This window comes from Oryza glaberrima, chromosome 4 (assembly GCF_000147395.1).
Source record: "Oryza glaberrima chromosome 4, OglaRS2, whole genome shotgun sequence".
Taxonomy (NCBI): Eukaryota; Viridiplantae; Streptophyta; class Magnoliopsida; order Poales; family Poaceae; genus Oryza; species Oryza glaberrima.
Window position 1 is genome coordinate 5367915 of NC_068329.1, and position 72089 is coordinate 5440003.

Consider the following 72089-nt stretch of genomic DNA (forward strand, 5'->3'; position numbering starts at 1 on the left):
GGGATAGATCGGACGCCATGCCGAGACAGTATAAACCACTTCGGTCGAAGCATATGTTAATAATAGAACTATATATGTTCACAGCATAGCCGATCATATAGATCCAGCATGTATCGGCTAATACTCCGATACTACTCTATATTTAGATATTAAAACAAGTAAAATATATCAAGCAAAACCTAATATACTTACATGTAACGAGATCTTAATATAAAGGGCGGATTTAACATGTCAATCATGTATATGGAATAAAGGTAGTTAAATCAAGTAAGATCGGCTGAAACCCCAACACTACCCTAATCGGCAACTAGAAGGCAGGCTAGAGATTGATATTCTAAGCACGACTTAATAGATCAAACTCAACTGATGCAGCATTAAGTATGAAAAGAAAAACAATATCGAGACAATCAAGCCACTGGATGTTTCATAGAGTGGTAGATACCCTATATAATCTAAGTCAACGTTGCTTCTTAACCTAATCGGCTGCCTTCCAATGATAGATGTTAGCCGATTGACGGTTAAATAACAATATTGTCGGAGATTATATAGAATATATGATAACTCGACGAATTACGTAAACAAGATTAGAGTATCATACAGATGGAAGCACTAATCCCGAGAACGCAAGCCGCCATAACAAGTTTTACCTCTAGTTGAAGATCGAAATCGATACAGCTCAACCCGAAAGCAAGAACTCGTCGAAACAAAACGAAAGTAAAAGGGTGGCGATGCGCCGAGATTGTATTGAACGTATGTTCGCAATTACATAGGGCTCGGGGTCTATTTATACCCGAGAATTACAAGATATGTCCATACCGGACACGACTATTATCTCTAACAAACTCCAAGATACCATATGTCTTTGCGGCAGACTTTTGCCCACATTTATCTCTAAGGAAATTACATAAAATATCCTAATTAATAGATACAATTGCCTTTTCAGGACTCTATCCATGCGCGGCAATCATCTTGAAGCATATCAACTCAACCCGATGACGTACACCGAGTCGTATTGTCGGAATCGGCTGTATCGGTTAGCCCTGTCCGATTCGAACCCTATTGATCCTGACCATAGCCGATTTGGACTGCAGCCGATTCTTGCTCTGTTTTCGCAACGATCTTCGTCTTGGATTCCGCTTCGATCTGACCTTCATCTCCGATACTGAAGTTACCAAATTTGGTCGTTAACAGTTGCTAGATGAGGCTTCCCGGGTGTTGCTGTTCATTCCTACGCGATTAGGATATGGCGTATCCCGAGTGGACTTACCTCCCCGCGTCGTGATCGCCTTAACATTTTCAACGGAGGGTTCGGGTAGCCCTAGAATCCTCCTAGTTTCATTTGCAGGGACTAAAGCAGCTAACTGTGCCAGTTGAGTCTCAATTATTTTATTGAAGCTTAGCTGGCTTTGAAATGCAGAAGCGAATCATTCTAGCTTGACATTTATGTTTTCTAAGACCTTGTCGTTAACAGCCATCTTTTTCCTAAGTGCATCGGTATTTTTGGCTTGCGCAAAGATAAGATCTTTTAAGGAGGGATGGTTAGAGAAGTTACCGTTATTGCCTCATTGGAAATATGGGTAGAGCTGGTTCCACCCCTGGCCTCCCGCTGGACGGAACCCGTTGTTGTTATTGTTATTGCCCATGTATATTGCCTCCTCATGGGTTTCCGGGCAGTCGTTCCTAGAATGACCCATGTTACCGCAGACCTCGCATGTAACGTGTGAGTCCAAGGGCTTGATAGTACCTTGGGGCTTCTTCTCGTGGTTGTCCAGTCATGTCATGAGGAGGTCCAATTTTGAAGTGAGCATTTCCATCTCCTTGATGGTGTGCTTTCCTCGCTGATGGGACTAGAGTCGTTCTTCATTCCAACCCATGTTGGACACCATCTTTTCTATGAGCTCGATGGCTCCTCTGACCGTTTTAGAAAAGAAAGCTCCTCCTGCTTCCACATCCAGGTGATCGTGGGACGTAGGTGTCAGCCCATTATAGAAGCTCTGGAGTATCAGCCAACCGTCCATCCCATGATGAGGACAGGCGGCTACATACTCCTGGAGTTGTTCCCATGCTTCGGTGATCGACTCATCCCTCGTCTGCTAGAATCCAAAAATTCTCCCACGAAGGCCGTTGGTCTTGCTCATCGGGAAAAACTTCAACAAGAATGCTGTAGAGTATCTATCCCAAGTGTTGATAGTAGTACGGTTGGCATAAAACCACTTTTCTCCTTCCCCAAGAGGGGGAAGGGAAACAACCGGATCCTAACAGCGTCTGGGCTGACACCCTTTATGGTGTACGTGCTGCATATCTCCAGGAATTGCTGCAGGTGCGCGATGACATCTTCGTTAGGCTTGCCGCAAAACGGGCTAGCCTGCGCCATAGTAATGAGGCTCGACTTCAGATTGAAGTCCGTGTCTCCTAAGTTGACTTTTGGCCCAACGGGCACATTCTTAGCTGAGGGGGCAGCGAACTCGCGGAGTCTTTTCGGCCATTGTCTTGAAGCTCGATGACGCTGGGATGGCTGGCTTCTTTGTCGGGAGAGTTTTCTGCGGAGGAATGACTCGCGGCTTGATGCTCCAGAAGAAAACTTCTGGATCTTCTTTGAAATTTTCCAGCAAGTTGAAACCAGTCATGCACTACCCTGTTTTTACAACAAAAGTGAAAACATCCAAGGTTAGCCTGCAAAGGACAGTGACTATACAGAGGTAAATATAAACTATTAGTTTATAGTAATCTCTTTTATAAATCTTCCCCGGCAACAGCGCCAGAAATGCTTGTTGGTATTTCTTAACGACATTTCTAGAAATATAATTCCCAGCAATGACGCAGAAATATTCAAGGTATATTATGGTTACAGATCATATCCGCAAGTGCACGGATATACCACTGTAGCATTTCACCCGAGAGTATTCCATGGGTGTCGTATTTGTTTAATCCCGTGGGAAGATTATAATAAAGAGAACCAAGCTAATATTTATATGTTATTTGTAATAATCAAAGTGTTAATTCATTTCAAGGATAGAGTAACACAAAGCAGAAGCACTCAATATTCTCATACATAATAATTCTAGGCTAAGTGGAAAAGAATAAGAAAGAATTATTTCATATACTTCTAATATACATACATACAACTTTGGTCAATATTATCTACTATATAATTATATAGCCAATACCCCCCTTATGATGCCCTCCTGGTGTTTCGAGAGACCACCCCTTGTTGCCGAGTTCTTTACGACAACCTATCATGACCATCCAACCTGGGCTAAATACGGTGGATTACCCTCCCCAGGAAAGTATAACTTAGCACTATATACTAACGTGGAGGAATATCCGTACTGAGCGATCACCATCAGCGGCCCACCTCTACTATCCCACAACATATAACCCCAAATAATGATATTCAATAGCTTAAGCACCTCCCATATGCTACCAAATAATACTCTACTATCATCGTCATGACATAGAGCAATCAAATAAATGAAGTTTATACCCACACCATTGCATCTCCCGAGTAAGTTAGCCAGATAATTATATCTCGAATAATAAATCGTAAAGTCGGTACTCGAATGATCAGAATGAAGTAAAGTACCGTAAATATATTGAGAAGAGTAAGCTATAAATATTGCAAGTCTTACAAAAGAAGGAAAAGCTATTAGAGCCATACCCGAACTCTTCCGAAGACTCCGAGGACAGAAGACTCTATTCTATTTCTATTCCACTATACTCTATAGACTATACTAAACTTGAGAGAATATGAGAAGCTCCTTGCTTGAGTGTGTGTTGAAATGGAGGGAGTCAGAGCCTTTTATAGGCTGGTAATGACGGTTGGAAAGGTCGGTAATACCCTCCAACCGTCATTGGGAGTTAATCCCAGTCGTCCTACCAAACCCTACTTCCAACAGCGCCACGGCGGGTTCAGCCGAACCATGAGCTGGCCCAACTGGCCCAAAACTTGGTCGGTGGCCTCCTCTCCTGTTGCTCACTTCAGACTTGTGAGTTTTGGCCCAGTTTGGTCATGTCATTTCTGAGTTCTTGGCCCATCCTTCAATAAGTCTGATTCTTGACAGCGTCTGATTGATTGATGGTCTACTTCGTTGTTGATTCTCCATTTTGTATTGTATTCTCTGCAAGAGGTTCAAATCCTAGTGGTAGTGGAAAATAGTTTATTCTAACACAAATTTGCATTGCAAGCATAACTAGTTCTCCTTTATTTTAGTAATATTGACGGGCGAAACTGATCGATAATGACCATCAATAGTCCTCCTTTACTTTCCCGCAACATCTGATGAAGATCATCTGCACAGTCGTTATCTTCAACACTCACGTCCGCCTCGCCTGTTGTATTTTTCTGCAAATCCACCATATTGAGCCTAGTCAGGAATGTTCTCTTCTTCTACTTCATCTTCTTCCATTGCAACCCCTAGCTCTCCGTGCAAGGTCCAACAATTGTAGCTAGGCATGAATCCCTACTCATTACTCAAACAAGTGGGCATGAATAGTTCTTGATGTAAAATACTCCTTCTGGTTTCTACACTTTTTCCATCGACAACACATAAAACCCTTATACTTGTTAGCATTGGCCACTGTAGGTATTTCTTAATCTTACAGATAAAATCCGCAAGCGCACGGAATATACCGATGTAGCACTTCACCCGGGAGTATTCTCAGGTATCGATTTCCGCAGGGAACGTGTGTGCTAACTCCGGTTCGGGTTCATCCAAGGACACGAAGCTATGGATAGGCAAAGGATAGAGAGGTTTCACCGGTGAAGAACAATGTCTATGTAAAGCTTAACTTTAATCCTAGTAAGGTACTTCGGGCACTAGCCAGCTTGCTGCTCCCAAATATCGCTCTACTGCGCACCCGGACAGGGAGGACTTCAGTGTCTTAAGGACTGTCACCACCTCTACACCCACCTCACACCTACTATGGGATGCGGAGCAAACACCGGAAATTATCCACCTAGACACCGCACCTAAGCAGATTAATTACTTACTTTAATGTTAGGTACACACCAAAGTAAATCACTATATTTTAATTAGTTGGTTATAGTGAGCGATGATCCCGTACTTTGAATAGGAACTAACCAAGAAATAAATCTCACCGAGCAAAACTAAATTACTCAAAAGATAATTCTATTATGATCAGAGTAATTAATAGATCAGAAAGAAATAGGGAGATGATTACCGACAGCTCTAGAATTCCTCCGACTTCTTCTACTTTACTCTCTTCCTATTCTAGTACATGATATAGTACAATAGAGCCTCTTATAATTCATCTCAAACTTAGAGTGTGTGTTGGAGTGAGTGAAGTGATGTCCTTATATAGTGGTAGGTATGTCGGTTGTAAAATGCGAAATGTCACTTCTGCGCTCCAACCGTCATTCAGGAGCTCATCTGGACCGTTCACGCCAAACCCCAGATCAGACCACTGCAGGAGTGGTTCAGGCGAACCATGGGATCGGCCGAACCCATGGCTGGCCCATCAGGCCCAAGCCTTGGCCTGTTGCTCCTTCTCCCCCTCTACTGTCCATTTCTGCGAGTGGAAAGCCCATTTGAGTATGCTTCAGTATAGTTTCTGGCCCACTCCTTGTATGGACAGGATCTCTCCTTCGCTTAAGTCTATTTTCGGTCCAACTTTGACGGTTATCACCTGCATTCAAATATACACCAACACTCATGGAATATGTTAGAATTAAACTCTATCACTATGTTGGATGTGCTATTTCTTTTGATTTATGCAGGTACTGGCGGCATAAAATTGGCATTTAACAGCCGCCAACAAACCCCCCACACTTAGCTCTTTACTCGTCCCGAGTAAAGGTTAGAGCTAAAGTTCAGAATAAAATCCTCCAAGATATAATACAAGCACATAAATTATTCAAAACTAGTCTCGTACCAGTGAACTTCAGCGATGGCTATCTTACCATCATGGGTGATTGAAAAAAAGAACAGTCCTGAGTCTAGTCCTTCTCATACTCCATCTCTGACTTTTGGGGTTTTATAAATTTTCACAAACCAGCTTTTTCTCCTCATAATGACATACCCTCAATCACTCAAATATTTTGTACTGTTTGTGGATCCTCATTAAGGCATATGCTGCCGAAAATTTTCCCTAATCTAAAGGCTATATATGTGGAGTTTGGTAGGGATAATTCGGGACATACCTGCATCATATATGTTACAAAACCAAATACATGGAGTCAAGAAGATAATCGATCATACTCTCGAATCAAGGATTGCATAATTTTGGGTGGAAAGTGTATGATATAAGTGGAAAATAAAGAAAATGGTTCTCCTTTGTCTATACCTTCTTCTCCAATTTCTCCTTCATAATTGTAGAGGGGGCATGACCATCTTCTCTTTTTTTTTCTTCTTTTTTTTTCTTTTTTCTTTTTTTATTTTTTTCATGTTGCTCCATATTTTGGAAGAGCAATATTTTTTTTCATAGCCATGCCTTTCCCTCCCTTTCTTCTTTTTCAAGAATTTTTCTTAGGAGAAGAAGGCATAAATTGAATGGAGAATTTATTCATCAATTTTTTTTCATGGTGGTGGAAATGGATGAAATGATGCTAACTTCCAAAGTAGAAGCTTAACATAATGGTTGTGCAACCTTGATTGAGAGAGCATGAGAGACATCTAACACGAGTCACAATAATATGGTAAAGCTCAATACAATAACAGGCAGTCATACACATGTATAAGGTTCTTCATTGATAAATTGTGTATGGCCTTTGTAGGTAATAAAGTCATATGAGAGTGAGCTTTCAAATGAATTTTTGATTTTTAAAACAAATACCCAATTGTCATGAGATAGAGCACAAGAATTCCCTTCATCTTAACTATATCTCATATATCAATCACCTGGATGTATAAGGTTCCCTAACATGGATAGTTGTTCACAAGCAAGTCTAGTCAAGAATAAAATGTGTACAAGATTAATCATAGAAAAATTTCCTTTGTTCTATGACTCTATTGACTCATCATGACCATAGAAAGGAAAAACCAAGCTTCAGTAATTCCCTGGAAACATCCATTTATCCATTAAGATGGATAAACTAGGCCCTCTTAGCAGACTTGCTTTTAGCATATTAACATCAGTGCGTTGATTTCTTTTCAACAAAGCATCACAATTCTCCATTGCTTGATTGTGCAAACTACCAACTCTATCTACATGCTATCTACATGCTCTCTTAGCCTATCATTTCTATCCTAACAAATGCTTTGTACCATTCCTCTTCTCTATTCCGCCCCCTAAACAAGAAGCAAAAGAAACAATATGCACTATCATTGGACTTGCTGTACTCAAGCCAACTACCAAACTCATCAAACCAGTTTGAATTTTTCTATCTTTATAACTGATACGGGAAATGCATGATCACGAGGTTGGCAAGGCCTATTCTCTAAGTACTTTCTTCTTACTTAAGCCTAAATCACATTTGACCGTCTCTTCCCAATTGGCATCACCTAGTCGAAGGGATGAATTTCCACATTATTGGTATAATCCAGTGCTTTTCTTTTGAGATATTTCTCTATAGAAATCTATTGTAGACGAAATAAAAAATTTTGAGCTTTATACTGGTGCAACAAAACTACAAATTAAATATGAGAGTTGAGAGAAAGCGCTTACTTGCTCGAATTGTTGGCTAATGGCTGTGACAGCTGTGTATTTTGATAGAAGCACTTGCTGCCGTCCTACTCCCCTCCTTTGACTGCAAGCAACAAAAACTAACCTAATCATTGGTAGACTAGAGTAAAATTGAAAGAGGGGAGCAACAGGGGTGAAACCGCGCAAGACTTACCAATTGGATTTGAAGGCAGTGGACTGCGGATGGGGTGGGGAATGGCGAACGGTGGCTGACATCGTGCACGGCAGGGGCAGGCGATACCGATGCAGGCGGCCGGCGTTGGGCATGGCAAGGGCATACCGCAGGCATCCAGAGCTCCAGGTAATACGGGTGGGCAGAGTCTGGCACAGGCAGACCAAGATGGCGAGAGACAGAGGCACGCTTCCTGGTCACGCCCGCGTTGAACGATAAAAACACGTGCAACTCATCTCCCTCCTCTCAGCTGGGCCTTCTCCAACTGATACAGAAGCTACACGCCTTGTAGTTTTGGGCCTATATGTGGTGGAGATACGAGGGTGATAAGCTATTTCGAAATTTGGACCGGGTTCCTAAGCTCCACCCCTGACTCCACAATATCCTAGGTCCAAACTCAATTCATGCACTTTGGATATAAAAGAAGATAAATTCAGCATATCAATATTGTTTACACACCCAAATTTGTTTTTTTTTCTCAATACATAGGTCGTATTATTTAAAATTATTTCTTATTTGACTGATAGATAACTGTCCTACTTAATCCCAAAAATGCGCCGGATGAATCCTTTCTTTTTTTATCTTGTTTTTCATCTGTTCCTCAGTATTCTTCAGTATTTTTTCAAGCTCGAGTCTTCGCGATTGTTCCCTCTGCCCCTCCAGCTTCTTTAACTGCCTTGCGACTTGTTGTTGCTGCTCTTTGAGCTTCCTTATCATCTCAGGTTCATTCAGCAAGTCCAGCTGTTCTCGTTCTATCAGCGCTCGTTTCTGCTTCATGTCTTCCTCGTACCTTTTTGTTTCCAAAATCTGGTCCTCCAAATGTCTAAATTCTTGCAGCATTTTCTGCATTAATTGCTGCATCGTTTGTTCTCGCCGTTCGAGTTGTTCTAAGTCCTCTTCCGTGCTCCGCAGGGTCTCGTTTTCTGCCTGGTGCTGGCGCTTGTACACTAGCTCCCGTAAGCGTTCTTTTTTCTGGTCTACCTGCTTCTGTAGGTCATGTACTTTCTGTTTCGTCTCCTCTTGTCCCTCCTCTGCATTCATCTCGACGTGGTCGCGTTCCACTTGTTCGTTCCTCAGCTTCTCCATTTCCCGGAGCTGCAGGCGAATCGGCGCCATCCGGTAAGCGATAATGCCCCGCTGGCGCAGGGTGTCGAAGAACCTGTCAGGATTCCACACGGCGATGTAGACGCTGATGGCGTCGATGTAGTTGTAGTTGCCGCCCCGGCCGCTGAAGCCGACAATGGACCCCGCTTTCTCCATGGGCACCTCGAACTGCCGCCATTGCTCCTTGTCCAAAGTGTTCGCGCCGTACGGTCCCAATGTCCTGTCACGGTTGGTCCTGAACTCCAGCCTCCGGATGAGCTTGCTGTCATGGTAGCCGCTGATGTGCGTTAACACCTCACCGGGGAAGTCCAGCTCCTGCGTGCAATCGACATATCAAACACAACGGTGATCACTCGTGATAACAGCCAATCAATACTCCTTTTGAAAAGCTAATAGTGGTGGTAGTGAACAGTGCTGGAAATTTCGGTCCCCTCCGATACGATATTACTTTAGCCGAAATTTTAATTTTTTCACGAATTTTGGTAATATTTGTTCCAATTCAACTAAATTTTGTTTAAAATTTCGAAAATTTCGGGCCGAAATTTCTGAAATTTCAGAATCTCGGTGACCTCCGATCAAAAGAGGTTAACCGATAGAGTGAACCCTGATAGTGAATGGTGAATCTGGCACCATCCGCCACCAAATTCTCACCATTCTGAAAAGAGAAAAAGATTGTGGGAAAGGGGAAGGGGGTGTGGAGGCCCACATGTCAGTATAAATATATGTAGAAATTAAGAACTACTGTTATTTTTTTAATTAAAATCCTGTTGCAGCTTACAAACAATATGCTATAACCATATATATATTATACTCCCTTCGTACCATAATATAAGTAATTTTGAAGGGATGTGACACTTCCAGGACCACGAATCTGATTAGAGAGTATCCCTCTCTCATATTACAGGACGGAGGGACCCGTTGGTTGCTTTCTTTTCGTTTATTGCGGGGAGCGTTGGTCCGATCGCTCTGAATGCGTCTGTCATTTCCGAGACTCAACCAATATGGTAGCGCATGCATGCCCGTTTTTTTTCTCGTCAAATAATAAATCAGCCATCCCAAAGAACAGATTTGATTTAAATGCTAAAATATTTACTATAAGGCACTCTAGTTTTATGGATTTTGTTATAGGACAATCTAGTAGTATTATAATTATTTGACAAAAGACACTGCCCACTGTTGTGATATGTCATCTTCCAAACGCAGACATAAATGTTTGCAAAGTACGATATTACCTTTGTCCACCTTTTGGGTAACTCAAATTTGAACGAGTTTTAGGTAATTGTAAGCATTTTGCAAAATTTAAAAGTGACCCAAATTATGGAAATCAAAATTATTATATTAAAGGTTGTTTAAATTCGAACAACATTATTTTAATTTTTTATTTTTTTGAAAAACATGAATGTGTTTGCTTTACGTAATGTCGGACCAGTTTTCAAGATTGCAAAACATCTTTAATTCAAAACATGTTCAAATTTAAATTTTGGACCAATTCTATCTCTCTTTTGGAAGGGGGATTTTTTATCTCTCCTTGACCGTTGCTTTATAAAATTTTGTAAAGTATTATCGGCAGTGAGTGTTTCCCTATAAAGAACCATAAAGCGCAGTAGAGAACATGCCACATGTACATTTAGAATATCCTGGATTAGTTTTTGCTAATTCTTTACACCTATATATGCAATCCATCTGTACCTATACCAATTCAATCTCATACTGATCTTGAAAAGAAAAATCTAACAATTCAACAATCCATGTTACAACTAAGGGAATGAACAATGCACCTACGTATTCAGTCGAAAAAAAAAAAACAATGCACCTACTTAGCGGAATGGTCTCAAGTCACCACGTAGGCAGGCTGCTTTTTCTGGAGGTGAGAGAGCATGGGGAAAAGGGTTTTCATCAGGCTCCTTGTAACTTCTGTTGTGTACACTGTTCCCTTGTCACAAAAAGAACAAAGAAAGGCTTGGAGTCATAAAAAAAACATGTGAAAAGGCTAGGGTACGCATCGGGTACCATGTCACTTGCCACGCATTGTCGCCCTCTGCCACCATCTTCTCCGCCACCATCGGGGAGATGATGATACCGTCATAGCTAGGATAGATCTGCAGCCGAGGTCACCACCACAGGCAGAAAAAAAGCCGGCTGAACAACATGGAGATCGGATGCAGTAACCAGGCCTGGATGATAGAGGAGTGGGGAGGCACGGAGCTCATTCGTTGAATAGTGGAGGTATGGCAGCAGAGGTGGACAAAGAGAGAGGAGCTTCAGGCTGCTTTCGATCTCACCTGGCCCAGACTGATGCAAAAACTGCTCCGGTATCACCACTGTGGCGTCGCCCCTAAACTCTTATATATATCCGCCGCTAGCTGCTATACTCGTATATCCACGTCACCAAAGTTGGGCAGCTATAGGACAGCGTAAGTGAATAAGATTTCTTGAGTACACTAATAATCTCGAGTTGCGTTGTGTGGGCTCAGGGAGCCGCTGTCACCATGTAGTGGTGGTGCCAAAATTTGCTGAGCTAGTATAATCTACAAGAATGTCTTTTGTGTTTTATTTTCTAAAAAAAATTTAACGGATATTTGGGCTTGGTAGTAGGTCTAGGGCCCTTGCTGCCCTACTCCTATATCCACCTTGTCGCCATGTCCCCAGCATTCGGTGCGCTCACCGCTGGGGTTAGGGTGCATTCCTGTCACCGTCACCACTTAGCTCACTGACTAGATCTTGCGGGGCTTGGCATCCTCAACCTGCCCATTCAGCGAGAGGCACTACCCTGCCATCGATGCTTCCTTACCTCCTCCTGACTTGCACTCGGCTGTCTGTCGCAGTGAGGTAGCACGCACGCCTCACCGATGTACTACCTCCGTCCCAAAATACTTGTCGGTTTAAATTCTTGTTTGTAACGTTTGATCATTCGTCTTATTAAAAAGATTATGGAATTACATTTATTTTGTTTGTGACTTGCTTCATTATCAAAAGTATTTTAAGTATGATTTATCCTTTTTTATATTTGTACTAATTTTTTAAATAAAACGAATGGTCCAACGTTGGACATCTATTATGGAGCAGAGGTAGTACTCCCTCCGTCCCTTAATATAAGGGATTTTGACTTTTTCCATGCATTGTTTGACCATTTGTCTTATTCAGGCCGATGTCCTATATGAGTCAAGTCCATCTCTCTCTTTCGCCTTATCTCTCTCTCTCTCGCCTTCTCTCGCCTCCTCTCTTGCTTCTAGTCTCTCTCTCATCTCTCTTGCGCAGCGGCGGTCGGGTGGCGTCCCGGCAGAGGCACAGTCAGCGGCGGGTGATATGGGCGGCGGCGGCGCCCTCCCCTCCACCGGATCCGGCTGGAGGGGAGGCGGCGAGTGGCGGCGGTGCCCTCCCATCCACCGAATCCGACGGGAGGGGAGGTGGCAGGCGGCGGTGGCGCCTTCCCCTCCGCCGGATCTGGCGGGAGGGGAGGCAGTGGGTGGCGGCACAAGAGGGGCCCACCGGCGGCTAGCTCCTCTTCCCCCCTCATTTCTTTGTAATTTTTTATTAGATGTTTTGATCGATTTTGGTGACGTTTTGTGAATGATTATCTGTGATGTCTATCGATTTTGGTGACGATTTGTGGATGATTTGGGGATTTGGGGATTGGGGAATTGCAATTTGATTTGGGCTCATGGCTACGGTGCTCAGTGAGTTCGGGTCGATTCGAGCCGGCTCTCTTTTTTTTTTTGGCTCGAGCAAAAGCTAAAGGTACCGGTTCTATAACTGTCATAGGTGCCGGTTACTATTATTGGTGCCGACCAATAGGTGCCAGTTGGAAAACCGGCACTTATAGCCGGTTCCCTACCGGCACCAATGACCCTTTTTGTAGTAGTGCTACTTGATGAAAAAATTTCGAATGTCAAGATACTTTTCGAAGAACCGAAAATTTCTGTATTATATGGGAACCTGAACAAATTTGAATAAAACAAGCATCCATACCAAACCGAGCTGAAGCAGGTGAGGCGAGGCCCCGGCCCTTATCCACTTTCCTGCCCCGGTCCGCCTTATCCTTATCCTTATCCTCACTCCGGCGTCCAACTCCTCACTCCACCATCCGCCTCCTCCTCTCTCAGTCTCAGTCTGACTCCTCCTGTCTCTATCCTTCTCAGCCACCATCCGGGGCCGCCCCTCACCACTCTCTTCCCGACCCATTCCTTCGCTGCCTCCTCCACCCTCCCCCAGTCCTTGCCCCCTTCTGCTCACCTCCTCCTTATCGCCATCGTCCTTGCCATGATGACCAGCCCTCTCCCTCTTTGGCGAAGGGCGCGGCGAGACGACAAGCCCTCTCCCCATCCCTATCCTCTCCCCTCCACTTCTCCTTCTTGGCCGCCGGAGTGGAGGTGGGGGGACTGCCGGAGGATCCACCACGGAGGTGGGTAGGACAAGGAATCCTCCACACGGCGGCGGTGGCCAAGGATGCCAGCGGTAGTGGCCATGGTGGTGGCCAAGGGAGGCAGCGGTGGCGACAGCGCTACTTGTGAATTTTGTGATGTACTACTTGTGTTGCAACTGCATTGAGTCAAATTTGCCAGTGCTACTTGTGAATTTTGTGATGTGTTGTTAAACTGTTGCATTCGATTTGATTTGATATGTTGTCAATTGGAGTGTTAGATCGATGTTGCCAGGAAGATGCTTGATGCATCGAGCCAGTTTTTTGTATTTGAATCCACAAAACATCAATGGTGCCGGTTGTGGGGTAAGAACCGACACCTATAATTTGTATAGGTGCCGGTTCTAAAACCGGTAGCTATGCGATTGGGTATTAGTGCCACCAAATTGGTACTAGCTGGGAAACCAGTATCTGTGGCCGGTTCCCTACCAATAGCAATAGCCAGTTGTGCAGTAGTGAGTTCAGTCCATGTAGCTGGACATTTTAAGAACTTTTCCTATTTCAACAACTGGTCTTAATTAAACTAGGTGATTCCCCGCGCTTTGGTGCGGGAATTACTAAGCAATATTCAATTTATTTTTTCGACAATCGAGTTAGCAGTAGAAATTAAAAAATGAAACGTGAGGGTTTATTAGTACTTATCTTGAAACAAACAAATTATACACACGCTTTAATATGGAAAATATTAATAAGTATATGTTAAATATTTAAAAAATAATAGATAAATTTGTTAAAATATTAGAAATGGAGTGATCATTAGATATGCTTGCATATTGATTTACAGAATTAAATACATTATAGATGTTGCATGTTTGTATGAGATTAAATATATAATTATTGCTAGTGAATGATTATATGGTATGTTTGTATGTTGAGCTATAGATTTTGCGGGTAACTTCATAGAAGGTATAGATATGATGGTTCTTCAAAGGTGCCGGGTTTTCCACTAAGAGTTGTCGTAGAATATATGCTTAGTTTTTGATAAAGCTATATAGGCCTTGTTTAGATCCAAAAAATTTTGACCAAAAACGTCACATCAAATGTTTGGACATATGCATAAGACATTAAATGTGGAAAAAAACCCAATTGCACAGTTTGCATGTAAATTGCGAGATGAACCTTTTGAGCCTAATTATGCCATGATTTGACAATGTGATGCTATAGTAAACATTTGTTAATGACGAATTAATTAGGCTTAATAAATTCGTCTCGTAGTTTACAGGCCGAATCTGTAATTTGTTTTGTTATTAGTTTGTGTTTATTACTTCAATTGTGTGTGCGTATACTTCAAAAACTTTACACCCAAAGAACTAAACACACCCATAGTGCGAATATGTGGAGCTAAAAGAAATAATAATATATCCGACGAATCTCAGGTCTAGCCGCACTGACCAACCTGCCCTGTTTCTATCTTTATGGTTGCTTAATACGGATCGGAGTATTTGCTTGGTAAAATTATTGTAATACCGTTTGTCAGGCCTTATATCTGATCATCTCCGGTCCTTACAAGCTACAAACCGGTGGGCAATTGGGCCTGAACAATGCTTTGGGAGGGCCTTATATCTGTATGCCCGTGGCCGCTAGGCTAGTAGCTGGCTTATTCTACTTTGGGATGGCATTTCCCATCGATATGCTAGAAATATTTTGTTCGAAATGTTCGGCTGCAGTTTCTCAGCTGTTGCACAAGTTTAGCTTTTACGCTACCTGGATTTTATTAGTTGCAGAAGTGTTTTTTTGGCAGCAAGTGTATTTTAGTTTGTTGCTAAAGATTATTAATTTTCAGCAAATTAAGATTCTTCATTTTTTATGATTACAGATATTTGCATTGCATCAACTATTTTAATATGTTGCCGAAAACATATTTTGTTTCAACATGGATTTTTATTTGTTTCTTAAATAGGGATTTTCAAAAAAAAAATTCACTTTTCGTTTGCACAAGAGCATTCTAGCTATACAACACTCAACAGTTTTTTTATGGGAAACTTTGAAATTTAACTATTGTAGAGTAATTTCCTCCACCTACGTGCGCGGTGTTGATTTTTTTTCTCGCCCTCTGCATGAATCTCCACACTGATAAAACGGTCCACAAATTTAATGTTTTTTTCTACTCAAAAACTGTCGGCAGATATATAGCCCTCAATAGTGTTTTGGTTAAATAACCTTTTCAATTTTTAAAAGTGAATGTGGTCTGACTCTTGTGATTCTCTTTTTTTTTGGGTAAGATGTCTTACTTTGCATCAGATGCAAAATCAGTTGATGCCTCAATGATGAAGGGGCAAACATGTGATATGTCCGTGTCTACGTAGAATTATATTCCAGTCGAATATGGTTCTTCAAACTGATGCCTAGTTGTGTGAAATCTTTCATAGAAGCCATTGCTTTAATTCTAAGAGGATACAAAGTTATAAATTACCGCTTTCATCACAGTAAAATAGAAAATTCATACAGTAATCAAAGAGGAAAATAGCCGTGTCCAACCTATGTTTTATACTTTCATCTATGACTCATATTTAACATCAATAATAAGAAAGCAAGGGAATATACGAATTACAAATAAATCAGTTAGACCAACTATGACATGTGGATCTGACGAAGGGATTATAAACGGAGAGTTAAAAAATATATATGTATATACTTAATAGATTATTTTTCCTACACCTAGAGGAAGCACGCGTGCTGATAATGTGTTAAGAGTCACAAGTGCATGCACGAAAATTTTAGTTTACTAGGTGATTCCCCGCGCTTTGCTGCGGGAATTACTAAGTAATTCTCAATTTTTTTATAATTAAGTTAGGAGTAAAAAAAATAAAACATCAGGGTTTATTAGTCAAATGATACCCGTGTTTTAATGTGAAACATATCGATAAGTATATATTAAATATTGTAAAAGTGATAGATAGATTTATTAAAATATTGTGCAAATGATATGAGGGGTGATGATTGGATATACTTTTGCATTTTGATTTATAGAATTAAATAAATTATAGATCATGTTGTATGCTTACATGAGATTAAATATGTAATTATTGCTAGTGGGTGATGATGTGACATGGTTGCATGTTGAGCTTTAGAATTAGTAGGCATTAACCTTATAGAAAAGCATAGATTTGGTTAACTCCGCTGAATTTAATTACTCACATAAGTATATGCTTTTAGGAATTTAATTAGTCAGACCAGTGATTCGCCGTTAAGCGTGTGTTAGGAAGGTACTAATCAGTGTATGTATGGTGTTATATACAACTTGAATTTGTAAATCAATCAAATTTATTTTGGTGTGTTCTAGTACTTCTAGTACATTACATTCAGAAAGGTCAAACTATTTTTACACTTAATATGCATTTATTTATTATGATGTCCAGTAAAATTTCATGGTCAGACTAGCTATAAGATTCAGCGAGAATATGTGTGTGTCACAGTTTGGAAGTTATAATACTGTGTTTATAGTTTATACATCATAAATAAAAACTAAAATCATCTGTACAAATCCTGGATAATTATTAATATATAAAAGGTAAAATTATATAACATATGAAAAACTGCAATCTTGTGGAAGCGCACGGTTAATGACTACTTACTTTAAGGACACAACTACGAACAGGTGCCCGGGCAGGCGACAAAATTCTGGTTGGCTTAATGTTGCAGTTTACCGTCAGTGAAACATAAAGTATTACATAGTGAAACAAAACAATTATAGAGAATAAAATATTTAAAAGATTTTTAAAGCATAGTAAAATGCTTGCTGAAACATTTTGCTTTATCTAAATAAATCTTGTCAGTAGTTGTTGTAAATATTTTATTAGAAAGAATACAACTGGTAATCAGATGAAGATCAGATAAGTAATTTACTAGAAAAGTTAATAAAAGTATCACCTCATGCACTGGGATAAAGGAGAGAGTGGCAGGCAGAAAGAAATGCAAGGGGCACTGCAGAACATGCTCTCTCTCTATATATGCATACTTACCACATTTGTTCCAAAGTCTTCCACCCCATGCAGTTTACCCTTCACACGTCTTCCATTATAGTCATACACAAATAACATCGAGCTGACACACCAGTTCGAAGACCCTATGCTCATGCTGCGGATACCCGTGTAGCCACCACCACTAGTGTCGTCATAGCCTCCTTCATCCCACGCACGTCCTCCAGTGCCACCCCATGGACCAACCTTCACACGAGTAAGCGTCAAGGCCATCGATCTACTTATGAGGTGTCCCAAATATGTGTTGTGTTATTTCCTCGTTGGTATTGCCTGCAGGGTAGTCCATATATAAGCGGTGGCACGAAGAATGCCTAGATTTCTTGAACTTAATGTTCCATGCTATAACATGTGCTTAGATACTCTACACTTTATTTGCAACCATGGAGAATCCCCGTGAGCCACACCAACTGATGGGTATTCTCAATCCGACAAACTACGCCGATTTTCAAACCTAAGGGCTCCTATGGGAGCTAGGAAAAGAGAACCCTTGGAAAACTTCCACTAAGTGGATTTTTGGGTGACCCCTCTATTTCGTCCTTTGGGAAGAATTCACATAGAAGAAAATATACAGTTCCCCTTCGACCATTTGGATAACTAGAGGAAAATACCCAGGGCAAAATAAAAAATGAAAAAACATGAAAAAAGTCATGGAAATTTATAGAAATTCCAGGAAAAATAGACAAAAAAGAAAATCCATATAAGTAGGAAATAACCTACAGAAATTCCAGGAAAAAAATATAAAAACAGAAAAAAATCAACAAAAAATACAGAGAAACAGAGATGAGTTTACGTGGAAGTATGTGCATTGGGTGTTTTAGTATGTGCATTGCACTTCTTTGGCAAGCCAATATTCCCATCTAGTATGTCTGGGTTGGTTTGTTAGCTGTTTTTGAATTGTTGACTACCATACTTTCTTATGCTAGCTAATTATTATCTACCATGCCTAGACGCAAGCAGTGTTGCGAATATAGGAGATGTCCTCGAAATTGCTTGAGAGTCCTAACTACTTTATATGTATGTTTTGTGTGTTCTTTTCCTTCTTACGATTTCTCAAGCTCTACAGTGGGCGAATTCGAGGGCGAATTCGATTGAAGGGGGAGGAATGTAATACCCCGTATATTAAAAGATATTAGAAAACTGCGCGGCTTTGCCGCATCCTTGCAGAGATTGGCCCCAATAGATACCAAACAGAAGGAAAATGTCATATGGTGTACTAAATTGTAAGACCATAACATAACTCGGCAGAACTTTTAGTTTGTGATTCAAAGATATCGAATAGAATAATACTCCCTCCATTTCAAAATGCGTAACACCGTCGACTTTTCGCATAACATTTGACTATTCGTCTTATTCAAAATAATTATATGAATATCATTTATTTTGTTGTGCGTTCGCGAAAATCATTTATTTTGTTGTGACTTGTTTTATTATCAAATAAAATATAATATTAACTTATAATTTTTTATATTTATATTAAATTTTTAAATAAGACAAATGGTCAAACGTTATGCGAATAGTTAATGACATTGTACATTTTGAAAAGAAGGTAGTATTATTTTCATATGAGAATACGAGATACCTTGCAGGCCATTTCTTCTGGTACTATGCCTTCAACGTGGGCTCGCCTGAAGTTGGATTCTTGCTTTCCAAATTTCAAAAGTATAATTTCTGCAGCAATGACCTGAAAATGAGCTTTTGGAGAGCTGTATGGGGTAACATAAGCTTACCAAGCAAAGTCCGTTGCAATCTTGTTGATCAAAGCGTTTGTATGCCAGATTTGCTATGGGGTCTTGATGCTTCAATGTAAGGAAAATCGCTTATGTAGGTACATAAACCACAATTTTGAAACCGCATGATGTAACTGCATAATCTACATTTTCTCAGATCGTATAGTAACTAGGGTTGGTAACGGGGTGGGTCGAGGTCGTGTTGGGGTGGAACGGCCCTGGCCCACGACTTCATTCCCCACCCCGCTCTCTCGTTCGGGGTAGAAGTTTCCCCACCCCCCTCCGTCCCCGGCCCAAATGGGTCCCCGTACCCCGACCGGGTGGCTAGTAAATTAAATAATAAATTAAATATAGCTAGAAAAAAAATAGATAAGGTTACAATTAGGTGGCTAATAATTAATAATAGGAAGTCAAGAACATTTGACAATTGCATATTGCTGCTATTGAGGGGCGGCGGATGGAGTTTATGTGTGGAGTGATTTGGGTTCCTTGACTGCTTCTTTCACATTTGTTACTCTCTCTCTATTCACTTTCGATTGATAAATTTAGGCCAAAAAACTATTCAAATATTGATGAACATATTCCTTTTAACCACCTCATTACTATCTTTAGGGCTGTTCAGATTGTAGCCAAAATAAACCTTACTAAATTTTGGCAATGCCAAAATTTTAGCAGGATTTCTTATGTATTTACTAAAGCTTGACAAGAAACTAAATGGACACACATATTTGGCAACTCTAAAAAAATGGTATAGTTTGAAATGGCATCAATATGAACAAGCCCTTTGTTTGCATGCGAACGCCTCTTTGTTTTTCTTTCACACATGCAATGGTAAACTGCGGGAATGGATGTAGGGATTAAATGCGGGTGTAGATTAACGAAGTGATGTTGCGACTGAACTAATGTGGAGTTGGCTTATTTCGTTTGTTAAGTTTTCCAACTCACCTCCCTCGTTTTCCGCGTGAACGTTTTTCAATTTGATAAACACTGCATTTTTTGGGAAAAAAAAGTTCTAGTGGAAGTTGCTTTTAAAAAAAATCATATAATCTATTTTTCTAAAAAAAAACTCCCTCCGTCCCAAAATATAAACATTTTTGGATTACAACACAGTCTTCGATATTCTACTTTGACCAATAATATCTATAAAAGTAAGGTGTTTTAAATAAAAAGAGTTGTATATTATGATAATTTATTTAATGATAAATCTAATAACATCAATTTACATGATTGGTTTTGTTTTTTTTTTTGCTATTAATAGTCAAAGTTAAAAATGATTGACTTGGCACTATTCTAAAAATACTTATATTTTAAAATGAAGGGAGTAGCTAATATTTAATTAATTATATGCTAATGAATTGCTTAGTTTTGCATGCGCTAGAGATTAGTTTCCAATATCACCATTCGAACACAGCCTTAATAAAGTTTGGCACTCTTGGTATTGCTGTCTAAAGCAAATATGACAATAAAAATTAATAGATGAAGTATTAAATAGTAGCCTCAATTATGTGAATATTGAAGGGGCAGCTCTTTGCCTTCTCCATGTGTGGAGTGATCTGGAAAGTTCATACGGCCTTTTGGAAATGTTGCTCATGCTCCATCCTCTCTACCACGTGGCAAATTTTTAGACGATGTACGCTTGATTTTTAGGATGCCACGTGGACCAATCAAGTGCCAGGGATGGTACCCTGAAATCGGTTAGTAAGATTTTGGTTTTTTTAGTTTGGGTTGACTTGTTAAAATAAAGATGTTGACAAAAATAAATAAAAGAAAAATATCTTTAGAAGTGGGCCAACATGAGAAGGCCCATAAACCCAGCCCATTAGTTCTCCCCTAAAACCTAGAGAGAGGGGAACCAAATCCCACCTCCCCTCATAGTGCCGCCACCCCTCTCCCTGGCCGGCGCCTCCTTCCTCCCCTCCTCCTGTGTTCGCATCTCTCGCCTCTACAGCAAATTGCTCTCCCTAGATCTCCACCTTCATAGCTTGGATCAATAAGCGAAGTAGAAAAACGGAACGAGGAGGAGGAGAGGAGTAGAAGGAGGGGTTAGACCGGAGTCTCCCCTATTGTCTCCTCACAAGTTCTCTAAAGAAACCCTAGGTGAGGCTTATCCCCTTGTTGTATCAGTTGTTCTAGCATATGGCTTTAGTGCTTTAATTCGTGGTTAGGGAAGGCAAGAGAAGGAGTTTGGGTAGTTGTGGTTCGGTTTGTTGCAGTTCTACATGTTTTGGGGCTCTAAATATTATTTTCTGCAAAAGTGTATAACTAGGGAGTTGTAGATAATGTTTGGATCTATCTTCTGACCAAAGGGCGCGATTTTATCTCAAGTGGTTTAGGAGATATATTTTTTTTAGTATGACCGTTGTTTTTTGTCATAATCTGGATAGTAGTAGATTGAACTATTTTTGGAGGGGTTGAACAGTGGAATCAGCCAGGCCACCTATGGACAAAGTTGTAGAGGTTTTTATTAGCTTTCCATATTGGTAAAGTACACCCTGATTGGGCGAGTAGAACTCCAGTTATGATTGTTTTAGTGTGGACAGTCTGAAATTCTGGACAGATTCTGAAGTCCAAGCGGCAGTCTTGTGTATAGTCCAAGCGGCGTTCCTTGTTATTGAGGTTTGATGGGATGGGGCAGTAGGTTCACGTTTTTCATTATTTTATACTCATGTTTGAATGTATTTGTTGAGGTTTTGTTTGTGATTAGGTGGTGGTCCATCACATCGTGCATGATACCAATCCTTCATTGGAGGCAAGTGCATGACGAACTAATTGTGTGATTCATGGATTGTTTACTCTATCTATTTATTTCTGATATATTTCTATGTGATAAGTAACCGCTTATGTTCATATTATTGTTCACACCATTTAGATTTCAAGTTGATCTTATGTGTACAATGCTATTTTTGTTCTAATATTCCGGATTCTGGTTCTGCTTAAATAATTCAAGTTCCCTGCTTGCTATGGACATGCAATATGGTTTCAATTTGGTTCTTTGATTCCGATTTCAATTATTCAAGTACCATGCGTAGTCATGGGAGTGCAATTTGGTTCTTTATTCAAGTTCCTGTGGGTAAGCGTTGATCGCGCTTACTCGGCTTTGCCGACAAATGCTAGGATGTATTCACTATTGTCCTGGATGGAAACTACTAATTCAATTCATGCCTGCCCGGGATGGGAACTACTATCTTCTTTAACTTGGAGTTTGGAAATGTGTTTCCTATAAAAGAAAGCCTTCTGTTCATGCTTTATTGTCAATGATGTGTATATGTGTTTTCTAGTTTCATATTGTACTTGCTGAGTATTTTTATACTCACTCTGTTCATGCTTTATTTGGTTTTAGGTACGCATTGAGACCGACATGCATGGGCGGGAAGTAGCACCCTTATATACACATTTATCTGCACACTATCAAACTATATTGCCTGGGTGCATAATGATACTTAAACTATATTATGGTTCGGTCTTGTAATAATCTTTTAGATTTCTAATAGTTTTCTCCCCTTAGATTATAAGGATGGATCGTATTGTGGGAATGATAGTGTTATTAGTTTAACTTATAATTACCTGTCGTGGATGTCCGTATTTACAGGGGAGACTCTGCCGAAATTTCTAAAAATTTTGGAAGTTAGTGGTTTGAGTGTTTTTTGGTGTGGCACTCTAGGTACGTGGTTACATTGGGTGTTACAGTTAATACCTAAACATTTAAAAAAGTTTCATACTCATTTGAATTGGGTATATACTCAATTTCAACAATAGTAACCGGGCATCATGGAGCACCAAACAAATTTACCATATATATAATATATACATATACATATATACACATATATATGTATATGTGTATATATGTACATATACATATATACACATATATATATATATGTATATATATGTACATATGTATATATATATATATGTATATATGTACATACATATATATATATACATATACATACATATATATATATATATGTATGTACATACATATATATATATATATAGTAGCTCTATTATACACCCCTCCCTTAGAATAACTATTCTACACCGCCCTCTCCTCCCCCCTCACTCCCTCCTTATCTCTCTCTCCTCCTCCCGCCTCCTGCCTCCTGTCGCTCCTCCCTCCCTCCCCCTCCCAGCGATTCTCCCTCTTCCCCCTCCCGATCGCTCCTCCTCCTCCCCCTCCCCCTCCCAGCGATCGTCGCCCTCCTCTCCTCCTCCCCCTCCCGACCCCCTCTCCCCCTCGATCGCTCCTCCTCCTCCTCCTCCTGATTTTTTCTGTCCTTCCCATCTCTCATTTTTCCTTCTATTATTTTCTTTTTTTATAAAAGTTAAAAATAAATTGATGAATTCATGACTTGAAACCATGATCTCATGATTCATGGCTAGCTCTCTTAGCCAAATCACCATATGACAATTTGTGAATAGAAAACATTGTTTGCATGCTTTGTATGTCTATTCAGATTATGTGAGAACCAGTTATGTTACTGTAATAATTACACATTGTTACTATGAGTCAGCAGCACCGTTATCCCAGAAGGGTAGTAACATGATACGTTACTACAAAAATCAGTAGGTTGTTACTGTAAAATTTATAGGTTATTACTACACTTTTGACAGTAACAACATGGCAAAATTTATAGAAACATAGAACATGGATAGTAACAGTGGTACTATAGTAGTAATGTTTTTTAGAGATAAAATATTTTAAATCTTAATATTTAGAGAGTAGTAACGTACACATCGTATCTTACTTTTTTAATCCGTTTGCATCATGGCATTCGTAAAAAAAAGTTCTAAACGAATCTAGAACCATCGTAACTATTTTTTAACGTTGTTACTGCGGAAAACAGTTATGGTACTATACACTGGCCGTCACGTTACTAAGCTGTTCCAGTGAGACGAGGACTAAAAAGAGGTAAATCTCAATATTTAGAGAGCAATATCTCTCACAACATACCTTGTATTTTAAATCCGTTTGCATCATGAAGTTCATGAAAAAACGCTTAACGAAACTAGATTCATCATGGCTACTTTTTGACGTTGTTACTGTGATAATGTTGTCTTGTTACTGCACGATGACCGTCCTGTTACTGCACAATTCCTGCAAGACGAGAGCAGCAAAGTGGTGGGCGGGGGAGGGAGTGGTGGGCGGGTTTAACCGGTGGGAGGACGCTTTGACCGAGGTGGGAGGGGGGTTTTTGGCCCTAGGGAGGGTGGGGGAGGTGGGTTTGACCCATGGGAGGGGGGTGTAGAATAGTTATTCTAGGGGAGATACTCAATTGAAATGAGTATGAAATTTTTTAAAATGTTTAGATATGAATACTTATAACTAGGTATATACTCACAATTTGAAATTTTCGAAAAATTTAGACGAATTTGTGTATTTCATACCATGGTGCCCAGACACCATGATGCTCCATATGAGTGTCCTATACACACATATATTATAAAAAATGAACATGTTAGTTGGTTCGCTTTCAGGAATATAAAGTGGCAGACGCAACAGGGGGCAAAGGGGGCTCGGGCACCCCCTACTGCCGTACCCCCATTGCATGCACCGTGTGCTAGCTAGCGCCTCTTTCGTGGTCTTGTGATAGACTTGTGGCTCACAGAAAGAAAATTCACCAATCCGGCGGCAACCAGCAGCATGCAACATCCTTTACCCCGCGTCCTCACCGTGTGCATGAGCTGTCGGAACCGCAACAACCAAAATTCGACTCGATTAATGACAGTTGTATTGGAGTGGTTCCTATTTAATTTGATGAGTGTCGCTTTCCTATAACTTAAACAGGTATTAATCATGATAACATGATGGTAAACCCATCCTTGTAACTTATATAAGTAATAATCAGTAGTTTTGTGCTATTTTTTTACGAGCACCCCCATCCCCCGTCCCCCGATGATGGTCGTTTAGCCGTTTGCATTATATGACAAAAATTCCACATTTTTCTAATATACTAATGTACAATCTTTTTACGCACTTGCAAAAGATAGCACCCCTAAAATTTTGGTTCTGCGTTCACCATAGAAAATACATATCCGTGATTGATTCCTTTTTTTTAAGTTAGTTCGCTTTGGAAAATATAGAAGGAGTCATATAAAAAACTCTTTAAAAAAACTTGCATACTAATTTGCATTGGGACACTTTTGGAAATACAGAAAAAGTCATATAATAAATCATTTAAAAAACTTACATGCTAACTTGATATGAGAGTCAGAATCCTAATTGCAGCTCATGATTTTCTAAAAAAAATATATCCAAGTGAATTCTGACAGTGATTTTCACCATAGCTAAATCGTATGATAATAATAAGACTAAAATAGCCTTCAGCTCTTCACCCGTTGCAACGCACGAGTAATTTTTCTAGTATATATATAAATATGAGTTGGTATTCCAGTTACAGCATGTAGGATTAGTTTTGGTACATCCTTCAATTATCGCTGTCAGAGTCCGTGTATTGATCTAACAATTCTTTGATGGTATTTTCTTGTTCTTTCAACTTCTGCAGCCTTGTACGATACTCCTTCCTTATGTTTTCCTTCATGGCATATTCTTTTTCATAATCAGATTTCTTTTTCCCAAAATAAATTCCCCATTTGGTTTGCAGGTACTTTTCCTTGTGTTCCATGTCTATAAGTTGCAGGTTTTGTATGTCCAGTGTGATTTGTGCTTGCTGCATTTTCAGATTAATGTGCATCTGATCACTAGTACTACTACTACTACCTAATTTATTGTAAGGCGGAAGCATTTGTAGATTCGTGATGTGTTTGTTTTGCTCATCTCTCAGCCTGCTTAGCCCCTCGCGTTTTTCACGTAGTTGCGACACCCTAATCTGATCTTGTTCCCGTAGCTCTTTTTCCTCCTGTTCGAGTTGTCGTTTCGCGTCTTGCGTGTGCTGCAGGGTTTCTACTATCTGCTTGTGCAGCACATCTAGGTTCCGTTCTAACCGATCGATGCTTTCTTGTTTCTCTTTTCTCTTCCTTTGTGAGGATAGGCGTTGGTCCTGCTCCTTTTGGTCCTGCAGCAGTTTTACTTCAAGATTTTTTAACCCGTCTAGTTTTGCTTGTAGTTCCCCTATCTTATCCTTATACCTGCTAATTTCTGACTCCAACAGCGACTTGCGTTCACGCAGGTGTGTGCTGTCCACCTCAAGCTTCTTCCGCTTCTCCATTTCTCGCAGCTTCAGGTGAAGCGGCGACGACGTCCGGTGAGTGACGACGCCCTGCCTGCGCATGCCGTCGAAGAACCTGTCGGGGTTCCACACGGCAACGTAGATGCCGATGGCGTCGATTTGGTCGCCACTCCGGCCGAAGAAGCCGACGATGGAACCCGCTTGTTCCATGGACACCTCGAACCGCCTCCATTGCTCGTTTTCTGCATCCATTTTCCCGTATCCCAATGTCCTGTTCCGGTTGGTCCTGAACTGGAGCGACACAATAACGTTGTTGTTGTGACAGCCGCTGATGTGGGTCAACACCTCCCCCGGGAAGTCCAGTTCCTCCGTTCGGATTTGCTGCAACATAATATAATCACTTATAATCAGAGGAAATTCAGCTACCCGTCCGTGCTAAAATAACACTCTACAACTCTGATACGAAAATTAGCTAGAGTTCATAGCAAGCATAGCACTCCCTCTTTCCCAGAAATTTTTTTGGCTTCTTCCATTTATAACAAAATAAGTTTATTTCTGAGAAATTGTTGCATCAATTTCTGTGATAAATCCATCACGAAAATATAAAGAGAAATAATTGCATTGAGATTTGGTAAATTGGAAGGATTCTAGTTTCTTTTATTGGTGTCTGGGATGAATGAAAAAATAACATATTTTGAGACCAACGATGTACATTACAAACACAACTTTTGGAATTCAGTTGTAGAAAAATAAAAACTGATCAGGACGAAAAACAAGTCCTTACTTATGAATTACAATTAGTACTAAGTGCGAGTTTTTACTTAAAATTGTAAAAAAAACTAGAACTACAGATTTTAAAGCCTCAATGGCTGAATCCATTTGCGTAAAAAAAAAAAATCCCAACCGAGCAAGATATCAGAGGTGATATGGTACAGTCGTTGATTCGTGATTTTATCTTACTATGATTTAAATCCTGGTGCAATTATATATATTACACATATATATGAGGGCACATTTTAAATATAAATTTTGGAATACTAGGGTTTCACTAGTACAAGTCTTTAAGCAGGCGTTAAAGGTACATGTTCATGGGCATGTGAGTATATATGTAAGGCCATAGTGTTGTGGGTGCCCACATGTATGGATTTTTTTGTGTAATGGAAAACATGGAGTGTGCTATAGTGCAGATGGATGAAATCAATATTAAAACTGATACCACTACTGGAGAAAAGTGGTTTTACTCCTAGTTGAGAACCCCATGTAGTCCTGGTTATGTAACCGGGACAACGAATCCGGGACTAAAGATAGGTGAAACAACAGAGATTAAAAATCCATTTTTAGTCCCGGTTGGTGTTACCAACCGTAGCTAGAGATGGAGACATGCTAGGTCCGGTTGACATTTTTTTTCCTTTTTTTATTGTTTTTAACCTTAAATATTGATTTCATCCCATCCCAAAATCATCCCCAAATCGTGCAAACCCAAATCGATCCTCACAAATCACATAACGAAAGTATCATCTACAAATCCTCGAATCGATCATCTCCAAATACATCACAAATTCTAAAAATAAATTACATCACAAGTTTTAAAAAAATCATCACAAACACATCACATATTTACATCGCACACAAATCAAATGCATTACAGATAAATCACAAATCAAATCTGCATCAATCACAAATTCTAAAAAAAAAAACTCAGATCCAGCCGGTGCCGCACAGACCGCTGCCCGCCGCGCCTCCCTCCTCTGCCGCCACACCTCGCTAACTCCCTCGCGCGCCCGCTTGCTCGCTTGAGACGATAAGGTAGGGGAAAAGAGAGAGCGGGGAAAGGGAGAGGATAAGAAAAGAGAGGAGGAGGGAGAGGATAAGAAAAGAGAGGAGTAGGATAAGGGAAGAGGTGGTTGGAGGATAAGTGTTTGGATTATATACTATCAGCTGATTTTTAGGACCAGTTGGTATTTCCAACCAGGAATAAAAAGAGTAGGAGGGCGGACACTTTTTCAACCGGGACTAAAAATAATCTTTAGCCACTAAAGATCATTTTTAGTACCGGTTCTTTTTGAAACCGTAACTACTATGGTTTTTGGTCGACCCAGCAAAGTTCATCTCCAGTACTGTACCTACGGTAGTCATGTACGTGTTCAAAGGAATGACTCTTCTTGAACCGATAACAAATAGCTCATGTGAAGCAAACTAGTTTTCTTTCTGAAAAGTAGACGGGCGATCCGTCCAATGATATGCAAGGGGAATAGCAAATTTTGAGTGGTTCAATGCAATAATTAGAGGCAATATGATATATCTTTCTAACATTATTCACACTTATATAGCAAATTTTGAGTGCTTGCTGTATATACGTACCTCTGGTTTTTCCTTTCCACGCCGGATTCCCATCACGCGTTGCCCGTTGTCATCGTACTCAAATGACATTGAGCTGACATACTTAGAGGAGGACCCTATACTAATGCTACGGATGCCAGTAAACCCACCATCGTATCCGTCATAACTTGCTTCGTCCCATTCGTATCCCCCTGTGCCACCCCATGGCCCGACCTTCACACGCACAAGAGTCAAGGCCATTGAACCATCTATGAGATGTCCTAAATATGTCTGTTGTCATCAGAACTTCATTTCGAGGGGTCTATATATATATATGTTCGGTCCACATATATCTTAGGGATTATCTATAAATATATATATATATATATATATATATATATATATATATTCTTACGGTCATATGATGAGCATCCATATCTCAGAGCTTGAATATTCTTTCCTTAGGCATGTTGCAAGGAAATGTGTTACGGTCTGCTGCAAAAGTTTCTTCACAGATGTGCATTCCTAATTCTTGGAAGTCCCCTAAAAAGACCCATGTCCTGTATATTTCTTTTTCTCCAACAAACCACCTTTATTTTCTCCACGCTATACGTACTGAACTCTCGTATATACTTTATTGATATCGATCACAACAACACACCATTCAACACTATCTTTTCTAGCCAAAAATAAAAATCGAAATAGAGGTCGTGATAAGCCTCCTATATTTGGAGAGGATTGGACTTAGCTTGTTGAGCACATAAATTTATGGAGAGTGATATAGGCAGGCTATTAGAACAGAATTATGATTTAGATGCTATTGGAGGATATACTCAGAGTATTCCACAATGTTCAATTTGCGAGGCCGGCCAGTTAGTGCGTAATAGCTGTCATCGTTATTTTATCAAGAGTGCTCTGTTTATATTTTTCAGTTACATATTAGCATAAGACACGTAAGTTGCAATGGGTTCCTAAATAACATTCATTAATATAAACTAAAATCTTAAACCATATATTACAATTGTGCATAAATAATGAAATAAATAAAATAATAATAAAAAACAAAAACATGGAACATGAAACCATAGATAACTTTGGCTGAAACGCTAATTCATTATCATAAAAATTAAAGAACCACATCCCATATTTTTCATTTAGCTATAAATAATTCAAAACGGAGGAAATTTATAAGTTTCAACAATTTTTAATGAATCAAATAGTGCTAGAACTAATACTGTAAATGGAAAAACAACTAAAATTAACTAGAAATTTAAAAATCTTATTTTAGCGCAAATATGACAATCTGATCCACTAATTCTGAATGGATACTCGTTTCATTGATATAAATTAGAATTTTTTTCTGTTCATATTCATATGTTCTCAATATTATGTAAGTGGTTCATTTAGCTATAAATAATTCAATATGAAGGAAATTTATAAGCTTCAACAATTTTTAATAGATCAAATAGTGGTAGAACTAATATTGTAAATGGAAAAACAACTAAAATTAGCTAGAAATTTTAAAATCTTATTTTACCCCAAATCTGATAGTCAGATCCACTAATTCTGAACCGGATACTAGTTTCATTGATATAAATTAGATTTTTTTTCTATTCATATTCCCATGTTCTCAATATTATGTAAGTGGTCCAGGAGCATGGTTAGACTAGAGTAGGTATGAAAGAAATCGTGTTGAACAGGCACGGTTCATCATCTTGCCTAGCCGAAGGCGAGAAATATAAGATGAGGGAAGATGGCATGTGCTCCTCCGATGAAACGGCGGTGAGGAAGGTGGTAGGACGTGTCCCAAGATATGACTTTTCCATAGATGGCGGCGGTTGGCAACGAAGAAAATCAGAACAATAAGAACACAACTGACAACGATGTGATCCCAATAGAGAGAGAAATGACTATGGTGAGCTCTGGTGGTGAACACGACAATATAAGTGCGTCAAAATACGTTTCCGGACGATTGTGTTCCGTTCTCCTCGAACACACTGGAGGAACGGAAGATGGAGAAAAAATGACTAACACTGTTCATCGTGATTTCTTTATCAAAAATTGAAACAGAAGATGAGGGAACAAGGGCGTTGGTGCTCCGGTGACCAAATGGCGGTGAGGACGATGACCGGAAGTGTCCCAAGATGTGACTCATCCATAGATGATGGTAGCTGTTAACGAACAAAAATCACAATAGCGGGAACGTGTCCTGCAACGACGTGGTCCTGTCAGAGAGAGAAATGGTAATGGCGAGTTCTGGTGGTGAACATGACCAGGTGAGTGCGTCAAAGCGCACTCCCAGACGAGGGGTTTCATTTTCTGCATGGAACGAAAGACGGAGAAAAATTGACTAACGTTGTTCACTGTCTTTCCTACCAAAGCCGACATGCATCGGGAGCTGCAGTTAGGAGTCTGTTAGTCTAAAGTAAGCATGCAAGTTTTCTTATACGGCTCCTTTTATATTTCCAAAAGCGAACGAATTTAAAAACCAACTCAAATACGAACATGTATTTCCAAAAGCGAACAAACTTAAAAGCCTACTCATACATGAATGACGTTCCAAAATACCGATAAAAACATCTTCAATTTTTATAATAGTAGAGATAGAGATTAGGTGTACGTAGATGGACACCTACGAATCTATCCCGTAATACACGCGCTAAGAGCAGGTACAATAGCAGGCTATAAGCCAGCTATAATTAACCACATATCGAGAAGAAAAGATAAGAGAGAAGATAGTGGGCTACAGATTTGTAGCTAGCTGGAACACGGACTCCAAGATGTTACGTGTGTATGAGAGGTGGGACCGGATATTAATAGTGTAATATGTTTTTATAGTTAACTATTGTATGAAAATGGCCTATTAGATTAGCTATAGATAATTTATAACCGATAGTTGGTTATACTATTAAACTTGCTCTAAAAAGACATAGACTATCAGCAAGTCCTACTATAAAATACGCATGCGTAAGTGCGCTAGATTTCGTAGGTATATCAGGTTTTGGATCATCGTTCTCCTAGGAATTCACCACCAACTGCCTGTGGTCTTGCCAACGTAATTATGAGGCGTGACAAAGTAATTAGGAATAGACAAGATCTAACAGTAATTAATTTGGATTTGCCCACTAATTAGTACTCCCTCCATCCCATTTTAATCATCCGATCTTCCCAAAATGATCATCATCTAACAGTATTTTTTTATTTATGCGAAAAAGATTAATTTTGAATGTTCCATGCAACCAACCAGATTAATTTCTATTCGTGCAATGACATTTAAAATTTCAAACATGAGCAGTTCACGGAATATGAAGCGATTGAGAACCTTACGCCGTGTTTAGTTCATCCCCAACTACTCCAAACTTCCAACTTTCTATCACATCACATCACATCCAAAACTTTCCCACACATATAAACTTTCAACTTTTTTTTCAAACTTCTAACTTTTCCTAAACTTTTAACTTTTTTTTTCAGGAACTAAACACAGCCTTAACCGATAAGGATTAATTTAGGAATGATGAATATTTTGGTGTCATTGGTCTTGGTGGTGAGGAGAGTAATAATTAGATGAACTACTAAATTAATCACTCTATTTTGGGACGGATGTAGTACTAGTCCTGGACAGTGCATCAATGTGGTTGTTTAAGGTATAAATACGTACAGAACTAATCACTTGGAAACATTGAAAAAGTAATTTCCTATCAAAATATCCTTTTTTTGGCATGGCATGTGTGAAATATACTCCCTCCGTCACATAATATAACAAGCTAGTACCGGATGGGATACTTCACAGTACAACGAATCCGGACATGCTTCCTATCCAGATTCATTGTACTATGAAGTATCCCATTCAATCCTATGGTTCTGTATTATAAGACGGAGGGAATACATACTAGTACAATAGTCGACAAAAAAAAGACCACTCACGGTTAATTTTTTTTAATAATGGAAATGGTTTCATCTCCAGCCTCTACAAGTTCAGTTAATGCACGGAAATATTTTTTTTATTACCTTATCTTTCTTTTCTCCATCTTCTTGCAGTGAAGTTTTCTTTTATAAATACTAAAAGTCGGTATTACACTACTGTGGCAAAAAACACATTAACCCCGGTTCTAATAGGAACTGGACTACAAAGATTTTTAGTCCCGATTAAAAATTCCGGTGGAACTATTTGATCCTTAGACCCCGTTGGTAAATATCATATATGTGACTTTTTAATCGGGACTAAAGATAATAGGGGTCAGACATATTTTTAGTCCTGATAATCATGAACAGCTGCCCCAAGTCATGCGCCTCGTCCTTATCTTCTACTCCTCTCCTCCTCCCCTCCCCTCTCCTCCCCTCTCCTCAGCAGGCAGCAGAGGACGTCGGCCACCCCTCCGCAATATCTGGCGGTAGGGGATGCCGGCCGGCGGCATGGCGGAAGCGGCCACGGCGGTGCACGAGGCCGCAGCAGGCGCATGAGGCATCGGTAGGCTGAGGCGCCAGGCGGGAGGGGAGGCCGGGCAGCGGCCCAGCGGAAGCGGCAGTGGCGGCAGGATGGGAGGCGGCGCACGGCCGGGCGGCCGGCCGCGACTGTGGCTTTGTGTATTTTTTTTTGAATGATTTGTAGATTTTTTTTAAGATTTGGGGATGATTTTGTGGATGGGCTTGTGAACTGTGGATGATTTTGTTGTATATGATTTGTGGATATTTGTGGGCATTTGGAGATGACGGCATTGGTGCTCGAAATCAATAGATGCAAGCATAAAAAAAACAATGGAAAAAAAGAAAAAAAACTTTAGTCTCGTGGCGTTATCATTTTAATTTAGTCCCGGTTATTTAGGAAAAAGTACGAATTACACCCCCGAACTATCGTGGTTGTCCGAATTACCCCCTGAACCATAAAACCGGACATTCTTCACCCCAAACTATGCAAACCGGACGAATTACCCCCCTCGACCCAATCCGCAGTGGTTTCGGTCTACATGGCATACGCGTGGCAGTCCAGTCAGCATTTTATTTATTAAAAAATGTGGGACCCACCTGTCATACTCCTATTCCTCTCTGTTCTCTCTCACTCTTCCTCTCTCTTCTCTCACCCTCTCTCACTCAGGCGCACGGCGGCACGGGGGACAGGGAGCGCCGGCGGCGGCGAGGTGAGGCAACGACGGCGAGCCGCACGCGGGCGCGAGATCGAGGCGACGACGACAACGGGCGAAGGACGACGGCGCGCGGCGCGGGTGGGACTCGAGGGGAGATGGCGGCGGCGGCGGGGTGCGGCCGAGGAGGTGAGGCGAGGCGACGGCGGCGCAGGCACGCGGACGGGGGTGGGAGGTGGCGGCGAGGATGGCGGCACGCATGGCGCGGCGGGGTGCGGCGGAGGAGGCGAGGCGGCGGCGGCGGAGGCGAGTGGCGGCGGGATCTCGCGGTGCTCGAGGCGAGGCGAGGCAGCGGCAGCGCACGCACGCGGACGGGGGCGGGAGGCGGCGGCGAGGACGGCAGCACGCACGGCATGGCGGGGCGGGGCGCAAGGGGGCGACGCGACGGCGGCAGCACGCGGGCGCAGGGTCGAGGCGACAACGGCGGTGGCGGAGGAAGAAGGGGGAGGGGTCTGGAGGAGCGAGGAGGAGGAGGAGGAGGCGACACCGCGGGAGGCGGCGGAGGAGGAGGAGGCGAAGCGGCGGGTGGTGGTGGTGGTGGTCGGCGCGGAGCAGTTGCTGGATGTCTCCGACTCGCTGACGTCCGAGCGAGCTAGCTAGTCACGGCGGCCGTCGTCCACACTGAGCCATCTCCCCTCAAGTCCCGCCCGCGCCGCGCGCCGTCGTCCTTCGCCCGTCGCCGTCATCGCCTCGATCCCGCGCCCGCGTGCGGCTCGCCGTCGTCGCCTCGCCTCGCCGCCGCCGCCGCCGCCTCGCCTCGCCTCCTCCACCGCCGCCGCTCCCTGTCCCCCGTGCCGCCGTGCGCCTGAGTGAGAGAGAGTGAGAGAAGAGAGAGGAAGAGTGAGAGAGAAGAGAGAGGAATATGAGTATGACAGGTGGGTCCTACATTTTTTTAATAAATAAAATGCTGACTGGACTACCACGCGTACGCCACGTAGACCAAAACCACCGCAGATTGGGTCGAGGGGGGTAATTCGTCCGGTTTGCATAGTTGGGGGTGAAAAATGTCCGGTTTTGTGGTTCAGGGGTGTAATTCGGACGACCGCGATAGTTCGGGGGGTAATTCGTACTTTCTCCTTTTAAAATCGACCAAAGATGGGTATTTTAGTCTCGGATTATGCGTCTTGGTTTGCAACCCAGAACTAAAGGGATTGTAAACTGGGATTAAAGAGCCCTTCCCCAGCAGTGTTAAGACGTTGTTAAGCTTAACAATCATGTTTGTCTCTATATTCGCCTCATGTTTCGATCCTATTAGCCTGCTATTAATTGCTGTTGACCGAGCCCACATACATAGAAAAACGCAAACAACTGATTATGTATGTACCATACATTTACATAGTAGCCAATATATATCGGCATGCCATATATATCATGACCAGTGTGTGAGCATCTTATCTATGTATCCTATAGAAAGAAAGATAGCTTGCGTTCGCAGCATAGTTATTCCTTTGTTCCATTATTCTCCTACTTTATTTTTCACTGGTAAGTGTGCACGTGGAATCCACGTTGCTAATAAAAAAAATAAAACACATAATATAATTGTTCAAGTGCTAAATAATTTTCAGATTTCATTTTTTGTTTCAAGATCGATTAACGATCAGTGAGGCGGTCAGGCCCTAGCTTCATATAATCACACACAACCAAAATTTGAGGGAGTCCCATCTACCTTTTGTTACAGTAATAACGTTTTCAAAGAGTAGTATACCAAGAAAACTATTTAACTTGTTGACGTAGTGCCTGCCTTGCAAGATAGATCGTTCCGGTCAAAGGAAATACAAAACATTCTCGAGTCAATCCACCAATTATATTTATCATCTCGAAAAACATAAATATCACAATCATCTACAAGAGATATTTTTTTTGAAAACAGCTTTTGGTGAGCATCCATGCATTTAACAAGGTGGTTGAGAGCATGCATTACACAGTGTGAATTATTATCATTTAGGCCCCGTTTGATTAGATTATTAAGCTAATTATTATTGTGGATTATGTACAATAAATTAAATACTTTGAGAATAAACTTAACAAATAGCTTAAAATAAATGGACTAAACAAAAATCAATTTCTGGAGCTATCCATATTCCATAGTAGGAACTAAATTCTAGATCACTCAATTCAATCAGAAGATACAGCGACAAGGTAATGATGTAATGTTACAAAATAGAACTCATATGCCATTTGCAAACATCTCGACCTTCTACATACAAATCTAAAGATCCACTTGTACTAATTCAAGTTCATTTGCCAAGCATATTAAACGGATAGCAAACGCCAAGAGGCAGTATGAAAATAGCCCGAATTTTAAATGATTTCATAAGTAATTACCAGGGGCCACTCGAAGTCTCGTTCGTCACCTTGCAATATTTTACCAACCAAAAAGCAAACTTCAGGAAATATTTAACTTGATGTAGATTATGGTAAGTAGGAGCAAGAAAAACTCAAACCATGTAACAGGATCATGTCCAACAAATCCATCTTCACTGTTGGCATCCACAGCAGCAGGTTTACTGAATCATGGAAAGAAATTCAAATCAGTAAATAGCCAGTACACGCAGCAATAGTTTTACTTTTACTGACACATGGAAAGAAATTCAAATCCATTATATCCAGTACACGCGGATTAAAATTTAAAGTTCAACGGATTTACTCTAGGTAGAGCAAACCCCTCTTGATCATAGCCATGTGCTGGTGAGGTGCTCGTATGATGTTCTAGATGTAGGATCGAATAGCAAGAACTAAGCCAAGCAGAGGGGGATGAATGGTTGGTATATCCAAAAACCAAAAACTTTTAGCGGAAATAAAAGTTACCCTCGAAATCGACGGAGATCGGTCTGACCGGAGTAGATTAGCCGGTCTGACCGAGTGCATGCCGCTGGTCTAACCGGTGTTGAATCTCCGGTCTGACCGCCGAGATTGCCTGCCGCGCCTGTCGTTGCCGCCAGTCCTACCGCCTTGCTCCCACCGGTCTAACCGCCACCTTGCCGCCGGTCCGACCGCCAGTGAGTCGTCGGTTAAACCGCCGAAACCCAGTGAAACACAAATCGAAGAACTCTTAAAGTAGATGACGACTTTATTACTTCTCTCTGTGTTTACAAAGTGCACCAACAGCACTCCTTACAAAAATTTCGACTAAACTCCAAAACCCTAACTCTAAACTCAACTCAATTGCTCTCAAAAGCGATACCGGGAAGCCTCACGCTCCCCCCTATTTATACCCAAGGTAGGCAGCCTAAAGCCACGAACCAAACTCATACTAGGAGTCCTAAACACCTTAGGAAACCCTCTAGTACAAGAAAGAAACATTACATAACCAATCATACCAAATTTGAAGTCCTTCCAAATTCGACTCCGCATCCCATACGCACACAATAACTCCATCGTATGCCATATGAAATCTCCATCAACCACGTGCATCAACTCTAGCCTTAGTATCCCGCATGATCTCTGACCACCATGGACGTCGTCTTATCCCCAAGCCGACTCCCGGTCCATCACCGCAAATACTCTCCCGAGACATCGAGTCACCTACACATGGAACAAACAAAGAAACCATATTCCGAGACCAAGCTATCTCCAACTTGACTTATTAGCAGCAAACAATAGTATTACATACGTATAGTATCTATCTAGAAGTCATAATCATGAAATAATCATGGATATCCAAATAATCAACCCGAAACCGAAACCGACACAGCGTCGGCCGGTCAGACCGCGGGCTGCGCCGGTCTGACTGCGCAATACACGCCGGTCTGACCGGTAGCACAAGCCCAGTCTGACCGGTCACATAAAATGACGAAACTGGCAATCACCTGCGAACTTCAATCATCTCCAAAACCACTTCGTGAATAAATTCTAAATAACAAAACCAATAATCTCCAATGCCCAATTGTTCATCACAGAATAATAATCAATAACACCTTGGATTTTACAATCTCCCACTTGATGAACACATTGGCAAATCCATAAAAATGTTTTGGTGTTTGGAAAAATAAAAACAAAAGTGGTAAAAAACACACTTCGTACAAATGTACACATCGTGCTCAAAAATCCAAAAGAAAACTTCTCCCCCTTTTTAAAAGAAAGAAATTCCCAATTGAACCAAAAACATGCTCTTCTCAACAACTCTCCATAAATTCATCTTGATTCTCCCAAAAATCTAAAAAATTTTCACATTACTTCTCCCCCTTTTGACAATGATTTTATCAAGCATAGGAATTATGGTCATTAATGTATAAGAGCTTAGCATACATATAGCATATCAAGTCATGTGTTGCAATAGAAAGAAGATAAACCCATCTATAACATAACAAGCATGCATTAAAGTATAACCATGAACCAAAGATTTTACAATTAAGCTTGAATCAACAATCAAAATTCATGATTTCATACGATTTATAATGCAATATCTTAACAAGCACATAGGTTAAAGAATAAACACTAAACACATATACCTATTGCATTAGTCACTCTTTCTCAAATAACCTTTAGCACAAAACAACAAAGAGAATTTTTTAACCTTTTCTTTTCTTGAGCCTTTTTGCTCATATTTTTCTCTTTTTTATTCCGGGTACGTCCCTGTCGTCAAGATTGTTTCCAGGGATTCGACACCCATTATTTTGCTCACATCGAATACGTCCTTGTCTTCAAGACTGTTTCCAAGGATTCGGTATTCATTTTTTTCATATTTTTTATTCTCTTTTTCACAATGAGCAAGTCAAGCTATTTGAGGAATAACAAGTCAATAAAGCAATATATAGAGCATTTATAAATCAAACCATATGCCAGTATCAACATTGCATATTTCTTTAATTCAAGTAGAATTTAAGTGTCATGCATCATCTCCCTTAAAAGCAAAATCTAAATCTCATGAGAAGACTAGAATACATACAAGCTATGCTAAAGACAAATAAACCTTCAAAGAATTGCTAGCATGCACAAGAAAATACCATATGCATAAACAAAGCTTTCTTTTATCAATTTTTCTCATTGTCATATAATTGCTTGATAAAACCATGAGGTACAAACTCCCCCTCAAACCATGCCAAAAGGATGAATTATGCTCAATTCACCACGAAGAAAAGCAAAGCGATTAGAATCCAAAGGTTTAGTGAAAATATCAGCAATTTGCAACTTTGTGTGCAAAAACTGCAATTCAACATCTCCCTTCTCAACATGATCTCTCAAAAAGTAAAAACAAATATCAATGTGCTTTGTGCGTGAGTGTTGAACAGGATTCTTAGCAATGTTAATAGCACTTGTATTATCACAAAAGAGAGGTACTTTCTCAAAAGTAAGATCATAATCGTTCAAAGTAGATAAAAGCCAAAGAATCCGTGAACAACAACTAGCAGCAGCAACATATTTAGATTCAGCAGTTGATTGAGCAACACTAGATTGTTTCCTAGAAGACCATTCAATCAATGACGTACCAAGAAAATGACATGTTCCACTAGTACTTTTTCTATCAATTCTACAACCTCCAAATCAACATCGGAATATCCACATAAGCATATAGAAGATGAAGTAGAATACCAAATTCCATACTCAAGTGTATGATTCAAATACCTCATTATTCGCTTGACCGCTTGACGATGTAATGCACGAGGAGAAGCTTGAAAACGTGCATACAAACACACAACAAATTGTATGTCTGGCCTAGAAGTAGTTAGATACAACAAAGATCCAATTATGCTTCTATACTCCTTTTGATCAACAGCTTCACCATTTTCATCAGGATCCAACACGGCTGTAGAACCAATTGGTGTTGAAATTGGCTTGCAATTCTCCATCTTGAACCGTCTCAAAAGATCCTTCGTGTATTTCGTTTGATGTACAAAAGTACCTTGAGGTGTTTGCTTAATTGCAATCCCAAAAAGTACGATAACTCACCCATCATGCTCATCTCAAATCTGCGCATAGTCTCAGCAAAATCTACAACCAAAGCGTGAGTTGAACAACCAAAGATGATATCATCCACATAAATCTGAACGAAAAGTTGATTATCACCATGATTAAGAACAAAAAGCGTTTTGTCAACCTTTCCCATTGTAAAACCTTTCGCAAGCAAAAAAGTTCTTAAGTCTATCATACCATGCCCTAGGAGCTTGTTTCAAACCATACAAAGCTTTAGACAATCTAAAAACATGGTTGGGAAAATCAGGATTTCCAAAACTTGGTGGTTGTATGACATAAACTTCCTCTTATACAAAACCATTTAGAAAATCACTTTTTACATCCATTTGATACAATTTAAAACCTTTTGAAGCAGCAAAAGCCAACAAAAGTCTAATTGCCTCAATTCTAGCAACAGGAGCAAAAGTTTCATCAAAATCCAAACCCTCTACCTGGGTAAAACCTTGAGCAACAAGTCTAGCTTTATTTCTCACAATCAAACCATCCTCATTTTGTTTATTTTTGAAAACCCACTTGGTTCCAATAATATTATGTCCAGAAGGTGGTTCAACTAAAGTCTAAAGTTTATTTCTCTCAAAATTTTCAAGTTCTTCATGCATGGCGTTAATCCACGATTCATCAGTTATTGCATTGAAACATCTTTGGGTTCAAAGGAAGCAACAAATGCGGAATTTGCACAAACATCATGAGTTGTTACCTTAGACTTGTAGTCCGCTCACCTATATTACCAATAATTTGTTCCGGCGGATGTCGTCGTTGAATGTGCAAAGGAGCAGTGACTTCTGAAGTTGATCCACGTTCTGTATCAGTACTGGTCGAAGTAGTAATCTCTGGAGGACCATCTCGATCAGCATCAACATAACCCTCAGCCGACGACCTTGGCCGGTCTGACCGCATGTCCTGCGCCGGTCTGACCGAAGGTGTGCCGGCGGTCTGACCGGCCGAGCCGACCTCATCGTCGTCGTCGTAGTCGATCTCGTCTTCAAAAATACGACCATCCTCCCCCTGAACCTGTGACAGTGTACCTGCAATTTTGGGTCTAGTACCTGGACTAGCCTCATCAAAAGAAACTTCGCAAGTCTCAACAATTTTGTTAGTCCCTAAAATAAGTACACGATAGCCACGAGTATGTGCGGGGTAACCAAGAAACAATCCATCGGTATAGCGTGCCTCAAATTTGTCCAAATTTCCAGATTTCAAGACAAAGCATTTGCAACCAAAAACACGCAAATGTGAAACTCTGGGTTGATGACCAAATCGAAGTTCATAAGAAGTTTTTCCAAGTTTAGATCGCAAGAAAACTTGATTTGAAATATAACAAGCAGTGTTAATAGCCTCAGCCCAAAATTTTCTAGGAGTTTTATATTCATCCAACATCGTTCTAGCCATCTCAACCAAAACACGATTTTTCCTTTCAACAACACCGTTTTGTTGAGGAACACGAGGAGAAGAAAATTCATGTTCAAGACCTCTTTCATTGCAAAATTGTTCAAAAGAAGCATTTTTTAAACTCTCCACCATTATCACTTCAAATTCTTTTCAAAGAACCAGGAAATTGAAGATTCAATTGAAGAAACAAACCACGAAAGTATTGAAAAGCTTTGTCCTTAGTTGCCATAAAGAAAACCCAAGAATATCTAGAAAAATCGTCAACAATAACCAACACATACCACTTTCCTCCAACGGATTGCACTCTAGCCGGACCAACAGTGTCCATGTGTAATAGCTGTCCCGGTGCATCCGTCATCACAGAAACAATAGGAGCATGTGATGTAGAAACCATCTTAGCATGACGACACGGTGTAGAAACCAAATCAAGATCTTTCTTAAGTTTAGGCAAACCACGAACAAGATCCAAACCACTTAACCTAGTGAGATGATCAAAACCAACATGTCTAAGTCTACGATGCCAAAACATCACATCTTTATCAAACTTAGCAACCAAACATGTTATCACAGGTGAAACAAGATTTTCAAAATCAACTTTAAACACTCTTCCATAACGAGAAATATTCAACACAGAATCACCACGAGAATCAAAAACTTTACTTCCAGTTTTCTTAAAGTGAACTTCAAACTCTTCATCAACAATTTGTGAAACCAAAAGTAAATTGTACTTTAAATCCTCAACCAAAGCTACATTCTTTAATTCAAAATTTTCATTTAACTTAACCAAACCTGTAGCGAGAATGGCACTTGTAGAAGTATCACCAAAGATAATTGATTCAGTCTTAGATGCCTTTTTTGAGGGAGGAGAACCAATTTTTATCACCGGTCATGTGCCGCGAACAACCGGAATCCACGATCCACACGTTCTCCTTCCTTGCCACCAAAGCCTACACACAAGCAGAAGTCGAAGCCTCAGTACTAGGGTTAGATAATAATAAAAATTTAGGAATCCAGTACTGAGACACATGACCAGAAGATCCAATAGGCATATATCCACGTGCAAAATCAATTTTAGAATTTTCAGAAAAATTCCTCCGAGGCCAGTCTAACCGGGGGCCGGTCTAACCGCCGCTGCACCGACGGTCTGACCGGTGTCTGGTCTGACCGAGGCTCTGCAGCCGGTCTAACCGCGGGACCCACTGCGGTCTGACCGGTTTCCTCGAGAGAAAACCAGATTTTTGCTACTTGATTTTGCAAAAGCAATCTCTCTCTCCTTTTTCTGTTTATGAGCTAATCTGAAACAAAAATCAACAATATGTCCATCTTTCCACAAGAAGAACAAGTATATTTATCACGTTGTTTAGACACATTGTTAGAACAAGAAGATTTAGCAACACAAGCAGAAACAGGAGGTTTTGCATGCACAACATTGGATTTTGAAGAAGATGCATTCATGGTAGACATGATACCAGCAGATTTAAACACAGTTTTATTAGTATCATGTTTAATCAAAATCTCACCACTTCTAGCACCAACACCTAACACAACAGGAGGATGTCTAGAATTATGAGCATAAGGATCAAAACCTAAACCACGGTTATGTGTGCTAATCTTAGATTGATCCAAAATCATGTTGAGGTTCTTTTTACCATCAGAAAATCTTTGCAAAGAATTTTTCAAATAAGAAACCTCTTTTCCAAATTAGCACAATTTTCACAATCTACCATGACACCTTTGCTTTTACGACATTTGGGGCAAGAAAGCACTTCATTGTTTTTCACAACATCTTCCATGTACTTAACATGACCTAAAGCATCTTTTAGTTTCATCTTATTCAAATTACATGTTAAGCAATCCAAAACATCATGAGGTTGTTTTAACTTTTTAGCAGAAATCATGTTAAACATCAAACTAGCATGAAAAGCAATTTGATATTTTTGCAACAACTTTTTAGTTAAAAACAACTCATCCAAAATGCGTGTATGCAAGGCAACACTACAAGCAAGAGAAGATCTATTTTTCAAATCATGTGCAGCATTAATATCTCTAATTTTTGAAATCTCATTCATTAAAACCTCACAATTTGAGCAATCATCATCATTAGGAATAAGAGATTTTAATCTAGCAACTTCAGATTTAAGAGATTCAATGATAAATACCTGTTTTCTATACATCTTCTCACACTTCTTATTTTTTCACTCAAAATATTAATAGCTTCCTCAAACGCACTTACCTCATTATCTTCAAACTCTATGTCAGATTCACCACGTGCCATGAAGCAAACATCGGAGATGTTCTTCCCTTTATCATCATCTCCACTTTCACCATCTACATCACTTTGTGGCTCGAAAGCGGCGCAAACTTGTTGAAAAGCCTTCCTAAGATTCTCCATCTTCCTCCCTTGACATTTACCCTTCGACTTGTTGTTGTTGGGCTTGTTGTTGTTGGTCTTCTCACCATCTTTGCCTTCTCTTTTGCCTCTCCCAAGCTTAGGACAATGCGAACGAAGATGATCAATTGAACCACATTCAAAGCACCGATTTGGACCACCTCTTTTCCTGTTCCTGGCATTATTCATAGCTCGAGCAATACGGTTAGTGACCAAAGCCAAGTCCTCCTCCTCGATTTGTTCGAGTTGATCATCGAATGTGGCATTAAAAGCAGCAAGAAAAGAAGGCATAGATGAAGAAGCATCAACATCCAAAGAAGAAGTAGAAGAAACCAAGGCAGTCGACTTAGAATCAGCTTTTCGAGAAAGAACATTCATCTCATGTGTTTTCAATTTGGGGTAAAGTCAATCCAAAGTCAAAGTAGACATATTAACAGACTCCTAAATGGATGTAACTTTCATCTCCCAAATAGACATACCGAGACCGTTCAAAAAGTGACGAGAAATCTCAGATTGTGGATAATTAGCATCATAAGAAGAATCAACAGATTTAAGATCACTCAAAATTTTGTTAAACCGAGAAAGATAGTCATCCAAAGCATCTCCAGGTTTCATCTCAAATTTAATATACTCCTTTTTGAAAATATCACGATGAAGTTCTTTAATGTTATTTGTTCCTTGATGAAAGTTACTCAAAGCATTCCAAATTTCATGAGCAGTTCGAAGATGAGCAACACGATCATAATCAGAAGGAAAAATCCCACTCAAAAGAAAGTTGCGAGCTTTGCAATTTTGCTCAAAAGCAGTTTTTTCAGCAGCAGTAGTAATAGCTTCAGGAATCACATAAGGATGAGAAACTTTTCTCCAAATATCGTAATCTTCAGCCATAATGTAAGATTGCATCCTACTACACCAATGAGAAAAATCCGTTCCATCGAAAAGATGAGGCTTAGTTGAATACTAGAAGCAGTAGCCATGGCAAAAACTCTAGATCGATAAAAATCCAAAGAAGAAAATAAGGCTCTGATACCACTTGTGGGATCGAATAGCAAGAACTAAGCCAACCAGAGGGGGGGGGTGAATGGTTGGTATACTCAAAAACCAATAACTTTTAGCGGAAATAAAAGTTACCCTCGAAATCGACGGAGATCGGTCTGACCGGAGTAGATTAGCCGGTCTGATCAAGTGGATACCACCGGTCTAACCGGTGTTGAATCTCCGGTCTGACCGCCGAGATTGCCTGCCGCGCCTATCATTGCCGCCGGTCCAACCGCCTTGCTCCCGCCGGTCTGACCGCCGCCTTGCCGCCGGTCCGACCGCCGGTGAGTCGTCGGTTAAACCGCCGAAACCCGGTGAAACACAAATCGAAGAACTCTTAAAGTAGATGACGACTTTATTACTTCTCTCTGTGTTTACAAAGTGCACCAACATCACTCCTTACAAAAATTTTGACTAAACTCAAAACCCTAACTCTAAACTCAACTCAATTGCTCTCAAAAGCGATACCGGGAAGCCTCACGCTCCCCCTCTATTTATACCCAAGGTAGGCAGTCTAAAGCCATGAACAAACTCATACTAGGAATCCTAAACACCTTAGGGAACCCTCTAGTACAAGAAAGAAAGTTTACATAACCAATCGTACCAAATTTGAACTCCTTCCAAATTCGACTCTGCATCCCATACGCACACAATAACTCCATCGTATGCCATATGAAATCTCTATCAACCACGTGCATCAACTCTAGACTTAGTATCCCGCATGATCTCTGACCACCACGGACGTCGTCTTATCCCCAAGCCGACTCCCGGTCCATCACCGCAAATACTCTCCCGTGACATCGAGTCACCTACACATGGAACAAACAAAGAAACCATATTCCGAGACCAAGCTATCTCCAACTTGACTCATTAGCAGCAAACAATAGTATTACATACGTATAGTATCCATCTAGAAGTCATAATCATGAAATAATCACGGATATCCAAATAATCAACCCGAAACCGAAACTGACACAGCGTCGGCCGGTCAGACCGCGTGCTGCGCCGATCTGACCGTGCAATACACGCCGGTCTGACCGGCAGCACAGGCCCGGTCTGACCGATCACATAAAATGACGAAACCTGCAATCACCTGCGAACTTCAATCATCTCCAAAACCACTTCGTGAATAAATTCAAATAACAAAACCAATAATCTCCAATGCCCAATTGTTCATCACAGAATAATAATCAAAAACACATTTGATTTTACACTTGATGTCCCACATGACCATCCAGTTAGTGTTTATCATTTCTAGCACAAACTTGATGTCCTCTATTGAAACAAAGGCTAAGTTGATAAAACAAAGGACATAAATCACTGGATTTCTGATGGGTATAAGTTGGTACCCTGCTTATAGCTTTCAGCTCTCATAAGAGTGTGAAGGTGAAGAAATCAAAATAGCTACATAGAACGGACTGAAATCACTGGATTTTGTATGATCGAATAGCAAGAACTAAGCCAATGTCACACCCTGAAGTTCTTCTCCCAAGCCTAAATTGAATTTATAAATGGTCTCAAGAAAATATCGGTGTAAAAGCAAGAGAGAAACCCTAAAGGAATTAATGTAAATATTAATCGGAATTGGCATCTGGAATTTTTTGTTGAGTTCTACATGTCGAAATACGCTAACAAGATTTTTAGTGGAATTTTCAAAGCTCTAGAAATAATTTTAACCAATTAAAAATGAGCACAAGCAATATTTAATCTCTGGAAATTCTTTTTCTCCTTTTTCTTTTTCTTTTTCCCTCCTTTTTCTTTTCGAATGGGCCGCCAGCCCATTCTCTTCCCCTCCCCCTCCCCGCTGGGCCGGCTGAAGGACACGGCCCAGCTAAGCCGGTCGCCCCGCGTCCCTCTTCCCTAGGGTCACCGACAGGTGGGCCCCACCTGTCGGGCCCGTCTCCTACCTTCGGCCGACGCCGCCGCATCCCGCAACCGCCGCTCCCGCCTCTCCCTCGCCTCCCGGGGCCACGTCGCCCACGTCGCCGCCTTCCCCGCGTCTCCCGTGCCCACTCCCTCTCTTTCCTGCCCGCGCTCGCGCTCGAGACGGCCGGGATTCGATTTTCGAATCCCGCCTCTCTCTCCACCTCCACCTTCCCACGTCGGCCGGCGAAATCGGGCCGCTCCCGGCCACGTCCGAGCCCCCTCTCCCCTATTTAAGCATCACCGCCCTCCCCCCTCTCTTTTTCTCCATTTCGCCGAGCTCCCCCGTGCCCTCCATCGCCCTAGCGCCGTCGCCCTCCTCTCCGCCGCCGCCGCCGCCGCTCCGGTAGCCGCTACCCGAAGCTAGCCGCCGCGCCGAGCCGCGCCGTCGCCGCTATCGGGTTCGCGAGCCCGAGGGCCACGCCGTCCACCTCTCCGGCGCTGTTTTCCGTCGCGGGAACCCTGTTCGCACCACACGCCGGTGAGCTTCGCCATGGCCGGCACCCTAGCCTTCCATGGTTTCTCTCCCCCTCTCTAACTCATCCCTTTTGGTCCCTTAGGTGATTCCAGAGCTCGTCCCACCATTGCCAGCGCCCTCCGTCGCTCGCCGTCGCCAATCATTGTTGGTGAGGCCCCTCCTCCTCTCCCTCTCTCTCTCGCGCCGTTTAGCCGCCGCGCCGCCGCCTAGCCGCTCAGCCGTCGCTAGTGCCGCCCGCGTCGCCGCGACGCCGCCGCCCTCCGCCGCCGGCCGGTCGCCGCCTTGCGCCGCCGCTGCGTCGAGCCGCGCCGCCGCGCGCCGTGGCCGCCGGGCCGGCTTGAGCCACGTGTGCGCGCCGGCTGCGTGCCGCCCCTCCGCCGTCCGATCCACCCCGAGTGGATCGGGGCCATCCGTTCGGCCGCCCGCGTGGCTGCCGCGTGGGCGCCGCGTCGGCGCCACGTGGTGCGCCGCCCCTTTCCCGGTCCGTAGACCCGGTCCACCGTGGACCGCCACCCGAGTCACTGCCATGTGGGGCCCGCATGTCGGCGCCGCCCCCTCTCTCTCTTAGGGTTTATTTATTGCGCAATAAATCATTTAAGGGTTTTTCTATTTATAGTAAAAACACTATGAATCTGCTAAAATTCATAGAAAATTCATTCGAGCTCCGTTTAAGCCCATTCAAGTCTCAGTAAATTAAGAAAAATGCAAAGAATCCATTAAAAATGGTTTTGTTCTTTGTTTCAGTAGTCTTATGGCCTGTTTGTATTGTTTGCTTTGTATGTCGCTTAGATTCCAGCTTTTCCGACGCTCCGGTGTACTTTGAAATAGTCGCCGAAGTACCTCCAGCAGCAGAGCAAGGCAAGTCATGCTTGTCACTTGAACATATTGAACCTATATTACAAATGCTCTATCGTTTTCCCTTAAATATTGCATTGTTTTATAATGTTACCATGGGATGTTTACCTACTGTTATCGCCATGCTATTTGTACCATGCTCCTTTTTAGCTTGGGATATAACATGACTAGATTTTGGACTAGGGATTGCTTAGCCATGCTTAGTTCAACTAGCACACAATGGGGGAATCACATAAATGATTAGACTTCAGGTTTTAGTGTTGATGTTGGTTTAGTGACACCGCTCTAGTGTTGGTTAATTAAAATTAACTAAATGGTGGGCTGTGGGTGCATGGTTTTGATGGTCGTGCCCATGGCACTTAAGGACCGGTTCGCGGGAAACCCTGGAAGAATTCCTCGTACTCACCACAAGCCAGCGTGGGCAACGGCTGGGCTCATTGTGTAGCTTTTCTCTAGCTGACGCATCCAGGCAAGGGTGGGCGTGATGGAGCGGGGCAGGTCCTGCGACGACCTCTGTCGCTTCCGGATTCACCTAGGCACGAGAGGGGACTGCCCGTTGCCCGCTGGGGACGGGGGTGAAACCTGAGGTGTGGTGTGCTTGGCTAGAGGGGGTATGCGAAAGGTCCTGTCACGGCCTCTTTCCGGTATGTCGTGGTGGCATGTCGGCGTGTGGTAACATGTCGTGGGGCTGTGTCTTGTGGGTATAGTTGTACACCTCTGATCAGAGTAAAACTATTCGAATAGCCGTGCCCACGGTTATGGGCGGTCAACCAGATTCACCGTGATTAGTCTCACCTTAGTCTAGTCTGATGGAGTTGATTGGTTCAGGTGGATGGTTGGGCCTGTTGCAACGTGGTGTAGCGTTGGACTGTGGATGGTTAATATTGAGTAACTATTACAACTGTTTTTACTACTTTCAACAACTGTTTATAAATGCTCGCTTTATGCAAATGAACCACTCTAGCTATCCTTTGATAATACCCTGCATCATACCCCTATTCCGGTATGGCTTGCTGAGTATGGTGGTTGTACTCAGTCTTGCTCTATTTTCCTCAAAACCCCAGAGTTTGAGTACGTGTCAGATGGTGGTTGTTCCGAGGAGTAGGCTTCGTCCGTGTCGTCGAGGATGCCTTTGGAGTGGTGTTCCCGCTACAGTCCAAGTCAAGGCTTAGCTCCAGTTATATTTTAATTTTCCGCTGCATTTATGTAAGACTTTTATGATGTTTGTAAGACGTGGATCTGTATGTCAACTTTGTCGTTTGTATACCCCAACCGGTGCTGGACGGGGGTTTTAATGCACATTCTGCTTGGAATTCTATTCGGGAATTTCTGGGCGTGACAGCCAACCAGACGGGGGTGAATGGTTGGTATACCCAAAAACCGAAAACTTTTAGCGGAAATAAAAGTTACCCTCGAAATCGACGGATCACGGTCTGACTGAAGTAGTTGCACCGGTCTAACCGCCTGGAACACGCCGGTCTGACCGATGTAGATCGATCGGTCGAACCGCCGAGATGCCTGTCGCCGCCGCCGGTCAGACCGCCCACATGCCACTGGTCTGACCGCCGCGTGCCACCGGTCTGACCGCCGGTATATCGCCGGTTAGACCGCCGAAACTCGGTGAAACACAAATCGAAGAACTCTTAAAGTGGATGACAACTTTATTACTTCTATCTGTGTTTACAAAGTGCACCAACAGCACTCCTTACAAAAATTTCGACTAAACTCGAAACCCTAACTCAAAACTCAACTCAATTGCTCTCAAAAGCGATAACGGGAAGCCTCACGCTCCCCCTCTATTTATACCCGAGGTAGGCAGCCTAAAGCCACGAACCAAACTCATACTAAGAGTCCTAAACACCTTAGGAAACCCTCTAGTACAAGAAAGAAACTCTCTTGATCAATCGTACCAAATTTGGAATTTATTTGGAATTTATTCACGAAGTGGTTTTGGAGAGTGTATCGCGCGGTCAGACCGGCGCAGCCCGCGGTCTGACCGGCCGACGCTGTGTTGGTTTCGGTTTCGGGTTGTTTGTTTGGATATCCGTGATTATTTCATGATTATGGCTTCTAGATGGATAATATACGTTTGTAATACTGTTGTTTGCTACTAATGAGTCAAGTTGGAGATAGCTTGGCCTCGGAATATGGTTTCTTTGTTTGTTTCATGTGTAGGTGACTCGATGTCTCGGGAGAGTATTTGTGGTGATGGACCGGGAGTCGGCTTGGGGATAAGACGACGTCCGTGGTGGTCAGAGATCATGCGGGATACTAAGGCTAGAGTTGATGCACGTGGTTGATGGAGATTCCATATGGCATACGATGGAGTTATTGTGTGCGTATGGGATGCAGAGTCGAATTTGGAAGGAGTCCAACTTGGTACGATTGATTATGTAAAGTTTCTTTCTTGTACTAGAGGGTTTCCTAAGGTGTTCTCGGTGGTTCGACAGATCGATCTACATCGGTCAGACCGGCGTGTTCCAGGCGGTTAGACCGGTGCAACTACTTCGGTCAGACCGTGATCTGTCGATTTCGAGGGTAACTTTTATTTCCGCTAAAAGTTTTCGGTTTTTGGGTATACCAACCCTTCACCCCCTCTAGTTGGCTTAGTTACTGCTATCGTTGAACTCGTACTTTTTATAGTATAGATTATTCTCCAAACTTTCACCACCCCACATGGGCGCACCTGCGTGTGCATCTTTTGTAATTAATGTTCAATAAAGGTAGAGCAGCCATATCTTGACCAGAAGGTAGAGTGCTTGGGGCCGTTTGCTTGTTCATGATGATTCTATCCAGGGTCTAGCCCCACTCGATTGCGTGTAGGTTATTTTGGGTAGACATGCTTATAATGGATAATGCTCTCTCCGTATTTTAATGTATGACGCCGTTGACTTTTTAACCAATGTTTGACCATTTGTCTTATTAAAATTTTTTATGCGAATATAAAAATACTTATATCATGCTTAAAGAACATTTGATGATAAATCAAGTCACAATAAAATAAATGATAATTACATAAATTTTTTAAATAAGACGATAGGTAAAACGTTTATCAAAAAGTTAACGACGTCATACATTAAAATACGAAGGGAGTAATTATTTAGTCGGTCTGGCATATGTACGTAGCTAAGTTATTTGTCTATATTTATATCTAAGTCATCCCTTTATGTAATTGATAACTTGGCTTAGATGAAAGTGCAAACCCAGCAACTTCCTGGGGCTAGCGCATGAGTAAGAATTTTAGGCAATTAAGATATTATAGAGCTTTAGCAATTTGAGTCAAGCCTCATAGGATGTGTAACATATTTGGTTGCCGTATTCCTATGGTTTGACGGGCACATCTAATGCCGAAGATGACTAGCATGCTAAAGTCCAAGCAATGTCTCCCGATTTTCGTTCAGGATTAAAAATCATTAAATAATGCATTTCTAGAAATTATATTAAAAGTTAAATCAATTTAATCATGTAAATTATTAAGGGAATTAAAATTTCCTTTAAAAATCATAGCCGGAAATATTTCTGTAATATTCTCTGTATCCTAATATACTCTCGGAAATTTCATGCGAATTTTCGGAGCTCAGGAAATAATTTTAAAAGCACAAAGTTCATTTAATCAATTAAAAAAAAGAAAACAAATAAAGTTCCCTCTTCTTCCTTTTAGGCCGCTTTCGGCCCAATCCCCCCTCTTTCCTCCTTTCCCCTCCCCGTGGCCTCCTCCACCCTCCTCTTTCCTCGGCCCAGCACGCCGCTTGGCCCGTTCGTCTCCTTTCCCACCGCCCGTAAGTCTGTTTTGCCTCCCCCTGCTGATCTCCCCCCTCCCTCTCCCTGACGGGGTTTTTAACTATTTTCCACCCTTACGGAGTGCCACTATTGAGATGCCACTCTTCCAATTTTTTTTACACAAACACCACATGAGAGAGGTGTTTTTCCTAACTAAAGTGTCATGTCAGTAAGAGGGGCTTGAAATGACCTTTTTACCCCTAGTTTGAGAAATATGAGAAATTATATACAAACATATATAAGAAAACATTGTTTATTATATATTAAAAAATGTTGTCACAGGTAAATATACATTGAACAAGTTCACCACAATTTAATAATAGATTTAGCATAGTATATTATATCTAAAAAAGATTTATCACGAGCAATATACGTTGAACAAGTTCACCACAATTTAATTATAGATTCAACACAGTATATTGTATTAAAAAAGAGTTATCACATGCAATATACGTTGAACAAGTTCACCACGATTTAATAGTAGATTATGTTATATCTCAAAAAGAGTTATCACGGATAAATATATGTTGAACAAGTTCACCCTATGTTGAATCTATTATTAATTTACGGTGAGCTTGTTCGACATATATTTGCCCGCGATAACTCTTTTTTTATATAATAAATAATATTTTCTTATATATGTTTGTATATAATTTCTCATATTTCTCAAACTAGGGGTAAAAAGGACATCTCAAGTCCCTCTTACTGACATGACAATTTAGTTAGGAAAAACACCTCTCTCATGTGGTGTTTGCGTAAAAAAATTTGAAAGAGTGGCATCTCAATAGTCCCTCCCGACAGGTGGGACCCGTGGGCCCCGCCTGTCAGCTTCATCCCCTACCTCCGGCTGCAATGCCACCACACGATGCCGCCGTTTCCGTGCCACCCCGCCACTCCCGTTCGAGCCCAGGTGGTGGAACAGCATCTTCACTACCTCCTCCACTCTCCTCCCCCACTTGTTCCCACAAAAATCGGCGCCGAACCGCCGCCACCATCCCAAGATGCCGCCCCAACCCGTCGCCAGTTGCTGCCTCGCCTGGCCATGTTCCCGGTCCCCCGAGTGCTTCAAAACGCTCCCCGCATCTCCCTCTCTCTTTTTCCCCTTGTTCCCGAGCTCCCCTGTGCCCCAAAACCATCCGCCACCTTCGCCCCTCACCTCCGCCGCTCGTCGGCGAGCTCCGGCCACGCGCCACCGCCGCTCTAGCCGTCGCCGCGCTGCGCCACCACCACCACTAGCTCCGCCGCCCCTTGCCGCACATCTGCCGCCGCTTCACTTCCCCAAAATCGCCACCGAAGCACCGTGTCCACCACCAACCCGAGCCGTCCACCTCCGGCCGCCATTCCCCAATGCTCCGAGCCACCCTCGGCATCACCCTCTCCACCACCGGCTTCGCAACCGCAAGGGCATCCTCGGCCACCACTTTTTCGGCGCCGAAACCCGCCGGAACCTCATTGCCACCGCAAACCCGAGCCACCGCCGCCTGTACCATCTCTAGCCGCACCTCGCCACCGCCCAAGCCATCGGCGTGCCACGCGACAGCCTCCACCGGCTTCGCCGTCTCGAAGGCAAGCCCAGCCACCACTTCTCCTTCGCAGATCGCCACCCGAACCCCGTTTTCCCGTGCACCGGTGAGCACTCCCTTCCATTCCTCCATCTCCGGCCACTCTTCCTCGCCATTCCCGGCCACCTCATGCTGTCCTAATTCCCTGTCGCATTCCCCAGGTCGTCCTGGTCGCTGTCCGCAGCCTCATGCTCGCGGTCCGCCTTGGACCGTTGGCGCTTTCCTCCGCCCCGAGCCGACGCCGCCTTATACTTGCTGCCGGCCGCCCCCTTCCATCGTTCGCGGCTCGGTGAGCTCCCCCTCCACCTTCGCTCCCTTTTCCCCTCCCTCGGCCGTGCCCCGCGCGTGCCGCCGCGACGGTGGTCGCCGCCGGCGACTATCGGGCCGGATGCCGCCGCCACCCGGTCGGCCAGCCGACTGCCGCCGCCCCACTAACCCATGACCGCCCGATCCTCCTCGGGGTGATCTGGGCAGTCCACGTGGGCCTCCCCATGCCGCCCGGGCGGTGCCCCCGTGTCATGCCCAAAAATTCACGAACCAGAATTTCTAAGCTGAATGTGCATTAAACCCCTGTCCAGGACCAGCCAGGGTACACAAACGACAATTGTTGACATACAGATCCACGGCTTACAAAAATATAAAAGATTACAAGTGCAGCGGAAAAGATAAAAGCGAGCTAAGCCTGAATACTTGACTCCTGCAGCGGGCGACTCCATTCCACAGGCATCCTTGACGGCAGCGACGAAACCAGCTTCTTCGAGACATCTCAAACTGAGAAGAACTTCAGCTCTTGTGTGGGGGAAAAGAGAGCAAGACTGAGTACTACCCACTGTACTCGGCAAGTCATACCGGAAGAGGAGGTATGATGCACGATAAGGAGGCTAAAGGTCCTTTTGCATAAAGCTAGCATTTAAAAGCAGCAGTTGAAAGCAGTAAAACAGTTGTAGTAATTAATCAATATTAACCAATCACTGCTCAACACTACACCACGTTGAGTCAGGCCCAAACCACCACCTGAACTAACCAGTTCCATTAGCTAACTAGGGGTGAGACTAATCACGGTGAATCTGGTCGACCGCCCATAACCGCGGGCACGGCTATTCGAATAGTTTTACTCTGATCAAAGGTGTACAACTGTACCCACAAGACAGAACCCCACGACACGTTCCCATGCGCCGACATGCCACCACGACATACCGGAAAGAGGCCGTGACAGGACCCTTCGCATAACCCCCTCTAACCGATCGCACCACACCTTAGGGTTCACCCCCGTCCCCAGCAGGCAACGGGAAGCCCCCTTTCGTGCCATGGTGAATCCGGAAGCCGATCAACCGGACACCCTGGCCGACCCAACTCCATCACGCCCACCCTCGCCTAGGTACGTCGGCTAGAGGAAAGCTACACTACAAGCCCAGCCGTTGCCTACGCTGGCTTGTGGTAAGTACGATAAGTTCTTCCAGGGCATCCCGCGAACCGGTCCTTAATAGCCATGGGCACGACTAGCAAAACCATGCACCCACAGCCTACCATGTAGTGTATTTTAATTAACTAACACCATTGCGGTGGCACTAATCCAAAGCTATTGTCAATAATCAAAGTCTATGCATTAATGTGATTCCCCCTTTGTGTACTAGCGGAACTAAGCATGGCTAAGCATTCCCTAAACCAACATCTAAGCATTTTAATACCCAAGTTATCAATGGCATAAGGTAAACAATATATGGCTAAGTAGTAGGACCCATCCCACATGATATTGTAAAACAATTCAACATTTAATAGAAATGCGGGACATTTGTAAATTGGGTACAACATGATCAGTTGTTATGCATGACTTGCCTTGCTCTTGCCCAGATGAGACCACAGCAACGTCTTTGAGAAACCGCGGATCGACGAAACAACCGAAATCTATGCGACAAACAAAGTACACAAGCAAAACAGGCTGTAAGACTACTGAAACAGGAAAAAAAACCATTTTTAATGGATTTTACGCATTTTTACGAATTTACTGAGACTTGAATGGACTTAAACGGAGCTCGGATGAATTACTTATGAATTTTAGAAGATTATCTGTGTTTTTACTATTGAAGAAAAGTCCCTATTCGATTATTGCGCAATAAATAACCCTGAATGACATCAGCAGGGGGGGCACGCCAACAAGCGGGACCCACAGGTCAGTGACTCAAGGAGAGAGAGAGGGGTGGCTGGCAGGCGGACCCCACCGGCCGCGGCTCCAAAAGGGGGGTGGCGCCTAGCTCGGCTCGGCTCCGAGCCGACCGGCCGGCCATAGGGCGGCGGCGCGAGCGGAGCTGGCGGCGGCACACGGTTACCGCCGATGGCAACCGGCGGCGGGAGATGGCGGCGGCCGGCGCAGAAGGCGGTGACGTCGGCCGAAGGCGATGGCGAGCGCGTGGAGAGATGCGGCGCAAATGAGAGAGAGCGAAAAAGGGAGGAGAGGGGATCCTCACCGGCGAGTATGGCGGCCGAAGCGGAGGATGAAGGCGGCGGCGACGACCCGGCGACGAGGAGGGGCGGACGGGCGGCGGCGGCACCGTCGCGCGAGGAGGAGGGTGTTCCGGTGGGGTTTAGCGGAAACCGTGCGGCGGCTGAGGTGGCTCACGCGGCGGCGATGCTAACGGCGGCGGCGGCTTGGCGCGGCGGCGGCTCTAGCGGTGGCGGCGTGCGGCCGGAGCACGGCGGCGAGCGGCGGCGCCAGAGGAGATCAGCGCGGGCCCGGTAGAGGGCGTGCGAGAGTGCGGCGAAAAGGGGAAAAGGGAGAGGGGGACACGGGGAAGCTTTATAGGGGCTCGGGAGGGGCGGACACGGCCGGCAAACTCCCCGATTTGGCTGGCGACGTTGGGAGAGAGAGAGAGAGGGCGGATTCAAAATCGAATCCCGCCCTCTCGGGCGCGCGCGCCGGGCGGGATGGCGTGGGGAAAGTGGGCGGCGACGTGGGCGCAGAGCACGGGCCGAGTGGGGCGCGGGAAGCGGGGAAAACGGCGGCGTGGGCGGTGGCGGCGGAGGTTAGGGACGACCGACAGGTGGGGCCCACCTGTCGGCGTCCCCGAGAGAGGAGGGAGGGGCGCGGGCGGCCTAGGCCATGGCCTTGGGCCGGCCTAGCAAAAGGGGCACGCGGGAGGAGGATTGGGCCGACGGCCCAAGAAGAAGAAAAAGGGAGAAAAGAAAAAGAAGGAAAAGGGAAATTGATTTCTAGGGAATTAAATAATGCACATGCTCATTTTTAATTTGTTAAAATTATTTCCAAGGCTCTGAAAATTCCACTAAAAATCCTGTTAGCATATTTTGACATGTAGAATCCAAGAAAAATTCCACATGCCGATTCCGATTATTATTTGCATTTATTAATTGAGGATTCAACTCTAGGTTAAATTAAACAATTTCTTCGGACGATTTATTTTACAAATTTTAAAGCTGGAAAGGGGAACTTCAGGGCGTGGCAAACCTTCCCCCCTTAAACGGAATCTCGACCCCGAGATTCGGAAGAGCTGGCGAAGAGGTGTGGATGGGCAGCCTTCAATTCATCTTCTCTTTCCCAAGTGGCCTCTTCTTCTGAGTGGTAGCTCCACTGAACTTTGCAAAATCTGATCACCTTATTTCTGGTCCTTCTCTCACTGGTTTCGAGGATACAATCGGCTTTTCCACATATGTCAGATCTTCCTGGATGTCTATGTGCTCTGAGCTAGCTTGTTCCTCAGGTACTCTCAAACACTTCTTCAGTTGAGACACGTGAAACACAACGTGGATACCAGCCATATTAGATGGAAGCTCAAGCTGATAAGCAACTTCACCTCTGCGTTCCAAAATCCTGTATGGTCCGACAAAGCGTGGTGCCAACTTTCCTTTAGTCTGGAAGCGGTGGACTCCCCGAAGCGGAGTGACATGAAAGTACACATAATCTCCTGCTTCGAAAGTGAGTTCTATTCGGCGGTTGTCTGCGTAGCTTTTCTGTCGAGATTGCGCAATTCTTAGCCTTTCTCTAACGGTTCTGACTTTCTCCTCTGCTTCAGTTAATACTTCCGTCCCAAACAATTGGCGTTCTCTAGTTTGATCCCAGAAGAGCGGAGTGTGGCATTTCCGTCTGTACAACGCTTCAAACGGTGCCATTTGCAAACTGGCTTGATAGCTGTTGTTGTAAGAGAATTCCGCATAAGGCAGACTTTTATCCCAAGCTCCGCCAAAGTCAAGCGCACAAGCTCCCAACATATCTTCCAATATTAGATTGACTCGCTCGGTCTGATCATCAGTTTGCGGATGATAAGCCGTGCTGAAATCCAAACGAGTCCCCAATTCTTCTTGCAGTTTCTGCCAGAACTTTGAAGTAAACTGACTCCCTCGATCGGATACAATCTTCTTAGGTACCCCATGCAAACACATGATTCTTGAGAGATAGAGCTCTGCCAATCTTTTGCATGTATAAGTGGTATGCACTGGAATGAAATGAGCAACTTTGGTGAGTCGATCCACGACTACCCAGATTGAATCGTGCCCCGATGATGTCCTGGGCAAACCTGTTAAGAAATCCATTCCAATCTCTTCCCATTTCCATTCCGGGATCTCAAGAGGTTGAAGCAATCTTGCGGGCCTTTGGTGTTCTGCTTTGACTCGCTGAAAAACATCACAGAGCGCGACGAATTCGGCTATTTCTCTTCTCATGCTGGCCCACCAAAATTTCTCTTTGAGGTCCTGGTACATTTTGGTACTGCCGGGATGAATGGACTATTGGGTCTGATGAGCCTCAGTGAGTATTAGGTCCTTCAACTCTTTGTCATTAGGTACGCACAATCTTTCTCCCAACCAGATCGTGCCATGCTCATCCTCATGGAAATGTCGGGCTTTTCCAACCCTCATATTCTTTTTCAGCTCAGTTATTTCAGGATCATTTACCTGAGCTGCTCTGACTTGATCCATGAGTGTAGGCCGTGCCTCTAGGGCAGCTACGAACCCGTGTTCCACGATGCCCAAATTTAGGTGCTCTAGATCTTGCTGCAATTTGTCACACATGCCTTCGGTATATACTGCATTGCAATGCCACTTTCTGCTAAAAGCATCTGCTACCACATTTGCTTTGCCTGGATGATAATGTATCCCCATGTCATAATCTTTAATCAACTCCAGCCATCTTCGCTGTCGGAGATTTAAGTCGGGCTGGGTGAAGATGTACTTCAAGCTCTTGTGATCAATGTAGACTTCACAGCGGTTGCCAATAAGATAGTGCCGCTAGATTTTCAGAGCATGAACCACTACTGCCAACTCCAGATCATGAGTAGGATAATTGCTCTCATGTGGACGCAACTGTCGCGAAGCATATGCGACCACTCTGCCTTCCTGCATCAGCACACATCCTAGCCCTTGGCGAGATGCATCACAGTAGACCTGGAAGTATTTCGTCTGATCCAGTAGAATCAGAACTGGTGCAGATACTAACTTCTTAAATTCTTCAAAACTTTGGTTGCACTCAGCTGACCACTTGAATTTTTCATCTTTCTTTAGCAACTGAGTCATGGGTCTGGCAATCTTGGAGAAATTTTCAATGAACCGACGGTAATAGCCCGCAAGTCCAAGGAAACTCCGGATCTGAGAAACTGTCTTTGGTGGGGTCCACTTTGTAACTGACTCCACATTCGAGGGATCCACTGCCACACCTTGAGCAGTAATGACGTGACCTAGAAATTTGACTTTGGACAACCAAAAGTCACACTAGCAAAACTTGGCATATAACTGGTGCTCCTTCAACTTCTCGAGTACAAGACAGAGATGTTGCTCATGTTCTTCTTCAGACTTTGAATAGATATGTATGTCGTCAATGAACACCACGACAAACTTGTCAAGAAACTCCATAAACACTTTGTTCATCAAGTTCATGAACAAAGCCGGTGTATTGGTGAGTCCAAATGACATAACCGTGCACTCAAACAACCCATACCGAGTGGTGAAGGCTGTCTTGGGAATATTCTCTTCCAGAATTCTCAGCTAGTGATAGCCTGATCGCAGGTCTATCTTGGAAAACACTTTGGCTCCCTTTAACTGATCAAACAGGTCATCAATTCTTGGCAACGGATATTTGTTCTTGATTGTAACCTTATTGAGTGCGCGATAATCGACGCACATTCTCTTTGTCTTGTCCTTTTTCTCGACAAAAATGACCGGAGCACCCAAGGTGAAGTACTCGGGCAGATGTACCCTTTCTGCAGCTGTTCATGAACTTGCTTCTTGACCTCTTCTAGCTCATTGGCTGCCATTCTGTACGGCCTCTTGTAAATCGGAGCGGTTCCGGGTGCCAAATCAATCCGGAACTCTATTTCTCTCTTTGGTCGCATTGTAGTGAGGTCTTCAGGAAACACCTCAGGATACTCTTGTACTATAGGAATATCCTCCAACTTCCTGGGACTTTTCTCCGCTATTTCGATCTGTTCCTCAATAGCAGCCTGATTCAGACTTGCTACGGACTTCTGCGGCACTGGAGACCGGAAAGTGATCTTCTCCCCTTTGTCATTGGTTAGGGTGATGGTGCGACTTGCGCAGTCAATCACTCCCTTGTGTCTGGTCAACCAATTCATTCCGAGAATGACATCTAGGTCTTTGGATTCGAGAAGGATGAGGTCGGATAGAAACGGTGATCTTTTGATCTCTATAGTCACCGACGGGCAGTAGTGTGCTGTCCTCATGTCATTTCCAAGGGTATGAACCTGCATCGGTATTTTAAGTTCCATTACCGATAATCCATGTGCCCCAGCAAATCTCTAGGAAATGAAAGAATGCGAGGCACTTGAATCAAAGAGAATTGTTGCTGGATATGAGTTCACCGGAAACGTGCCCAGCACGACCTCTGGTGCTGCCTGTGCCTCCTCTGCAGACGCATGATTGACGCGGGCCTGGACGAACCTAGGTCCAGCGCGCTTCAGCTTCGGACACTTGCCAACAAAGTGGCCGTGCTTGTCACAGTTGAAGCAGGGTCCTGGCTTTCCTCTGGACTCCTTCTTGAGCTGTTCTGACTGAGCCGGCATAGCTGGTAGATCTGACTGAGCTGGTGCCATTAGTGGGGGTGGAGTCGAGTTGTGGTTGTGCTGCTTACTGTTGTTGTGACTGTCACCGTTGTAGTCGTTGTTGAAGTTACTCGGGTGGTAAGGACGGTGCTGACGGACGATCAAGGTGGAAGGCTCACCTAGTTGTCCCGTCATGAAGCGAGGCTTCTGATTGTTCCCCTGAGGAAAGCTGATCTGAGCTGCCTTGCTTTTTCGGTCCATTTTGTTGCGTTGTTCTTCCTGACGGATAGCCTTGTCCACAAGCTTCTCAAAATCATCATAGACTCCGGAGATCAGCTGGTTGGTCAATTCATCATCAAGACCAAACAAAAACTTCTGTTGCTTCTCAGCATCGGTGCGCACGTCCTCAGGAGCGTAGCACGCAAGGCGGTTGAACTCGTGCATGTACTCTGTAACTGACATGGTTCCTTGCTGGAGTGCACGGAACTCTCTCTTCCTTTGTGCCATAATCCCCTTGAGGATCTGTGCCTTCTTGAAGCTTTGACAAAACTCTGCCCAAGTAACTTCCGTTGCATCTGGACGGGTTACCACATAGTTGTCCCACCAGGCAGAAGCGGGACCTTGCAACTGATGTGTAGCAAAAGCAACCTTCTCCTGGTCGTTGCATTGCAGAAGGTTCAGCTTCTTCTCAATAGCACGGAGCCAGTCATTAGCCTCCATTGGGTTGGTGGTGCTTGAGAAAGTGGGTGGCTTGATGCGGAGAAAGTCTAACAGTTTGGACAAGTGGGATGGTGGGGGACCAAACTGTTGGTTCTGTTGCGCCTGCTGCAACATCTGATGGTAATGTTGCTGCATCTGTTGCATCATCATTGTCATCATCTGAGTGACCGTTGGGTTCTCGGGCGGTGGAGGTGGACTGCTGATAGATGCACCACTGGTTTGAGCTCCATCGATCTGCTCTTCGCTGCCACTGGTGTCGCTGGAGTCACGGGAATCATTCCTTGTCTTCACCATCTGGACGAGGATAGGTGGAAATAAGAGAAAGGAAGAAAACAGATGGCTTAGGAACTAATCTTTCTTATAAATTTAAGTGCAATTATCTGACTTGAATTAAAACACTAAAAAGAGGCAAGCAACTCCTAATTAAGGCTGTCATACCACTCACACATGATATCGACCACCGACTATCCCACAAGCAACAAACCTAAACACGGAAACTAGTAAGCAAATAGACCAAGAAAACGATAAGCTAAGGGTGACGACTCTGAAGCTCGGAGCGACGCTTGCGATCGAAGAACATGTCTGACATCTAAGGTAGACAAGGGATAGGAACTAATACATGCTCAAATCCAAATTAAACAAAGCAACAAATGACTCAAGTAACTAGCCAAGAATGATGATTTTTATGTATGGAACATTTTTCATGAACCCAAACAAAGATACCCATGCAATAGACTAAACAATGAATTAATGCACAAAATAGATGCACAGCTATAATGATACACATAAAATCTCCCCATCGAACCTAAACATGACTTAGTGCATATCACCCAACAATTCCCGACTAACTGCCAAATAAATTCCAAATAAAGTTTTGCTAAAACCCTAGACTGTCCCTAACCAAGAAATCCAATTAAATAAGCGACCAAGATTTTCTCCCAAAATCAAAAGAACAAACCCCAAAATTTTCCCGAAACAAATCCAAGTGCAAAGAGCATATGCAGATGAAAAGGTTTCAGAGGGCTCTTAGGGTTTCCAGTTGGCTTGTCCTACGGTCAAGGTCGGCTCTGATACCAACTTGTCACGCCCAGAAATTCACGAACCAGAATTTCTAAGCTGAATGTGCATTAAACCCCTGTCCAGGACCAGCCAGGGTACACAAACGACAATTGTTGACATGCAGATCCACAGCTTACAAAAATATAAAAGAATACAAATGCAGCGGAAAAGATAAAATCGAGCTAAGCCTGAAGACTTAACTCCTGCAGCGGGCGACTCCATTCCACAGGCATCCTTGACGGCAGTGACGAAACCAACTTCTTTGAGACATCTCCAACTGAGAAGTACTTCAACTCTGGTGTGGGGGAAAAGAGAGCAAGACTGAGTACTACCCATTGTACTTAGCAAGTCATACTGGAAGAGGAGTTATGATGCAGGATATATCCAAAGGATGCTAAAGGTAATTTTACATAAAGCTAGCATTTAAAAGCAGCAGTTGAAAGCAGTAAAACAGTTGTAGTAATTAATCAATATTAACCAATCACTGCTCAACGCTACACCACTTTGAGTCAGGCCCAAACCACCACCTGAACTAACCAGTTCCATTAGCTAACTAGGGGTGAGACTAATGACGGTGAATCAGGTCGACCGTCTATAACCGCGGGCACGGCTATTCGAATAGTTTTACTCTGATCAGACGTGCACAACTGTACCCACAAGACACAGCCCCACGACACGTTCTCGTGCACCGACATGTCACCACGACATACCGGAAAGAGGCCGTGACAAGACCCTTCGCATAACCCCCTCTAACCGATCACACCACACCTTAGGGTTCGCCCCCGTCCCCAGCAGGCAACGGGCAGCCCTCCTTTTGTGCCGCGGTGAATCCGGAATCCGATCAACCGGACACCCCGGCCAACCCAACTCCATCACGCCCACCCTCGCCTGGGTATGTCGGCTAGAGGAAAGCTACACTACAAGCCCAGCCGAGCCCATGCTGGCTTGTGGTAAGTACGATAAGTTCTTCCAGGGCATCCCGTGAACCGGTCCTTAATCGCCATGGGCACGACTAGCAAAACCATGCACCCACAACCCACCATGTAGTGTATTTTAATTAACTAACACCATTGCGGTGGCACTAATCCAAAGCCATTGTCAATAATCGAAGTCTATGCATTAATGTGATTCCCCCTTTGTGTACTAGTGGAACTAAGGATGGCTAAGCATTCCCTAAACCAACATCTAAGCATTTTAATACCCAAGTTATCAATGGCATAAGGTAAACAATATATGGCTGAGTAGTAGGACCCATCCCACATGATATTGTAAAACAATGCAACATTTAATAGAAATGCGGGACATTTGTAAATTGGGTACAACATGATCAATTGTAATGCATGACTTGCCTTGCTCTCGCACTGATGAGACCACAGCAACCTCTTCGAGAAACCGCGGATCGACGAAACGACCGAAATCTATGCGACAAACAAAGCACACAAGTAAAACATGCTATAAGACTACTGAAACAGGAAACAAAACCATTTTTAATAGATTCTAAGCATTTTTATGAATTTACTGAGACTTGAATGGACTTAAACGGAGCTCGGATGAATTACTTATGAATTTTAGAAGATTATCTGTGTTTTTACTATTAAAGAAAAGTCCCTATTCGATTATTGCGCAATAAATAACCCGGGACGACATCAGCAGGGGGGCGGTGCCGACATGCGGGACCCACGGGTCAGTGACTCAAGGATAGAGAGAGGGGGTGGCTGGCAGGCAGGCCCCGCCGGCCGCGGCTCCAAAGGGAGGGGGTGGCGCCTGGCTCGGCTCGGCTCCGAGCCGACCAACCGGCCATGGGGCGGCGGCGCGCACGGAGCTGGCAGCGGCACACGGTTACCGGCGACGGCAACCGGCGGCGGAAGACGGCGGCTTCGGCCGAAGGCGACGGCGAGCGCGTGGAGAGAGGCGGCGCAAACGAGAGAGAGGGGAAAAGGGAGGAGAGGGGATCCTCACCGGCGAGTATGGCGGCCGGATCGGAGGATGAAGGCGACGGCGACGACCCAGCAACGAGGAGGGGCGGACGGGCGGCGGCGGCACCGTCGCGCGAGGAGGAGGGGGTTCCGGTGGGGTTTAGCGGAAACCGAGCGGCGGCCGAGGTGGCTCACGCGGTGGCGATGCTAACGGCGGCGGCGGCTCTAGCGGTGGCGGCGTGCGGCCGGAGGACGGCAGCGACCGGCGGCGGTAGAGGAGATCGGCACGGGTGCGGTTGAGGGCGTGTGGGAGCGCGGCGAAAAGAGGAAAAGGGAGAGGGGGACACGGGGAAGCTTTATAGGGGCTCGGGAGGGGCGGACACGGCTGGGAAACTCCCCGATTTGGCTGGCGACGAGGAGGGAGAGAGAGAGAGAGGGCGGATTCAAAATCGAATCCCCCTTCTCGGGCGCGCGCGCGAGTCTGGAAGGCGTGGGGAAGGTGGGCGGCGACGTGGGCGCGGAGCACGGGCGGCGTGGGGCGCGGGAAGTGGGGAAAACGGCGGTATGGGCGGCGGTTTCAGCGGCGGATGGCGGCGGCCGCCAAAGGTTAGGGACGACCGACAGGTGGGGCCAACCTGTCGGCGTCCCCGAGAGAGGAGGGAGGGGCGCGGGCGGCCTGGGCCATGGCCTTGGGCCGGCCCAGCAAAAGGGGCACGCGGGAGGAGGATTGGGCCGACGGCCCAAGAAGAAGAAAGAAGGAGAATAGAAAAAGAAGGAAAAGGGAAATTGATTTCCAGGCAATTAAATAATGCACATGCTCATTTTTAATTGGTTAAAATTATTTCCAAGGCTCTGAAAATTCCATTAAAAATCCTGTTAGCATATTTTGTCATGTAGAATCCAAGAAAAATTCCACATGCCGATTCCGATTATTGTTTGCATTTATTAATTAAGGATTCAACTCTAGGTTAAATTAAACAATTTCTTCGGACGATTTATTTTACAAATTTTAAAGCTGGGAAGGGGAACTTCAGGGCGCGACACCCTGTGGCGCCACGTCGGCGCCACCGTGCCCTCCCTATCCACCGTGGCCGCCATGTGGTTGCCACATGGTGCGCCTGTGTCACGCGCGGAATTTCTATCCAAAATTCCAAACGCTTACATGTGCGTTAAATCCTCGTCCAGGAATCAGCCGACGCACACAATAACAAATTGATAATAGAGTACTATCAAACAACTAATTAATATTCGCAAAATAAATTATTACAGAGGTGGATAGTTCCTCTCAAAGAATAAAATTCTATGCAGTGGAAATAAACAAAATATTAAACAGCTATGGCGACTCCACTCCACAAGCAACTCGACCCGAACAAAGCCTAATCCTCCTGATCATCACCTTTACTGAAGTACACCTCCTCTGATGAATGAATATTGCAAGAATGAGCATATGACATACTCAACAAGCCACACAGCAAATATGCAAGTGCACAGGATAACAAAGGATGGCATAATAAAGATCATTTGCATAAACAGCATTTAATAAACATTTGAGAGAATAGTAAAACAGTTAAGCAATTAAGCAATATTAAATAAACACTATACAACACACCCGTGTTGCATAGGCCCAACCTCATCTGAACAACCAACCCCGGTTGTACAAATCAAACCTCCATACCAGGAATATACCATTCCAAACCAGGAGTCAAATTAATTATCACAGTATTATCATTAATAATGAGTAATGTGAGACTAATCACGAAAAACATTGTTAGACCCACCCATAACCGCGGGCACGGCTATTCGAATAGTTTTACTCTGGCCAGAGATGTACCACTGTACCCACATGACACAACTCCACAACATGTCACCATGCACCTCAGTACCACCACGGTACCTTGGAAAGGAACTGTGACAATACCTCTCACACAACACAACTCACCACAGTGCACCGTTCCTGGATCATAATCTCCCCCTCAAAACCAGAGGCAATGGACTCCCCAGTGAACCCCACGGACTTCTCGCCGCTTCACAGTCTGACACCCCGTAATGAATCATGCTATACAAAAGGTAAAGCCGTTGCCCACGCTGGCTTGTAGTTGGCACGGTAAATGTTTCACAACAGTAGCTCCTGAACCGGTCCTTATTTGTCATGAGCATGACCATCAGAACCATGTGCTCACAACCCACCTTTAAGCAAGTTTTAATTATCAATTAATTATCATAACATGATTAACCATCGTGAGCTACCATTAAATATAACCATAAGTAATATCGTATTATGATTAACCCCATTAATGAGCTAATGTTTCTAAGCATGGCTAAGCAATTATACCTATATAGCACTTAGTTGAACCAAACCAATATATAAGGTCCAAGCTAATCAATTTATTACCCATAGGAAAACAAAGTCATCTTCAGCCATTAATTAATTGGGAAAGGCTCACCACCCGATGACATTCAAAAATAATGCATAAGTTGAAAAAAAACATTAGCTTTAAACGGGTTCAACATACTCAAAGAGTTGTTTGAGATCTGTGTGACTTGCCTTGAGCTTCTTCAAACACTTCTGAACCTTCCTCAACGAAAATGCTCTCCTCCGGAACGTCGGAAACTAAAGCAAATAAACAAAATCAATAAAACGGTACAAAAACAAGCATAAACAGTGCATGTGGATATTTTTAACATGTAGATCTCGATTTTAGATGAATTTACCAACTTGAAGCACTCGAATCTGAGTTACGATGATTTAGTTATGAATTTCTGAAGTTTAATCGATTTTCATCTAATACAGAAAATTATTACGAATTAAAAAGATGATTTATGATGTCACGATGACATCATCGCCGGCCATGGCACGGGACGACGCGGCCACCAGCACTAGAGGGCTCGGCCGGGCTATCCAAGGGCACCTACGCGAAGAGGACGACGAAGCGAACTCACCGGTGCAAGAAACTACGACGGACGACGACAAACGATGACCGGCGACGAGCTCGGACGACGGCACGGCTTGGCTCGACGGCGGCGGCGGCGCTCTGGCGGCTTGCGATGGCGGCGAAGGGGCGGCCGAGGTGCTCCTCCTTCGCACGAACCCAACGGCGGCGAAGGAAGGCGGCGGCGACGGCTACAGCAGCGGCACGGCGCGGCTGGAGAGGCGCCGGCGACGGCGGCGGCTAGGGCTACGCGGCGGCGACGCTACGGGCAACGATAGAGCTCGGGACTTGAGGGGAAACGTAGAGGACGACTAGGGGATGCTTTATATAGGCTTGGATTAAAGAGATCGGACTCCAAACAAGAGGATTTGAGCTGGAAAATCCTAGGGTTAGTTTGGAGAGATAAACTCAAAACGAATTCGATTCGGTTTATCCGGGCAAAATTGATGTCCGAAACTTTAGGGGAAAGGGAGAGGATAACGAGGAGATGATTTCCCCTCAAGCAATCGGACTCGAGGATGACCGGTTGAGGTGGGATCGAAGGAGAGGCGGCGGCGCTCGGGCTCGGCCCGGCCGGCCGGAGGTGGAAGAAAGCCTTGACATGTGGGCCCCACATGTCGGTGACTAGAGGAGGGGGTGGCGGCTCGGCTTGGCTTGGGCCGGCGTGGGCCGCGCAGCACACGCGCGAGGGAGAGGGATGTTGGGTTGAAATCAGCCCAACGGCTTAGGAGAGGATTTAAAAAACTTTTCCAATTAAAATAATTCGTGCAATGATGTTTCATTTATTAAAAATACTTTCCTTGCTCAAATAATTCCTAAAAAAATCTAGAAAATAGATAAACAAGCAAAGTATTTAATGAGATTTTATCTAACTTAGTTTTATATTGAAATTTTTTATAGATTATTAGAGTTTAACTTCTAGGCTTTTAAAATAATTTCTAAAAATGCATTTAAGTTAGGCGATTTTCAGGGAGTGACAGCGTGCGGGCTGGCGCACTCGTGGACCTGGTCCACCATGCACCCATCTCCCTTGAGTCACCGACATGTGGGGCCCGCTTGTCGGCGCCACCTCTTTCCCCCTCGGATGATGCCATAAATTGAGTTTAATTGCGCAATAAATTATTAATACTTGTAGAAATTCATTTAAATGGCTCAAAACTTCTAAAATTCATAAGTAATTCATACGAACTCCAAATTGGGCCATTCAACTTGCAAAATTCATGTAAATATGAGCTCTACATGTTTTTTTACTTTTCATGTATTGTTTAGTTGGTTTTTACTAGATTTTTTCCTCGTTCTGCATGTCAGCACATAGATTCCGCCGTTTCGGAAGTCCACGGTCACGAGGAAAAGCGTTCAGAAGATTCTTTCAAAGAAGCAAGGCAATTCACATATTCCCCTTATGCATTTTGAGCCTAATTTATAAATGTTTTGTCATTTGCGAATAAAATTGCATATCTTCCTTATTACATGAGATCAGGGTATTACCTATCTGCTCGCTTGTGCCATGTTTACTTGATATCTGTCCTTTGTCAACCATGGGTGAAAAATCGACTAGCTTGTGTTACTTATGTTGACCTAGCTAGAACTATATGCTTAGGCATGCTTAATTACCACTAGCTCAGTTGATGGGATAATTACAATATTAGACCTCTTAGTATCTTGACGAGCTGCATGCTCAGGACATCCGGCCATGTTTCATTGGTCGTAATTATCAAACAAAATGCAGCTTAATGGTGGGCTGTGGGTGCATGGTTTTGCTAGTCGTGCCCATGGCAATAAAGGACCGATTCGCGGGAAACCCTAGAAAACATACAACGCTTGCGACAAGCGGGAATAGATAACTGCTTGATCTGTAGTATAGCTTTCCTCTGGCTGAAGCATCCAGGCAAGGGTGAGCATGAATGAGCTCGGATGGGCCTTGTGACGGCCTTTGCGGCTCGCTGATTCGCCTAGGCACGAAAGGGGACTACCTGCTTCCCGTTGAGAAGTAGGGGTGAAACCTGAGGTGTGGTGTGCTTGGTCAGATGGAGTTATATGAAGGGTCTTGTCACAATCACTAGACATGGTGACGTGCCGATGGATTGTGTCTTGTAGGTGTAGTTGTGCACCTCTGGTTAGAGTAAAACTATTCGAATAGCCGTGCCCGCACTTATGGGCGATCGACCAGATTCACCGTGATTAGTCTCACCTTAAATTGGCTTAATGAACAGATGTAGCTCAGGTGGTATAGTTGGGCCTGTTCAACGTGGTACAGTGGAGATTTAATATTACCTTAATTAATCAACTGTTTTACTATTTGCTTAATAAAAGTTTTTACAACCGCCTTTATACAAATAGCGTCAAGCCATCTTTGCATCCCCTTGCACGTCTGCATCATGGGTGTGGCTTGCTGAGTACGGTGGTTGTACTCAGCTTTGCTATTATTCACGCTTTCAGAAGTGTAGCGCTTCTGAGTTGAAGATGAAGTTTGAGGACCAAGGCTTAGACTCCAGTTGAGTTTTTCCTGTGGACTGGAGCTGAAGCTCCGCTAGGATCGCCATTTCCGCTACTGCTGCTTTCGTTTCGGTGTGAGGACTAAGTGCCTCTAAGGTAAGTATTTTACGCTTTACTTACATTTGGACAGGAATTCAATACGCAAAATTGTATGGAAATTTGGAGTAAATTTCTGGGCATGGCACCCTTGACCAATGTTTGGTATTTGTAGATTTTATACCGAACGGTGTTAATTTGTGGTCATATTCATATTGAGGATTGAGTGTCTATTTATCCTTGCATGGATTCCACTCATCCAAAATCATTTGATGATCACAAATAGCACCAGACGATATAAATTCGGCAATGGTGGGTGTTGTGGAAGTGGTATGGACAACCCATAGAATAGAAGGGAACTCCTCAACCCATCGCGAGTCGTAGGCCATGAGCCTATCGTATACGTGTGTTTTGATCCCTTTGAACACGATCCCATTGGTGCACTCAACTTGCCCATTGCTCTGAGGATGGGACACCCATGTGAAGCATACTTTGACCCCAAATTACAGGTAGTAATCCTGGAAGGTGCGAGCGTTGGTTTAGTGCACCGAAAACCATTGTTGGATCGGACCATCGTCTTGAGGGAATGGTTTTTGGGGAGTGTTTTTGCGATGAGAACCACGTCCTGTGCTTTTCTCTTCCCTCCTTTCTTGCGACTAGGGTTCCGACTTGACTCTAGGACATCTTTCTTGGTTGGTTGTTTTTCTTCGACCGCCTTGCCCTTCCCGTCGTTTCTTTAGACAACTTCGTTAGCGTGGGCACTGTTGATATTTCTTCCGGTCACAGATAAACTCCGTAAGCGCACGGATATTCCGCTGTAGTACTTCACCCCGGAATAATTCAAGGTATCGATTTTCATACGGAACGTGTGTGCTTAACTCTTCTCCAGGTTCATCCATGAACATAAGGCAGACATAGACAAAGGATAGAGAAGATTTCCTACTAAGGAACAAGCTTATGTTTAATCCTATTGCAATACTTCAAGCACTGGCTTGCTCGCTGCTACCAGATCGTGCTCTACTCCGTATCCAGACAGGGAGGACTTAAGTGATCTCGAGGTTTGTCACAACCTCTATACCAACCTCTAACAAACTGTGTGATACGCAACAAATGCTAGTATTAAATAATATAGACACCACGTCTGCACTATTTAATACTACTCTAATGTCGATCAAACATTAAAGTAACATTATTTCTAGTACACAATATTCCAGTATGCTAATAGGAACTAAGAGATAAACCTCACAAAGTAAATTTGAATTACTCAATAAAGATATTATCAATCAAAGCATAGTAATTGACAAGGTACAAAAGGTAAAGGGGAAAGTACCGACAACTCCAGAATTCCTTCGACTCATTCCCCCTTACTCTCTTCCTATTCTAAGTATACAATGTAAGATACAAAGAGTCTCTTGTAATTTAGCTCAACTTGGTGTGTATTGAAACGGAAGCGGTGAGGGCCTATTATAGCCAGCTGATGATGGTTAGGAGCGCCACTACTGGTCACAACCGCCATAGAGAAGTCCGGAGTAACCGTCGTAGCACTACAAGGAAATCGGCCTAGCACCATGGCGCGAAAATGTTGCAATATGGGTGTTTTCGTTGCAATACGGAGAACTCACAACGAAAAAATTTCGTTGGCAGGCGTTGCAAGTACCTCCGATGCAATAGGGTATCGCAACGAGTGTGTCATGCGTTGCCATAAAATCGGCCTGTTGCAACGAGTTGAAGTGTGGCAAAGGATGGAAGAAGCAACAATAATTGGTGTTGCATTAGTAATAATTGACGTTGCAATAGTTGTTATTGCAACAACGTGTGATAGTTGCAAACAAGAATTATCACAACGTTTCAGTTTCGTTGCAATCCGCTATATTGCAACGATATTTGCAGGTGGCAATAACACGTACGGTGTTGCAATATGCTTAAAGGATATCGCAACGACGTAGGACTTGCAGCTATAAGCTTACAGAATATCTCAACGAGTTAGAGTCGCCGCTATACAATTAAAGGATATCACAACAAAGTAAATCGTCGCTATTCGCTTGAAAGATATCGCAACAAAGTATGAGGCATTGCTATACGCTAAACATATATCGCAACAACATGTAACCCGTGGCTATACGCTCAAAGGATATCGCAACTAAGTATGAGTCGTCGCTATATACTTGTAGGTTATGGCATCAACATATAACCCAACGCTATTAGGCTAGAACTATATCACAACGAAGTATACCTGTCGCTATAGGCTTGAAACAGATTGCAATGAAATAGGAGTCGTCGCTAGACGCTAGGATATCACAACGAACCGAGAAATGTTGTAACACAGATTTATTTGGTGCAACAATTGGTGCAACGCTTGTATATTGAAATCTTTGAGGAATCAAACAATCATCAGTCTTACAGCCCATTGAGATAACAAGTACATAATTATAACGATACATTGTAACTTGTCCATTCATCTATTCAACAAGAAAATGTCCATAAACCCTCTATTCTTTGTACCCATGTCCACCAATCTTTGAGTCTTAATGTGCCGCTTGAGATTGAATGTCCTGCTAAAGAAAAACATGGTTTGAACTGACATGTTAACAATAGGTTGGGATGGATTGTGAAATGGCAATGCAAAAATTAAGTTTCTTACCAGTAGCTTCCTTTTGCTTGCTCGCGTTTGAAAATGTATAACATTGCTGTCCCTTTCCCAACATTTTCAGTAAACAAATTATTTGTAACTTTGGAAACTCTAGATTTGCATGTTTTAGGGCCCACATTTTCTTGGTTTGCTGTGACATCGCTTGTTGGGATATTGTATTTTATAAAGTTTGTTAAACAATGACAGATGAAATTCAACATTATGACTGGAATGATTGGTGTAGTTCGTTACCTGCTTCATAGGTGGCAAATTTTCTCTCTGATGTGATAATACTGTTTGGGTCAATCTGTGTTACGAAGTGTGTTGAACATTGTTAGATG

At 43.3% G+C, this 72089-nt stretch overlaps 2 protein-coding genes and 1 non-coding gene across 5 annotated transcripts; 1 reads left to right on the top strand and 2 right to left on the bottom strand.

Moving 5' to 3' along the window:
- Nucleotides 1–2016: 2016 nt before the first annotated feature.
- LOC127772412 (small nucleolar RNA R71) lies at nt 2017–2123 on the top strand. Its single transcript, XR_008017400.1, has one exon. It is a non-coding gene; the product is annotated as a small nucleolar RNA R71 (small nucleolar RNA).
- Nucleotides 2124–8142: 6019 nt separating this feature from the next.
- On the bottom strand, nt 8143–17751 carry LOC127771395 (stress response protein NST1-like). Of its 3 annotated transcripts, XR_008017129.1 has the most exons (3): nt 10928–14058; nt 10735–10831; nt 8143–9232 (listed from the first exon to the last, which is right to left on the bottom strand). XR_008017129.1 is itself a non-coding variant. In XM_052297298.1 (2 exons), the coding sequence occupies exons 1-2, from the start codon at nt 17528–17530 to the stop codon at nt 8354–8356; spliced, it is 1110 nt and encodes a 369-aa protein (XP_052153258.1). In that variant the 5' UTR covers nt 17531–17751; the 3' UTR covers nt 8153–8353. The 3 variants fall into 3 exon arrangements, 1 of the variants encoding a protein (XP_052153258.1); XR_008017128.1 differs by having other exon boundaries at nt 10735–14039; XM_052297298.1 differs by lacking the exons at nt 10735–10831; nt 10928–14058 and adding an exon at nt 17300–17751 and having other exon boundaries at nt 8153–9232.
- Nucleotides 17752–25044: 7293 nt separating this feature from the next.
- On the bottom strand, nt 25045–28777 carry LOC127770006 (uncharacterized). The gene is made up of 2 exons (XM_052295675.1): nt 28539–28777; nt 25045–26558 (listed from the first exon to the last, which is right to left on the bottom strand). The coding sequence occupies exons 1-2, from the start codon at nt 28755–28757 to the stop codon at nt 25476–25478; spliced, it is 1302 nt and encodes a 433-aa protein (XP_052151635.1). The 5' UTR covers nt 28758–28777; the 3' UTR covers nt 25045–25475.
- Between the last annotated feature and the right edge of the window lie 43312 nt (nt 28778–72089).

Bases quoted from the DNA above. Each gene is read 5' to 3' on its own strand.
- LOC127771395 (XM_052297298.1), bottom strand. From the start codon at position 17,530: ATGGCCTTGACGCTTACTCGTGTGAAGGTTGGTCCATGGGGTGGCACT. The intron at 9,233-17,299 runs GTAAGTATGCAT...GATTGCACGCAG, and splicing joins AAGACTTTGGAACAAATGTG to GAGCTGGACTTCCCCGGTGA.
- LOC127770006 (XM_052295675.1), bottom strand. From the start codon at position 28,757: ATGGCCTTGACTCTTGTGCGTGTGAAGGTCGGGCCATGGGGTGGCACA. The intron at 26,559-28,538 runs GTACGTATATAC...ATTATGTTGCAG, and splicing joins GTGGAAAGGAAAAACCAGAG to CAAATCCGAACGGAGGAACT.